General features: G+C 44.6%; 3 protein-coding genes across 5 annotated transcripts in view; 2 read left to right on the top strand and 1 right to left on the bottom strand.

The window, feature by feature from the left end:
• Positions 1–2,154: 2,154 nt before the first annotated feature.
• Positions 2,155–24,837, bottom strand: LOC128824751 (uncharacterized). 2 transcript variants are annotated; one of them, XM_054006618.1, is made up of 4 exons: positions 24,796–24,837; positions 6,945–7,027; positions 3,704–3,952; positions 2,155–2,714 (listed from the first exon to the last, which is right to left on the bottom strand). In XM_054006618.1, exons 1-4 carry the CDS (start codon positions 24,798–24,800, stop codon positions 2,245–2,247), a joined length of 807 nt encoding a protein of 268 aa, XP_053862593.1. In that variant the 5' UTR covers positions 24,801–24,837; the 3' UTR covers positions 2,155–2,244. The 2 variants fall into 2 exon arrangements, with proteins under 2 accessions (XP_053862593.1, XP_053862591.1); XM_054006616.1 differs by lacking the exons at positions 6,945–7,027; positions 24,796–24,837 and having other exon boundaries at positions 3,704–4,812.
• On the top strand, positions 20,838–46,211 carry LOC128824750 (solute carrier family 2, facilitated glucose transporter member 11-like). 2 transcript variants are annotated; one of them, XM_054006615.1, is made up of 12 exons: positions 20,838–20,870; positions 26,418–26,516; positions 28,265–28,425; positions 29,641–29,765; positions 31,427–31,556; positions 33,579–33,727; positions 34,951–35,138; positions 36,032–36,142; positions 39,168–39,269; positions 39,403–39,478; positions 40,506–40,633; positions 41,437–46,211. In XM_054006615.1, exons 1-12 carry the CDS (start codon positions 20,850–20,852, stop codon positions 41,635–41,637), a joined length of 1,491 nt encoding a protein of 496 aa, XP_053862590.1. In that variant the 5' UTR covers positions 20,838–20,849; the 3' UTR covers positions 41,638–46,211. The 2 variants fall into 2 exon arrangements, with proteins under 2 accessions (XP_053862590.1, XP_053862589.1); XM_054006614.1 differs by lacking the exon at positions 20,838–20,870 and adding an exon at positions 23,428–23,561.
• A 13,105-nt stretch (positions 46,212–59,316) lies between these two features.
• The window catches only part of LOC128824643 (solute carrier family 2, facilitated glucose transporter member 11-like), a 15,928-nt gene continuing 12,346 nt past the window's right edge, over positions 59,317–62,898 (top strand). The window contains exon 1 of the mRNA XM_054006378.1: positions 59,317–59,410. Within this exon, the coding sequence (XP_053862353.1) occupies positions 59,387–59,410 (24 nt within the window). The 5' untranslated portion in view covers positions 59,317–59,386. The remainder of the gene's footprint in view (positions 59,411–62,898) is intronic.

Raw genomic sequence — 62,898 nt, 5'->3', positions numbered from 1 at the left:
GTTCCCGCAGTCCCCGCTGCCCATTGGAATTCTGGGTCGAGCCCCCAGTGCTTGCTGGGGAAAAAAAATGTGTCGAGGGTGGTTTTGGGTAACTGTCGTCATCCAACCATCACTCCCGCCCTCCCTCCCTGAAAGCGCCGGCGGGCAATCAGTTCACGCACTTTTCTGGTGAGTGACAGCGCGGACGCCACAGCACTGTGAGCATGGAGCCTGCTGCGATCATCGGTGCAGTTATGGCCGTTGTCAACACCTCGCAGCTTATCATCCACCTTTTCCAGAGGCAGATGCTGAGAAATCGGGAGAGGAGGCTACGGCAGCGCAGTGAGGACATGAAGTCTGAGAGTGGCACAGACCTCTCGCAAAGCACGGGACCCCGTGCAGTGAACATCATAGTCACAATGGGTCATGTTGATGCTGTGGAATGGTGATTCTGGGCCCGGGAAACAAGCACGGACTGGTGGGACCGCATAGTGCTGCAGGTCTGGGATGAATCACAGTGGCTGCGAAACTTTCGCATGCGGAAGGGAACTTTCCTGGAACTTTGTGAGTTGCTGTCCCCTGCCCTGAAGCGCAAGGACACCCGGATGCGAGCAGCCTTGACTGTCCAGAAGTGAGTGGCCATAGCCCTCTGGAAGCTTGCAACGCCAGACAGCTACCGGTCAGTCGCGAATCACTTTGGCGTCGGGAAATCTACCGTGGGGGTTGCTGTGATGCAAGTAGCCAACGCAATCGTTGAGCTACTGCTGTCAAAGGTAGTGACCCTTGGAAACGTGCAGGTCATCATAGATGGCTTCACCGCAATGGGATTCCCAAACTGCGGTGGGGCTATAGATGGAACTCACATCCCTATCCTGGGACCGGACCACCAGGCCAGCCAGTACATTAACCGAAAGGGCTACTTTTCAATGGTGCTGCAAGCACTGGTGGACCATAGGGGACGTTTTACCAACATCAACGTAGGATGGCCGGGCAAGGTTCATGACGCCCGTGTTTTCAGGAACTCTGGTCTGTTTAGACAGCTGCAGTAAGGTATTTACTTCCCGGACCAGAAAATAACTGTTGGGGATGTGGAGATGCCTATAGTGATCCTCGGGGACCCAGCCTACCCGCTAATGCCCTGGCTCATGAAGCCCTATACAGGTGCCCTGGACAGTGAAAAAGAACTCTTCAACTACCGGCTGAGCAAGTGCAGAATGGTGGTGGAGTGTGCTTTTGGACGTCTCAAGGGGAGATGGAGAAGCTTACTGACTCGCTCTGATCTCAGCGAAACCAATATCCCCATTGTTATTGCAGCTTGCTGTGTGCTCCACAATCTGTTTGAGAGCAAGGGGGAGACCTTTATGGCGAGGTGGGAGGTTGTGGCGAATAGCCTGGCTGCTGATTACCCCCAGCCAGACAACCGTGCGATTAGAAGAGCCCAGCGGGACGCGCTGTGCATCCGGGAGGCTTTGAAAGCTAGGTTCCTGAGTGAGCAGGGTAACCTGTGACTATTAAGTTTGTTTAAAGAGAAGCTGAACCTGCCCCCGTTTGGTTACCCACTTACTGTTGACTATCTTCTCCAGCTACATACCCCGTTCACCCCATCCCCCCACTTCCAACACATGTTTAAAAATAAAAGACATGGAACTTTGTTAATGAACACCGTTTTCTTTATTACGCATTTCATGGTGAAGTGTTGAAAGTGGGACGCAGACTGTGGTGGGTAGCGGGCGTACTGATGGAAAGAACGCTTCTAAACTCGAGGAATGTCAGGCTCCTGCTCCTAGAGAGGTCCACAGTGGTGGACTGGTTGTTTCAACGGAGCCTGCCACCCCTCCTTTTCGGGACTCTGTGTGTGGGGGCTGTGACTTTGTGGTGGGGGAGGACAGTTACAGATCCCCTGCTGCGTGGCTCTGTGATCCAGGACAAGGACCGCTGCATAAGATCTCTATCCGCCCTCCCCCGCCACAAAGTCACATGCCCCCCCCCCACAGAACATGAAAACCACCTCCCAGACTGACCAGGGTGCCTAGTGACTGCAATGTGTGTGTGACCTTCTGCTGAACCTGCCCCCGTGTCTGCACCCTGGTAAAGGTGACTGTCCTCTCCAATTACCAACCCCCTTCTCCCCCTTCAAACATAGTATCCCCTAAAAGAACATGATGGATACAGTAATTAACAGAAACGTATCTTTTATTAACAACTACACACTTAAGGGATGAAACTGGGACGGGGGCTTGAGTGAAGCGGGAAGGAAAGGACTTATCAAATCTTTGGGAATGAGAGCCTTCTGTTACTTGAGTAGTCTGCAGGGGTGGAGTGACAGTTTTCACGGCACCTGCCGCCCCTCCTTCTTGGGACTTTGGGTGAGGAGGGTATGGGACTTTGTGGCGGGAAATGGCGATTAGAGATAGACTGCAGCGGGGCTCTGTCCTCCTGCCTTCGGTCCTGCAGAACATCCACAAGGCGCCGGAGCGTCTCCGTTTGCTCCCTCATTAGTCCAAGCAGCGTTTGAGTCGCCTGCTGGTCTTCCTGCCGCCGCCTCTCCTCCCGTTCGCTGTGTGCTCGCTGGTATTGCGACATGTTCTCTCTCCACTGTGTCTGCTGTGCCGACTCGGCTCGGGAGCAGCCCATAAGTTCTGAGAACATGTCGTCCCGTGTCCTTTTCTTTCTCCGCCTAATCTGCGCCAGCCTCTGCGAGGGGGATGCCAGGGTAGGTCGGGAGACATTCGCAGCTGTGGGATGGGAAAAGGAGTGAATTCCTCACAAAGATAATTTTTTGTGAACAGTGAACATAGTCTTTCTCTGTGAACAAGACCATGCACAGCACCTATCACATGCACACTCAGGACAAGGTCGAATTTTCGGCCTTCGTATTCAGTGCCTGGGGTCTTGCAGTGGAGATCAGACAACCGGGGCAGGACAGCGGAATTCGGGTAGCAGGCTGACATGGTAAGCCGTAGACTTTTGGCTGCTTAAAACTTAAATTATAGCTGTGCCCTCCTTTCACGTTCAAAGCAATGCTCCTATCGTTGGCCAGTTCCTGCTGCCGGCAATCCGGCAAGCATGAACTCTGCCCCTTTCCCACCCCCTCGCGGCTGTCCCCGGGAAAGATCCCTGTATGCTACCCCTCTCCCGCCTCCACCGCGTGGCTGTAAACCGCCGGTGAGAGTTCTGTAAAGGAACAGGCAAGCAGTCCCAATAGTAACATTCCCCTAATTCTAAGCAGGTCACCATGAATGACATCACTCTGCTGAGAATTTCTGAGACTGAGAAAGAATGCATGCTGCGTGAAAGCCAGCAAAAACCAGGGCCGTATGCCGCCATGCTCTGCAAGGCAATGATCCCAGAGTACTTGATGATACCCTGGCGAGGAAAAGTTTCCTACTACGGAGGACACAATAAGGCCGCTCTCCCCAGGAACCTCATGCAAAGGCTTTCCAATTACCTCCAGGAGAGCTTTGTGGAGATGTCCCATGAGGATTTCAGCTCTATCCCCGTACATATAGACCTTCTTTTCCAGTAGCTGCACTGGCAAGGACTAAAAAGTAGAGCGCCTAGGGCAAACTAATCATGATAAACCGGACATTGTTAGATTCTTTTGCAATAGTTGCACTGCCAAAGACTAAAACGATAAGCGCCTAGGGCAAACAAATCATGAAAAACCCATTGATAATATTCCTGTTCTGTTCAAAATAAATGTTTACATGTTTAAAACACTTACCGACTGATCCTTCCCCTGATTCAGGGTCCGGGTTAACGCCTGGGGACGGTTGGTAGGGGATCTCTGTGAGGGTGATGAAGAGATCCTGGCTGTCTGGGAAATCAGCGTTGTAAGCGCTGTCGACTGCCTTGTCCTCCTCCTCACCTTCCTCATCTTCCCCGTCCACTAACATCTCCAAGGAAGCGGCCGTCGACAATATCCCATCCTCAGAGTCCACGGTCAGTGGTGGGGTAGTGGTGGCGGCCGCACCTAGAATGGAATGCAGTGCCTCATAGAAACGGCATGTCTGGGGCTGGGATCCGGAGCATCCGTTTGACTCTTTGATCTTCTGGTACGCTTGTCTCAGCTCCTTGATTTTCACGCGGCACTGTGTTGCATCCCAGCTGTATCCTCTCTCTGTCATGGCTTTTGAGATCTTCTCGTAGATTTTTGCATTCCGTCTTTTCGATCGCAGCTCTGAAAGCACGGACTCATCGCCCCACACAGCGATCAGATCCAAGACTTCCCGATCGGTCCATGCTGGGTCCCTCTTTCTATTCTGAGATTGCATGGTCACCTCTGCTGGAGAACTCTGCATCGTTGCCAGTGCTGCTGAGCTCACCACAATGTCCAAACAGGAAATGAGATTCAAACTGCCCAGACAGGAAAAGGAATTCAAATTTTCCCGGGGCTTTTCCTGTGTGGCTGGTCAGAGCATCCGAGCTCGGACTGCTGTCCAGAGCGTCAACAGAGTGGTGCACTGTGGGATAGCTCCCGGAACTATTAGCATCGATTTCCATCCACACCTACCCTAATTCGACATGGCTATGTCGAATTTAGCGCTACTCCCCTCATTGGGGAGGAGTACAGAAATCGAATTTAAGAGACCTCTATGTCAAACTAAATAGCTTCGTTGTATGGACGGGTGCAGGGTTAATTCGATTTAACGCTGCTAAATTTGACATAACCTCCTAGTGTAGACCAGGCCTAAGAGTTTGAAAACACAAAGACTGAGGAAGAAAACCACTAGCTCTCGTCATGAGGTAAACATGCAAACCTCAAGGAAGCACTTGAACAAAGATAAATGGGCCTGTCTCAGAGTTCATCTCTTTTGTTTGTAGTAAATTATTACTTGTAATTCATGTTTCCTGTTCATTAGATACCAGAGGAATTTTAAGACATGGAATCCATTTGAATTTGTTATTACCAAATCCAAACCCCTCTCAAACCCCATCTGGAACTTGTTTCAATCGTAACTGTTTTGTGTTCTGTAACTATTTCAGGAACATGTCTGCCCTCTCTAATTGTTTCAAGAGCAAACAGATGATCTCTTTAAAGCAAGCAGCTCCCATTTTGCTCAGCACAGCATTCTGACAGGTCATGGGGTGAAAGTATCAATGGTGAAATAGATTTGAACACAGAACAATAAGCAGCTTCTGCCTTGTGAAGGGATGTGTGACTCCCATCCCTGGGTGGCGGATAGGGGAACCTTCTGCAGATGCAGGACAGCTGTGAATGTCCAATAAGCAGTCATGGACCAACTGGTGGCCTCTCTCAGCAGGGTGCGGTGGGGTAGTTGGTGGCATGACCACCTCTGTAAAATGCCACGTAGGTCCTATGACAAGAACAAGGCAACTAAAGACAGCATTAAAACAAGTCTTGCCAGGGTGGGTGGGATTTGGTAGCCTTGGTAGGTAGCTCACTGAGGAAAAGGGAAATTCAGATTTCAAACCAAGTGTGTCAAGCTTGGACAGCCAACCTGTCAAACCCATCCAATAGATGTGTTCATGTAGTCAGGAAGTCCATGCATTACTTCTTGTTTAAAGATTTTTTCATTCCCATATTAAGTGTACCTCAGAGGGCTAGGGCATATGTTGCTTGCAAGCAACTGCAGCTTCATCTGATTCTTATACCTGGGAAAAGGCCACTAAAGTTAAAGAAGCAAGTGAGGGATGTATGGAGGATACAAGCTACAGTTACCATTGCTGGAAGTGGCACATGAAGTCCTAACAGTGATTAAAGCAGCGCTGGTATGGATATGAAGAAAGACTTGAGGGTGGAATCCTCAATTTAAAGAATCAGTCAAAAAACAAAATGTAACCTTAAAAAATAATGGCAGGGCAGTGGCTTGAGCAGTGATAAGATGGTGTATATAGAGACAAAAACAAAGCCAAACGAAGTATTGTGATTGGTCTCAGATGAACTATATAACCAACTAGGAGAATATAAGGGAGAAAAGACCATCTACAAACTCATTAAAAGACAAAATGATGAGGGATGTGAACAAGTTTTTTTATATTAGACATGAACATGGTACACATCTACCCCGATATAACATGAATTTGGATATAACGCGGTAAAGCAGTGCTCCGGGGGGGAGGGGGCGTTACACACTCCGGCGGATCAAAGCAAGTTCGATATAATGCGGTTTCACCTATAATGCAGTAAGATTTTTGGCTCCCGAGGACAGTGTTATATCGAGATAGAGGTGTATATTGCAAACAAATGGTGATTTAACCAACAAAGTCTGGAGTGATTATTTTGAAAGAGTGATGAATCAGAATCTAAGAACATGATATTCTTAAGAAAGAGAAAATGCTGGATGAGAGGCATAAAAGTTTTGTGGTGCCCATTTTTAAACATAAAGGAGATATTATACTATTATCACTCAGTTAAGCTGACATCACTTGCTATGAAAGTCTGGGAGAAGATTATTGAAAGATTTATGCTGGAAGGGTGCTCTGTTGATGTCATATTTGCTCTACAAATCCTCCTGGGGAAGTTCAGGGAAAAGAGATGGCAACTGGGCATGGTCTTTGTAGACTTGGCTAAGGCATTCGGTCATGTACTGAGAGAATTAGTTTGGTGGAGTTTGCAACAGAGAGGTGTACTAGAAGTATATGGCTGCCTTATCCAGGATATATATGATAGAGTGACTACCGTAGTCAAAATCCAATGGGGCTAAACCAAAGAATTTACAGTAAACGTTGGCTCGCATCAGGGGAGAGTATTGAGCCCTTTTTGTTTACATGGATGTGATACATGAGACTATATGAAGGGAGATGCCTTGGAATATGTTGTTCGCTAATGACTTAGTGATTTGTGCAGAAGATTGTAAGACCCTGCAAACCAACTTTGAGCAATGGCAATATAGGGTTGAGCAAACACTGGTAAAACTGAGGCTTTGATAACTGAGGGAGGAGGACCCACCATAAAGGAGATTACAGGCAGACATCTTAGAAGAGTGAAAGAATTTAAATACCTAGGATTAATGGTTGCTGACAATGGTCCCCAGCATAGTTCCAAAGCTGCTTGGTGCAAGTGGTGTGAGCCGATCCCAGTTCTCTGTAATAAAAAGATGCCAATAAAGTTAAAAGGTAGAGTGTATAAAACTGTAATTCAACCCATCCTAATGTATGGAATAGAGACGTGGCCAGCCACAGGAAAAGACATCAGTATGTTTCCACTACAGAACTGTAGATGTTGAGAGGGGTCAAATGGTTGGACGCTTCATGACAGGAAACAAAATGAGGTTGTGAGGGGCCTAATGTGGGTTGCCTCAAAGAAAGACAAGTTGAGGGAGGCTAGGCTATGTTGGTACGGACATGTCCAGTGGAGACCCAACAGTTATACAAGATGGCCCTTGCAAGGGTCATGTCTGGAAGATGACCATGGGGGGAGGCCAGAGACTGTATATGGACCAGATATTAGCAAACCTTAGAGAGACCAATTTACATGACAGCCAGACATGCGATCAGGAGTTTTGGAAGAAGGCTACAGAAGTCACCAACCCTGAGTAGGGAAGGGGCAAGAAAGAAAAAGAGCAATAAGCTGCTTCTGCATGTAGCTTAGTAGTAAGCCATTGGATGCACACGACCTCATGCCCTCAGCCACCTGAGAAGTGCAAGAAACAGCCTCCCACCCACACTGTGAAGGGGATCCTAATAGCAGAACATGTCCCCTTCGTTTTGAGGCTAATTTGTAAAAAATAAATTCAACAACTTGTTGGAGAAACTCCCAACATATCCTTCCACTGTGAAAAATAGTTCCTGTCAGAAGATAATACCTCATTTAACTAACTGGAATGTGTGGATTAACACTGACATTTGAAAAGTGTCCCTTTTTGTTTCCCAACCCACTAAGGCTCCCTGGGCTCAAGAGATTCTCCACTTGAACCTGGCTGCTCTTTCAACTCTCGTCTTCCATTGAAAAAAAAACAAAACCCACGCTAATTGAGGGCCCCAGTGTAGGTTTTTCAGTAGGCAGTGTGAATGGACCAGCCCCAGTACCTGGCTCAACCTAAGGCTAGACTGTAAATGCTAAGAAACTGGGGAAACTGACTCCTGTGGGACCACCATCATGCCCATGAGTAAGAGGGGTCTCCATTCTAGGAGGTATAGAGCTGTCTTTGGAATCTTTTCTCAAAGAATAGCATTCTGTCCTCCCCCCTCCTCATCCCTCAGTATTAGAAAAGGTAACAGCATCTGAACTAGCAACACTGTTATAACATTACCCACATTTTCTTTACGTGTCTGATGAGCGATGTGACGGAATGTATAGTTTGATGGATATGAGAGTTCACAGACTTTATATTAGCAATACTGGGCCATGTACTCTTAATGATGCTGGAAATAATCAGTTAATCTTTTTACAACAAAAAGTTGTATAATCATAACCACCTTTCATTTCATAGGATTTATTTTTAGATGTCTAATGACCACAAAGAAATTCTTTCCCCTTAATTAGGGAAAATATTTTTGTAATCTCTTATTATCCCCAATTAGATGTACAGGTTAGTGGTGAAAGATCAAAGAAAAGTGAGCCATTCAGATTAGGTAATTTCATATGGGTAAATTAAAAGTAAAACTGAGTTCAAGCCTCAGAAGAACATATGGTTTGTTTAGGCCTTTGCTGTAGATGGAAATTAGCTTCCTTTATAATTTCATAGATTTTAATGTCAGAAGTACCATTAGATCGAGTCTGACCTCTTTATAACACAACCCATAGGGTTTCACTGAATTCCCTGTATTTAGCCCAATAGTTTACGTCTGCTTAATGCACATCATCCAGAAAGGCATCCAATTTTAATCTAAAGATATCAAGAGATGGAGAATCCACCAGTTCCCTTCGTAATTTGTTGCAATGGCTAAGTACCCTCACTGTTAAAAGTTTCCACTCTCTTGTGACCTGGTCCCTTACAGCACAGTCCAGCTTCCTTTGACATCAGGGAGTTGGATTAGGCCCTTTATTTTGCAGCCTGTATTTCGTAACCCTCATGGTCATAGAATCATAGAATATCAGGGTTGGAAGGGACCTCAGGAGGTCATCTAGTCCAACCCCCTGCTTAAAGCAGGACCAATTCCCAACTAAATCATCCCAGCCAGGGCTTTGTCAAGCCGGGCCTTAAAAACCTCCAAGGAAGGAGATTCCACCACCTCCCTAGGTAACACATTCCAGTGCTTCACCACCCTCCTAGTGCAATAGTGTTTCCTAATATCCAACCTAGACCTCCCCCACTGCAACTTGAGACCATTGCTCCTTGTTCTGTCATCTGCCACCACTGAGAACAGCCGATCTCCATCCTCTTTGGAACCTCCCTTCAGGTAGTTGAAAGCAGCTATCAAATCCCCCCTCATTCTTCTCTTCTGGAGACTAAACAATCCCAGTTCCCTCAGTCTCTCCTCATAAGTCATGTGCTCCAGACCCCTAATCATTTTTGTTGCCCGCCGCTGGACTCTTTCCAATATTTCCACATCCTTCTTGTAGTGTGGGGCCCAAAACTGGACACAGTATTCCAGATGAGGCCTCACCAATGTCGAATAAAGGGGAATGATCACGTTCCTCGATCTGCTGGCAATGCCTCTGCTTATACAGGCCAAAATGCCATTAGCCTTCTTGGCAACAAGAGCACACTGTTGACTCATATCCAGCTTCTCGTCCACTGTGACCCCTAGGTCCTTTTCTGCAGAACTGCTACTGAGCCATGGTCACAGCATCAGGAAGGCAGACAATGGGGCCTAATAAAAAGGTTTCTACCTTTGGTTACATGGTAGCAGAATATGAAGTAGTAGAGTCAGCAAAGAGGTTATTTACCAGCCAGGGTACTAGGGGATGCTTACAGTGAGAGGGCATAAGTAGTTGGCTTGTTCCTTACTAGTCATCTTTAAAGAAAGATGGGGTCTCAGCAGCGTCAGGTATACAGGCATCGTTCTAGCTTTGCAAACTCCAGTGCCAACAGCACAAAGTGTCAGCTTGTCCCAATGCACTGTTCACAATTAATGTTAACTTCCAATTAGTCCTCAGTAATCTAGCACCTTCACAGACTTTCCTGCTTCTCCCGTTGGAATAAAGATCCTGGCTGGCGGAGTCTGTATTCCTTTCCTTCCTGCTGTGCTCAAGAACAGAGATATATTGGGAGCAACGCAGAGAATGGTTCCTTCCACGCTTATCCAGTAAAGTGCCATCTCTGTGACTTTCAGGGTGCCCAGCTTAAATTAAAGTGCTCCAGCAGTGATGGGGCACATAAGGAGTTAAGACAAGTGAGAGAGCTCAGCAGCTGCATAGCGCAGGCTGTGTGTGGGCTAAGGAAAGAGGTTTCAAGTGCTTGAAATATTGGAGCCTTTCTGGATGTCTATGAAAAACTGTTTTTCGTATGTGGATGAACATTAAAGCCACTTCCTTCCAGCTGCCCTCTCTTTTGCCTGACCCAGTAGGTGAAAGGAAAGGCCCTTCTTCCAAGAGGTCCAGAGAAATCTTAGTTGACAAGAGAAAGTACAAGTCTGGTTGCCAACGGAAATATGAAACAAAGTCCATCCTGTCAAACTGTGTGCTCCGTGATTTTACGCTGCTCAAAAGCATTTTACGTATCTGGATTCTATGCATTCTGGAAACAAGCCTGTGTCTGTGTGAACAGAGACGCTCCCTCTATACTGAGCTCTTGCTCTGAGAAATCTCTTGAATATAGACCATCTGGAAATGCACTTAGATCTTATTACCAAGCCTTACAAACTCTTGTAACCAGACTGGATTAATGTATTTTCTTCTAATACCCATGGAGCAGTGGGAATTCAGAAGAATGGTATCCCAGGAGGGGACTCATTTTCTCCAAAGAAAATCCCATTTAATGACCAAGTACTGCAAAGCACTGCTTTAACCACCAAAAATCTCAGCTGCTTGAATAGAAAGATCTGCTTATTTGTAACCTTGCTGATTTATCCACTCCTACCATTTGAGGAACTCTGGAATGATTACTCATGACATACAGGACAAAATTAATCTGTGGTGTGACTTCATTGGCTTCAATGGAGTTATATCAAAGGTGGATTTGGCCTGTATTGAATTTGTCCTGTGGGCCGTTACAAGCACATGAAATATTTGTGCTTCGTTGCATATACAGAAAGAATATTTTGTAATCAGTCTAGTGACAATGAAGCTGAAGTATTTATGTTGATGGTTTCCATTTTGGTCTATTTTACTCATGACAAAAATATTTGTGTCTTTAACTTTAGCAGTTGCTACAAACCTACTGAAAAGTGACAATGTAGGAGAATCGTCTTGAGAAACTGACGGATAACCCAAAGGAAATAAAAGGCAACCTCCAATTATGGGCAAAGGAAAGAATAGAATGGCTGGGTCAGCCCATTTAATAGGATAGCTGCACACCTAGTCAATGGTGAACTCAGTTCAGTTTGTTCTGTTCAAGGAACTGGTACAGAAAGTAGAACAAATAAAAGTATTAAAATTTTGTCTGCTGCCTTCTTTAATTGTGTATGTTTATAGCACCGATGTACAAATGCAGCTATTCAGAATGAGACTCACAGATAAGCAGCCTGTGCAATACAATGTGATTTAAAAGCAATGCTTTCAACGTAGGGGTCACAAGAAGAAAGGACTAGAATATCTCATTCCCATGGGGTACCTGGCCAGTGGTTGTTGCAATAGAAATCAATATTGTCCAGCTGTCGTTTCTTTTAGTGAATTGTTTTCAAAACATTTTCTTGGGCAGTGTTTCCTGAAAAGCGGGAAGGAAAAAGAAATCAGAGTTCTGAAGATTAGTGGGGGAGGTTTAGGTTGGATATTAGGAAAAACTTTTTCACTAGGGGGGTGGTGAAGCACTGGAATGGGTTACTTATGGAGGTGGTGGAATCTCCTTCCTTAGAGGTTTTTGAGGTCAGGCTTGACAAAGCCCTGGCTGGGATGATTTAGTTGGGGATTAGGTCCTGCTTTAAGCAGGGGGTTGGACTAGATGACCTCCTGAGGTCCCTTCCAACCATGATATTTTATAATTCTAAGATGCCCATGTTGTCACTTGTCTTTTGTGTCTTTTGATAACTTACGCCAATTGCTGCCGCTCTGCCGCCCTGTAGCTTAGAATCACTGGGCATTTCCATTCTGTCCCTGACTCTTACTTAAGAGACTAGACCTCTCGAGTCCCCAGCAATGCTGTTGCTACACTTTGTCAATGGGGTCCTGTCTTTTGGTAGAAAAGTTCTAAAATGTACAAGGGTCTCAGTGCGCGGTGGATCAAACAGCCCCTTGCTGCAGTTACAGTCTGTTCCTAATGGCAGGATTTTTCATAGAGTCAGATAATTACAAGCAGAAAAGCTGCCATCTCATTCTACAAATAACTACTCTCCCATGCTAATGGCATCATATTTCACCTTGATAATGACAGGATTGAGTTCAGTTAAAAAAAAAATTTAAAAGAAGAGATCTGAGGGGAGAGGTGGTGCTGGAAGCCAGCCAGAGTTTAGTATAGAGCTTTTCTAAACCTATGAGTTCTAGTGAAAAGAACGTGCTGGTTACGCTCCAGTTGATACCTTTGCTTGGTTCCTGATTGCAGAGATGACCCCACAGCTGTACAGACACTCTCAGAGGTTATGAGGACGTCTCCTAAGTGAGAGAGAACCTTGGGACTATCTCCTTTAAGATACCTTTCCCGTGTAACACACCTGTTTGGGAAGAACTGAACCGAGAGGTACTCCAATCCTCAGAGGTGGAAAAAAGAGAACACAGGGAGTAGAGTGAGACTTTGTATTCCCCACCCACCCACACAAAAGATTGTTGAAATCAAGCATCTGGTTGGTGTTCAAAATAATAAAACACTAAACACTAGTTTAATGTTTTCTTATTAGGTTTCTAAACCCTAGTTTAGTGTTTTATTATTATGAATGTAAAATGACATAGTCCCTGAACTACACTCTTGTGTGCTTGAGATGTCATGGTTTCAGTAGCTACAGTGGGTATTGGTGCTCCATTGCTGCATTTACTAAGAGTGCCTATAAAAGATCTGGGGAAGCACAAAGGGATTATTATTAATGTGAGTCCCAAGAGACTCCCACCACCCAAAAACACTGTATCCAATGCTCTCAGTTGCTCCATCTCAGCTTAGCAGACCAGAGGCGCTGACTTTGTGATTTCCCTGGGGGTGCTGGACCCCTGCTCCGCCACAGCCCCCCCCTTTCCCCAAACCCCCGTCCTGCCTCTTCCCACCCTGTTCTGCCCCTCGTGCCTCCAGCATGCCGCTGAACAGCTGATCACAGCAGGCGAGAGGCACTGGGAGGGAGGAAGAGGAGCTGATCAGTAGAGCCCTGCACAGATACAAATTGATACCCACGGATGCAGATATCTGCAGATATAAATTGGTATCCATGGAACCACAGGGCTTTCCTGGGAACCACAGCGGTGAAAGGAGCAGAACATGGGGCTGCCACTCCCAGGAGCCAGCGCCCTGCACCAGCAGCTTCTCCAGCATGTCTGTACTGCCTGCAGCCCCACCCACTGGGGCAGGCACCGGGCTCACCGGCAGCTGTCCCTGGTTGCGCTCTTGTGTTCAACCACACACCCCCAGACAGGAGACACAGACAGCGACGTGGAAGGGATGGGGGCAGGGCTGGGAGTGGTAAGGCCGTGCCGGAGGAACTGGCGGCGCAGGGCACTGGCTCCTGGGAGTGGCAGCCCCACCTTCTGCTCCTTTCGTTGCTGTGGTTCCCAGGAGAGCCCTGCAGTTCAGCAGATACTGATTTATATCTGCAGATATCCACATCTGCGGGTATACATTTGTATCTGCGCAGGGGTCTACTGATCAGCGGGCCCACCGGCGGGCGGGAGGCGCTGGTAGGGTGGGGGGAGAGCTTATCGGGGGGGCCGCCAGTGGGTGCTAAGCACCCACTAATTTTTTTTCCTATGGGTTCTCCAGCCCCAGAGCACCCATGGAGTCGGCGCCTATGTAGCAGACAGTGTGGTAGAGGGAACATTAAGAATTGTACGGGATAGCAAAGATGACTTTATTGTCTTGGCAAAGTGTGACAAGTATCACACCCAGGCATTACTGTCCTCAGCGCATATCCACTGGAAAGTTGAATGTGCCTGGTCTCTGGTGGTCTGTTTAACAAAGCATTTCAGAAGGGGATTTCCTCTGAGAGCAGAAGATTTCCTCAAGGTTGCAGGGAAGGAAAATAAGGGGCTCCTAGTCAGAAACATTGGCAATCTAGGCATCTTTCAGTACTAAAATACTATTGTTATAGGTGCTATAAATATAACATGTGACAGTAAACAAAATCAGCATCTAGGACTTTTCCTCGAAAAGATTATGGAAAACTGCCTCGAGAAGCAACTTGCCTCCCCAGTATTCTAGACCCTTTCCAGTCAGTTAGTCACAGAGACAGACCTGGCTGCACCGATGACCTCCTTCTGGCCGTGGACAGAAGTGAGATGTCCATTCTAATATTGCTTGACCTATCAGCAGCCATCAACACAATCAAACATGATGTCCTACTGACTCCCCTATGAGACCTTGGAGGGGTGGGCGGAGTTGTTTTAAGTTGGTTTTGCTCATTTCCCCACTCACAGATTCCACATGGACATCATGAGTGATTGCTCCTCTTCCCTGCAGAGTCCTGCAGAACTTGTCAGCCCTCGTATTCATGCGAGATGTCATGTACCACAGGGTCATCAGTGTGCCAAAGATACCCAGCTCTACCACTTTTGCCTCCATTACTGACATTCATGTCTCAGTATCTGAAGGGGACAGAACTTGAAAGGATGGAAAGTGGCTCTGTTAAATTCAGGGAAGTTGGAGGTGAAATTAGCAGCAAGAGGAAAACACTTGGAAGGAGTGGCAGGAAACTGTGGCCACACACTCTGCCCTTCTGCAGCTGAGATAGTATGTAGTTCCACTGGACTCTTTGCTGCCTCTAAGAACTCAATTAATGACTGTGTCCAATAATACCCTCCATCTTCAACAAACCAGGAGATCTAACCACAGTGATCCATGCTTTTCATCATCTCCAGGCAGGGTCACTGCAAAATGATATTTTTGGGGTTGACCACTAAAGCCTCAAGAAAGCTGCATCTGATTCATCACGTCACCACCCCGTTGCCCAGTGGAACTCATTAAGAAGTTCACATCACATTGGGTGCACTTTATTCTTTACTAGCTCCCTATCCAGCTCCAGATTTGCTTCAAGATGTTGGTCTTGATCTGTAAAGCTATTAATGGTCTAGCCCTACTCTAGCTCAAAGACTACCTCTCCCCTGCCATGGTAGCTAGGATAGTTAGGGACACTGAGTGACCACTCCTAGGGGGAAGCTCTTATATTCCAGATGCAGCGTTTTCCCCAGGCTGTGGAATTCCCTATTCTCAGTGATCAGGATGAATCCCAGTTTTGCTTCTTATCATCTACAGTTCAAGTCTCTTCTCTTTGCACAGACCTTCTCCCAATAATAGATCTACAGATGGCTAAGAATTGGCCTCCTGGAAGACAGTAACAAAACTGATCGCATTCAGGACACCAGCTAAAATGAGGATGGTATGGAGAGTTCAGGTTCTATTTTTTTAAATATACCGTGACTCCAGCTGAGATCTATAGCACCTCTATTCTACAGCAATAGCCATTCTAGATACTTCAGCTACACACTGGATTTACTAGTCTAGGTGTGGAACTTTGCACTTATTCTGCCATCTAGTGGTCAAAGCTTAATGCAGCATTAAGTAGAACACCTCTCTGAACACACACACACTTCCCAGTTGTCAGAGTCCTTTTATGGATCCCAGAGGCCACAACATTCTCCTGAGGACAACTGACACTTTACAATTGTTATATCTTTCCCACCCTGACACTGGCCTACAAGACAGCCTGGATAGAAGAGGTATTTGCAGTCTGTGATGGATGCTTCAGAATTATTTTTTGAGTGCCTAAAAATGTGCCAGGTGCCTCACAAACAAGATGGAGCCTCTGTCCAAAAGGACTTTACTCTTGTTCTGATGAGACTTGGACAAGATGGAGAGGAGAGGCGGGGAAAGGGGGACAATGCTAGGATCACACGGTTACTTAGGAAGGCATGCGTACATCTTGATAGTTTACTTCATTTCTTTTTAAAATGATGTTTTGCTGAGTATGTTTCCTCCCCTTTCATGTCTTGCTGGCTTCAAGGCTTTAGGAAAGAGATGAATGAGGTAAGTTTGTGCAGCAATAACTTCTCCCTGTGTCCTCCGACCTAGGAAATCTGTGTCTTTATCACGTCACGTGTTAAGCTATGCTAGCCATGGTAAAGCTGTGCAGGGGTGAGCTTCCAGCTGCAAAGGGTTAACGGTCATACAGCAGCGTAGTTGTTACCAGAGACCTGTCCGAGCAGTAGCAAACATTGCTGTGCTGTGCTGTGCTATGCATGTTATTAGCCATACAGTACCAAGGCCAATAGCTGTTTTCTCAGCAACACATTGTGTGTTGCTGCAGTGGACACTGGTGCTGGGTCCTTGGGAGCAAGGTTGTGCTTTCTATTCCACACTCTAGTTTCACCCCATGAGAGGACAGGGCAGGGGCCAGCCAGGCTAACCTCAAAGCAGGCTGTGTGTGTTTGGAAGGAGGATTGCAGCCTAGCCATTCCGTTTTAAAATTTTTATTAAGATGATGTTAAAAAAAAAGTGAACAGAGTTTGAGCATAGAAGTTTCTGGTTATCAGGGAACAACATACAGATTATTGAGGGTGCAAAGTTTGCTTTAAGATCAGGTGGCATAAGGAATACATAATCTGCAATATCCTCGATTGGGGGTAAAAGGTTGATAGGTCAAAGTACAGGCATTGAGCTATGAGGGTATGAAGTTCATAGAGTGGCTATGTTCAGGTGAGGAGTATAATGAGTGGATATGATGAGGAGGATGGATTGACCCTCATTTGGTGAGATTTAATGTTCAGGGAGTTTATGGTTCCACTTCATATGATCCAACGGAGAAGGTCACTTGGTCTCTTTTCTACACACTAACCTGATCCCAAAGGTGGAAGGATTTAGAGCCAGCACCTGCCTCTTATTCCAATCCACACTCTAACCTCCACTAGCAAATAAGGAAGAGCAAAAAGTCATCCTCATCTACTGTCCCATTGCACACTCCAGCTCTACCCCAGAGAGGGGGACAGAGGCAGACCCCACATGCTTTTCCATTCCAGACTCAACCCAGTCCTGCTAGTCCAACCCTCATCTGAACAGGTCTGGGAGTTTGGGTAGAGGGATCCATACCAGCGATAGTCGTCCCATAGTCAGTGATTCCCATGTGACTTTAGTTAGTAGGAGTGGGGTGCACATTAACTCTGTCATGTTATAGTAGCATTGGGGGTGGGGAAGGGAAAACAAAAGTCAGATTTTTTATACTAGCTCTTGTAATTGCAGATCTTATTCCTGTAAGTGTCTAACCCTTTTTGAAACCTCCTACACTCTTAGCCCCAGCAATATCTTTGTGGCAATGAGTTCCATGGGTTAATCATGCACAGCAGGAAGAAAATATTTCCTTTGATCAGTTTTAAACTTGTTGACTTTAAATTCAGTTGGTTGCCCCTTTGCTCTTTTATTCTGATAAAGGGGAACTGGAGTGTCCAACTGATCAGTGTGTTATCAGTTTATGTAAGTTTAATAAGTCACCTCTTACTCACATCCTCTCTCTGCTAATTAGTCTGGAACTTTTTATTCTTGCCTGACAGAACCTCTTCATCTGAGACAGAACTACAGCCCAAAACTCCCACACCTACAAGTATCACCCCATTGTCTGTAAGAGCGTTAGTCCTGTTGTGACAGAGCTCTGGCACCTCTTGGGGCTGAGCATGGCCTCGTGGCTCGCTCTCCCCCCATCTGGCAACTGCTGCTAACCATTGCTCAGTCCTCCTGCCTGGTCACACCACCCCTTCTGGGATACCAACTCTTCAAAAAATCCCCAAAACATCTCAACACAAGAAGATCTTTCTATCCCCTTTTGGATTATTCTTCAGCCCATCTTCAAGGCTCAGCCTGCAGCCCCCAGGCTGGGACAAATAGTCCTTACAACAAACCCTCTGTCTGTTCTGGGTTCCAGCCCAGGGACCCTATCCTGAGTAGATAGATGTGCTCCTTAAGGTGCACAGGATTTTTCCTGGACCCCTTCCTATCTCTAGGCTTCTTATGCTACTTCCCCACAGCCCATGGTTAATACCACCTTGTCTCCTGATTAACCACATCACTATAGCCTGCCTCAGGCCCATCCTTCCTTCCCTCTAAAGAAGTTTTCTGTCCTCCTCCCAAGTATCCCCTAACTGAGCTTTCTCAGTCCTTTTATGCAACCCTGCCTCCAGCTCTTCCCCAGGTGGGCTTTATCACTACTTAGGCTTGGCTCACTTTCCAAGTGCAAGCAGGGGAGCTAATTGGCCACTCAAGCCCAATAAACCTTTGCTGCAGGTGGGTGGGGTGAGCACTCCATCACACCTGTGTCATGTCTATGGGCTAGGTAGGGAATCACAGTACCTGTACATTCTGCCTCCCTAAATTACTCTGATTTCAAATGAATATGAGATTCTTCAGCTTATATCCAAAACTGTTACTTTATGCTACATCCCAGTACTTCAGTGGTCAATTATATGATCCCTATCTAGTTTGCACAGTAATTGAAAGAGCTTTGGGATCCTTCAGGATGAAAGATGCTAAATACCATCATTATATATAAAGATCAGATATTATATGAAGTAGCAGTTCAGCTATTACTGTTGGTTGTAACTTCAAATGCTTGGAACTCTCACTTACAGGAGAGAAGCAACTTTGCCACTGTTGTTGCTACTACTGCCTTACTGTCTTCTGGTACCCAGATGGGAAAATACAACCATTTCTGGAGTAATAAACAATTGCTATTTCAGCCAGACCCACTGGCTCATGCCTCCCGGTTACTGTGTCCTAATTTAATGGTGTGTAACCAGTGCCGTCAGAAAGCAGAGTGTAAAACTCACAAGCTAGTGAAAAATAAGCCAAAGAAAAGGATGAAAGGTCACGTGAAGGAAGCCAGCCATTGAAGTGCAGAGTTCCTCGAGGTGAAATAATAAAACCTTTTCCGCTGTTAGAATTTAGCTTGAGCAGTTCTTATTTTTTCACTGCTACACAGACTTTTAATTTTTAACCATAACTCAGCTATGCTTTAAAACTCAAAATAGAAAAATGATGGTGTACTCAGGATGTGTGGCAAAGTGGGACCCTTCCCCAAATCCATTCAGTTTCAGATCTAAGCCCCCCGCCTCCTTTTACTACTAACAGACCGGTAGGTCAAGAGTTAAGTAGATATATTTGGTTTCAGCTGATTCCTTGGTTGACATTTTTGCATAAAACAAAAATCACCATGCTCTTTGACACTGCTCAGAAGAGAGCCAGGAGTGAGATATGTACTGACACGTTTTCTAGAGGAAGTTTGCACAAAATTACCCTGTCGTATGTAACCACCAAAATTAACTAAATATAGATATTTTTACATGATATACTTGCCCTTCCCCATGAGAGTCTGCCCCCCCGCCCCCCGTGCTAAGATTATTTGCAACATCAGATTTCAAATGTTGATGTAATTTAGAAAGCACTTTAAAATGCAGTGCTACTCTGAAAAGTGTGTGTGTGAGAACAGCGCTGCCTTATTAATCAAATATGCTTTTTGTGTATTTAAAGTCATGTATGCCATGTTAGTGACAAAACAAAGCTTTTACTAGTTTTTAATCCCATTTAGTCTGTCACACCGATACAGCTATAAGAGACTGAGCAGGATTCTATTTCTTTCTGTGGATGAAATGATGGACCCCTACCTATCAATTATACATGTCCTGGGCAAACCCAAAGACAACAATTAGGTAGTGCAGATGTCACTGAGGCATAATTTCATTACAGTGGAGTTGCATAGATATCACCGAGGGCCTAAACTGACCTGCAGAACTTTCATTACTGGTATTAATTTGAGGGAAGGAAATAACCCAGCTTGACTTTCAGATCCCAGATTGAGTTTGCACGGCTGTCAAAACATTGTTTTACCTCTAATCTGAACACATTTAGTAGTGACATCAAATAAAGCATTAATTATGGAACCCCATTGTATTATTTTTCCTGAATCACTTTTCAAGTAGAAACACGCTTTATTTAAAAGAGGCAACAGTGCAATGCCAGAGATGTTGCCCCAAGCTCAAACTCTGTGTGTGTGGCAGGCTGTCAATGGAAAAGTTAAGATTTGGATTAGGAGCTAGACTCTCCCCTGTTCCACCATTTGTTAAATTGCATAGTAGGTGATTATCATTATTATTTGTAAAGCACTGAAAGCATTCTCAGTACTGTATGAAACCGTTCCTGACCACAGGTGCTTACAGTAATCCAAAACAGAAGATGTATCTCCTCTTGCTAAATACAGTAGCAGTGTCATGCTCAAACTTGTAGAATTAACAAACCTCTAAAAAGTTCTGAATCCTGCAATAAAACCCCAGAACATGCTCTTTGGCAGAAAAGGATGCAGTGCAAACGCCAGCGTAATGTTGCTTGACCCAGACAGGTCCTCTAACCCCCCAAATTGTATAAGGAAGTCAAGTCTAAAGAAATCTGGCAGATACACATAAGGATGAAACTACCTAAATGAATATCAGGCTTTTCCCCAGCATACCTATCATATGTTTTCAATAAAACCAACCAGCCAACCAACTAAGCCCTCATCTATGATCCCGCAACCCCTTTTTGAGAAGTACATTCAGTTGGCAAAACACCTGCCAAGTCAAGTGTCTGTAACGCAATCTAATGGATGACTAAATACACACATTCCTGCATTGGAGATTTAAATAATCCTCTAGAACTCTTCCCAAAGTACAAGAGACTCTTTCATCAGAAAAAGACAGACAGGAAACATACCAACGAAGAATGAGCAAACTACAGAGACTGGTACAATTTTGTATTTTACTATTTGCTGATTTGTATAGCAACTTCTGCAAGTATCAAGGTATTTTAAAGAAATAATGAATTAAATGATGAGATCATAACAGACTACCCAAAACAAATTAAAGCAAGGACTGGCCAAGGGTTAGCTCCAACTGCCATGTCCCTGCATTGGCCGGGGACAAGAACAGTGCACAGATAGCATATTCAGTACTTCGGGGAAGTAACGCTTCATATCATGCTGCAGACAACTTTCTCGCTACACTGGGAGCTGTTTTGATGGGTTCTGAAGGGAGATCCCCAAAAGTTTCCTCAGACTAGGAAAAAGCCTGTGATGCAGGACCTGTGGAGGAGGGAGAAGAGGGAAATTCTACACTGAGACTGGGAAAGTGAGGGAGAATCCTAATGTGTGATAATAGTAAGATGCTGATTTTGAAAGGAAGGCTCTGAGGCATGGAGATGCTCAGTCTCCAAGATTATCTGAATTTGTGATTTGAGAACCCCCCTCTTTATCAGGCATGGGAACAGGTTATTTTCACCTACTCATACACCACAAACGAAGGGTAAAGGGAAAACTGATGGGGAAAGTAAGAAAGGTTCACAGAGAGACAGATTCTGATCTCTTGTTATTTTGGATATATACTATTGTAAGTACTCTGAAGTCAATGGAGTTACAATGGATTTACACTGATGTAACTGAGATTAATATCTAGCCCATTATCCCTTTCTGAGAGTGTATGACTTTGGTCTGCAGCAACAACATAATCATGAATTAAGGCAATACTCGTTATGACAGCTGGACAGAAGTTTCCCACAGAGATTACAGTACCTCCGGCTTTTCAAAATTGGAATTTGATTTGAAGATATTTGAAGGAACAAGAATTTTCTAATAATATATATGGGGGAACTAAGTAATCAAATCTCCCATGTATGGATAGCAGATTAAAGTTGGTACTTTAGTTTGAAAGCAACAGTGCTCCATTATGTTCTGGTCTTCTGCCTCCAAACCAGGGACAAACAATCAAAGTAAGGCTATGTCTTCCTTAGCGTTATTCAGGAGATCTCCCACCATTCCACCAGCACCAGTACAGCTTCACTGGTGGGAGCAATGGTGAAGCACTTGTGCAGACAGAAAACAAGCATTCTTATCACTGTCATGTAACCAGGAGGTTAACATGCCAAATTCCTAAAATGCAGACAAGTCTCCAGCCTTGCAGAAGTGGGTGACCAGATCTCACTTCTCAAAGAAACAAAGGGCACTTGAAAACTACCATGTGTTTTAACAATTCAGCACTATAAAATGTGTTAACACCTCTTGAAAGATTAACCAAAGAAGTTGGCTGATTCTTCCTGAAGTTCATCCTGGCAACTACCAACATATTTGAAATTTACACCTTTCAAATCCTAGCAACTGTCTAACCCTGGAAAAATTATGCCTCTGATTTTTTTCCTACAGGCAACCAAAGATTTGACGGAGTAAAGGTATTGTGTATCACTATAGCTCATGTTACACTGTACAGATCTAATATTTTTCTTGCAAAGTAAAGGTGTTGTGTATCAAGACACCTTCCCCATTATGCAAAATAACTACTTGCTCACAGCCTGAAGACTTGAATTGTAAAAGCTACACAGACCCCCTACCTATACATCTTCACTCATCCTACAGCCCTCCCTCAGTTGCAGAGACAGACCTGATTTCCCCCACCCCTCTGCAAACGGGAGGATATATTTTTAAAAATATATACAAGGTTTATCAAGTAGGTGTTTTCTTCCTTCATTTTAAAAGGGCTGCTCTGTCAGTGCAGGTGCTTACTATGATCACTGTCTAATGGCGGGAGACAAAGCTTGGGACACCCCTGAAAAGCCAGGGCAAAATGTGTGTGTGAGGAAGGGTGAAGGGAGAACTTTGAAGGGCCCATAAACACCCTCTCCCATTCAGATCTTTTTTTCCTGTCTTCTAGGACCAGTGTGTGGGAGAGTTTCCCAGGAACATTAAGCAGGGAGGGAGCAGCACTGCATTCAGTTGTCCCTTAGCGTTTGCAGACCTGTGTGCCACAGGCAGTACCCTGTTCAGACGGGTCTCTGTGTGCAGTGCCCACGGTGCCACGAGAAACCCCAGCGCTGAGCCCCACGCGTGTTTGCGCTGATCTGATGGAGGCACACTCAGGCCCTAGCTTGGCACGCAGGGTTTGCGGGCTAGGCAGTCACGGCTGCTGTTTATGGCTGGTACCGGGTAGCGCCCAGGAGCCCCTGGCATGGGGCAGGGGCCTGACTCCGGCTGCGTTGCACTCACGTTGGGCTCCCAAAGGCTGCGGGAAGGCCGGGCAGGGGGCAGGGGGCAGGAGCCCGGCCGAGGCACGCAGGGTCGGGGTGGCTGGGCCAGGCCCCTGGCCGGGACACAACTGGCACTGGAGGGCGCACACGGCCCCGGCAAAGGCCGTGACCCCCGCAGGTGTCTCTGCCCAGGCGGGCTCTGCCGCAGCGCTGCCAGCTGGGCCCAGGCCCCGGGGGCGGGCTACAGCGCTGCGGGGGAGGAGCTGCGGCGAGTGCCCGGCTCCTTGTCCCTGCAGGGCCCGCCCTGCAGGAGCCGGCTCCAGCCTGTCCGGGGCGCGGCGTGCGGAGCCGGAGCCCGAGCCCGGGATGGAGGAAGAGGAGGAGGAGGAAGAAGAGGGGCTGAACCGCGCAGCGCAGGCCCAGGTGACAGGGGCGCATCTGGTCCCGCTCCCAGGTCCCCCAGCGCAGCTCCCTGCCCGGCTCCCGCATCCCCCCACCCCCCCCAGCGCAGCTCCCTGCCGGCTCCCGCATCCCCCAGCGCAGCGCAGCTCCCTGCCCGGCTCCCGCATCCCCCCACCCCCCCCAGCGCAGCTCCCTGCCCGGCTCCCGCATCCCCCAGCGCAGCGCAGCTCCCTGCCCGGCTCCCGCATCCCCCCACCCCCCCCAGCGCAGCTCCCTGCCCGGCTCCCGCAGCTCCCTGCCCGGCTCCCGCATCCCCCCACTCCCCCCAGCGCAGCTCCCTGCCCGGCTCCCGCATCCCCCAGCGCAGCGCAGCTCCCTGCCCGGCTCCCGCATCCCCCCCCCCCCCCAGCGCAGCTCCCTGCCCGGCTCCCGCATCCCCCAGCGCAGCGCAGCTCCCTGCCCGGCTCCCGCATCCCCCCACTCCCCCCAGCGCAGCTCCCTGCCCGGCTCCCGCATCCCCCAGCGCAGCGCAGCTCCCTGCCCGGCTCCCGCATCCCCCCACCCCCCCCAGCGCAGCTCCCTGCCCGGCTCCCGCATCCCCCAGCGCAGCGCAGCGCCCTGCCCGGCTCCCGCATCCCCCCCCACACCAGCGCAGCTCCCTGCCCGGCTCCCGCATCCCCCCCCCACCCCCAGCGCAGCTCCCTGCCCGGCTCCCGCATCCCCCAGCGCAGCTCCCTGCCCGGCTCCCGCATCCCTCCCACCCCCCCCAGCGCAGCGCAGCTCCCTGCCCGGCTCCCGCATCCCTCCCACCCCCCCCAGCGCAGCGCAGCTCCCTGCCCGGCTCCCGCATCCCCCCCCCACCCCCAGCGCAGCTCCCTGCCCGGCTCCCGCATCCCCCAGCGCAGCTCCCTGCCCGGCTCCCGCATCCCTCCCACCCCCCCCAGCGCAGCGCAGCTCCCTGCCCGGCTCCCGCATCCCTCCCACCCCCCCCCAGCGCAGCGCAGCGCCCTGCCCGGCTCCCGCATCCCCCAGCGCAGCGCAGCTCCCTGCCCGGCTCCCGCTCCCCCCCCCCAGCGCAGCGCAGCTCCCTGCCCGGCTCCCGCATCCCCCAGCAAAGCGCCCTCCGCGGCTCCCGCATCCCGCCCCCCCCCCCAGCGCCGCGCCGCGCCCTGCCCGGCTCCCTCATTCCCCTGCGCAGCGCCCTGCCCGGTTCCCGCATCCCCCACCTCCCCCCGGCAGCACCCGGCCCGCTCACCTCATTCAACCTCCCCCAGCCCAAGTGCAGCGCAGGCGGCAGCTGCTCGACTCTCACTCGGCTGGGCCGTGGGGTTCGTACAGCCAGGGGCACCCGCTCTCCCCCGCCCCACAGTTCCCTGCCCTGAAGAGCCAGCGGCGCGCTGGGCACTTCACTGAGCTCTTCGCTGCACCCTGCAGTGGCTTGGGGCGCTTTCCCGGAGGGCAGCGTCACACACGGTGTTGCTGTATCACAGCACATCTCCTGTTCTGTCAATTGCATCCTGACTGCATTGTGTTGTGTACAGCTCCATTGGTAGGATTGTCCCTTACAAATTAGGGCCATTTCAGAGTAGGAGCGGGGGAAGATGAATCCCTTTGCTGATGGACATTCAGAAAATGAGTTCTCTGCCTCTGGTGCCATCTCACCTAGAGCAGCACTTACTACCTCCACGAAAAGCTTGATCATATTCTTCAAGCCTGCATAGCGTCTCATGCAGGCCTCCCTCCTACCAACTTCCCAAGCATAGGAGGCAGTCCCATTCCCCAGTGAATACTACTGAAGACACGAGACAGGTTTTAAAAGACAATCTAGCAGTAACTGAGAAGTACTGATTAAAAATCACAGTGAAACAGACAAGTACAAATCTCATACAAGCAGGGGCGCTGGAACAATTTTTATAGGGGGGATGCTGAGAACCATTGAACCAAACTGTAACCCTGCATAGAATGGAAACCAAGACAGGGGGTTCGGCAGCACCCCTAGTTCCAGCACCTAAGCATATACCTCACTCCAGTAAATATGAAAAACACAGGCAGACCCTCGCCAGATACAGAATTGCTGATCACAAACTGTGAGGAGAAAGCATAGCGGAACCCTAGAGAAGAGCTGTGCAACCAATTTGACAGGAGAGAGTGAAACTGAAATAATTCATCTGCTGCAGTGTACAAAATATAAAGGAGCGCAAGAAAGATACACCCTCAGATGACCAGAAAAGAGAAAGAACTTTCCATTAAAAATCAAGGGGAAAATGGTGCATGATTCTAGGTGGAAGGAAAGAGATGGCAGAAAAAATAGCATCCCACCAAATCAGAAATTCACAATAAAAGGCTGTAAAGGGCTATGGAATAAAACCCCAATACCCTATGGAACCCTTATCTGAGGGAGACATTTAACCTCAGATGGATATTGTTACTGTGTTTTAAACTTTGGTAATCCTTGTATAATACATTCATCATGTCAGTATGGAGTTGAACTGGTGGCAGATCTAGTAGATGAACATGCTTGTGCAGTGATATTTCCAGAAGGTCGAACTGACTTTTAGAAATGCACACATTAAATATAAACTTCGGCCATTCTCAGCACTGCTGCCGAGAACCAGCCCTGAACTCACTAACTGCAATTACTTCTTAAAATAATTTTTTAGGCACCTTAAAATTTAAAATCTTTGTGTGATTATTTTGTCTGTTGGAACCTTTCCTTTTTAGAGCCAGCATGATGTCTCCTATCTTCACCTATTATCATTCAAACCATCCCAGACAAATGATTGGGCCAAGGTCCTGTTGAACCATTTTATATTTCACCAGTGGAAAACTATCAACATTTTCTGTCCTTTTAATATATTTATATTTTGTTTATCTCAGCTTCAAGGCAAGGTCCTATTTCTTACAATATGTGCTGCTGGGATTGGAGGGACTTTCCAGTATGGCTACAACATCTCCATCATCAATGCTCCAACTACAGTAAGTGCTCTACTGGCCTTTGCAGCCATCTCCTGAGACAGTGAATCTGGTGAGGTCTAAACTCTGTAGTCCTTACAGGGATCCTCAGGGTCCACCAGTCTGGGAAAAAACAGGCATATCTTGCCAAAACCCTTCAGTCAGCTACTACTGAAGGTAGAAAGTAAAGGAAGGATTTGTGTCCTTTACATAATTAATAATTTAACTCAGGGGACAGCAACCTTTCAGAAGTGGTGTGCCGAGTCTTCATTTATTCACTCTCATTGAAGGTTTCGCGTGCCAGTAATACATTTTAACGTTTTTAGAAGGTCTCTTTCTATAAGTCTATAATATATAACTAAACTATTGTTGTATATAAAGTAAACAAGGTTTTTAAAATGTTTAAGAAGCTTCATTTAAAATTAAATTAAAATGCAGAGCCCCCCGGACCGGTGGCCAGGACCCGGGCAGTGAGAGTGCCAATGAAAATCAGCTCGCGTGCAGCCTTTGGCACACGTGCCATAGGTTGCCTACCCCTGATTTAACTGTTGCATCCTGCTAGCGGTGCTACAGCTGAGACCCAGAAGGGATTATGACCACAGGCAGGGCCGGCTCTAGCTTTTTTGCTGCCCCAAGCAGCAAAAAAAAGCGCGGCCCCCGAGCCCCCCCGCCGAGCGCCGCGCCGCCCCCCCTGCCGAGGCCAGAGCCTGCCCCCCTCGCACTGCGCGCCGCCGGAACCCCCCCTGAGCGCCGAGCCCCGCGCCGCCCCTCCCCACCGAGCACCGGAACCCCCCAGAGCGCTGAGCCCCACGCTGCCCCCCCGCCGAGCGCCGCGCCGCCGGAGCCTGTCCCCACTCCCCGCCGAGCGCCGCCGGAACACCCCTCCAGCGCCGCGCCCGCGCTGCCCCCTTGCCGAGCCCCGCACAACCGGAGCCCGCCTCCCCAGCGCCGTGCCGCCGGAGCGCCCCCCGCCCACGGAATGCCGCACCGCGCTCCCCCCGCCGCCCCTTACCAGGTGCCGCCCCAAGCATGTGCTTGGGTGCCTGGTGCCTGGAGCTGGCCCTGACCACAGGATTGCCAGTCCGAACCTTTTTGAATCAGGCATAACTTTAGCAAATATAATTCTGAAACTTTCCAGTCTTAGAAGAACATTTTTTACAAGTTAGATAAATTTGTCTTACTTTATAAAATAATAATTTTTAAAACATTTGCAAAACCAGGCTACATAATACATAACAGCCACTTATCTGATTCCCTGCTGGCTAGCTCTCTTGGGGCTCTGTGGTAACTGAAATGTACCGCATATTACACGCTAGATGTTCTAATGGATCTGGAACTTGCTGGTGTGACTCTGGGGATATGAAATGGTTGGGAGAGAAAGGTTAGTTTAAAATGAGTTATGTACTGAGCACCCCTTCTAATTTTGCTATTGGGAGCAGTCAGTGTATAGGGGTTAATCCTGCACCCTTCGAAATCAAGCTTTCCTGCTGAATTCAGGATTGAGCCCATGAAATATATTTAGATTTTTTTTTTTAAATATGCAAGATAATTTCACTTTGTAAAGGCAATCTGTCTAGTATGGCTTCTTAACAACTAACATTTTATAGGGGGATGTCAAAAATACACCTTGGAATTTAATGCTTTCTTCAAGCTGAACTTTGGAGTCATGATCATCACATAAATCATACCTAATACAAAGAAAACCTTTTCTATTTCTCATTGATCTTTATTTTTAATCCTACAGTAAAGTGACTCTTGTCCTTCACTTACAGTACATTCAGACGTTTATAAATGAAACATGGCTAGAACGCACAGGTGCATCTCTAGAGAGCAGTGTGATATTGCTGGTGTGGTCTTTCGTTGTTTCTGTCTATTCTCTGGGGGGACTCACTGGAGCTCTCATTGCAGGACCCATGGCAATCAAGCTGGGAAGGTAAGAGGCCTTTGGATTTGCATCTTGAACTTCGTAGATTGTTTTTCGTTAATCTAAAAATGCTGACCACATTTGGATGTTACACTGATAAAAGCCCAATTCCAAATTAGCCAACTCAACTGAAAATCATGACGTTCATTCTTAACCTAAGAAAACAAGCCCATACAATCTGGGATTAGCCCTTGAAGGAAGCTACCTTGAATGGTTGCATTTCACTTCTCATCATCCAACATAGCACAGTACTTTGCACCACTGGAAAAATATCTAGGTATGGCTTTCTGCTCAACCAGCATAACATAAGATACAGCAGGCAAGTGTGCAGACACCAGCTTCTCTTCACCTATGTTGTTGTCACAATTTAAGCAGGAAACAAGCACAGAATTAATGGAGAGCTTTTCTCCAAAATGGAGAGTAGGAAAGGGTAGGAAAGAGCTTGAGGAGCATAAGGTGCTTACAAGAAGGGGTATCCATTGAGTCTTCCAAGTTCCTTTTCTTCCCTGTGCTTGGGAGTTTATTTAAAAAAAAATCTGTATTTCCCTATCCTCAGATTTCACACATGGTATAACCTGCCCTTCTCTCTGAAAGAACAATCAATGGTTTTATCGTGAAACCACAGAAAGTTACACTGTACTTGCCTCTCTGTCCAGCTCTAGTATGGTGTTCCCGTGCTGTGCTTTTGGTAAAAATTGCAGCTCCCCCTTCCGTAATGAAGGAACCAGTTTTATCATTTCAGGAGGTAATCATGGGCTAAGTAGCAGTGCTGTTGTCCAGAACTCACCCTGTTTCTTGGGGATGTTCATAATGATTTTATGAGTCTTCTGTTTCATTAAAAAGGGATTTTGTTAAGTGTGAGAGCAGGAGCAACGAATCAGGATTATCAATGTGATGATGCCCTCCTGGTTCCCTGAATCTGGTCCTGCAATCATCAGTTATCTTAGTTCACAATGGATGGGATTCCCCTCCAGATGAACAATCCCTAACTCTGCCATGCACTGGGCAATGCAGATGACAGTTTATTAACTGGATACTTGCCATGTAAGCACCAGAAGGGGTATTTGGGCCCTAAGTGCCCATCTGAATGTCCTGCTATAGAAATGGACACCCTGACTTAAACTTTCAAATTTGGAAAATTGGACTGCTGTGACCCACCATTGGCTCTGATAACCAGACCTGGTGAAAGCTGAGCCTTCAGTTCTGTTTTTATTATCTCTGAAGGAAGACATCCTTGCTGCTGAATAACGCGTTTGTGATCATAGCTGCAGTCTTGTCAGGATTCAGCCGGATGGCCAAATCCTTCGAAATGATCATGCTCGGCAGATTTTTCACTGGAATCAATGCTGGTAAGGAACAGTGATACTGTGGTAATGAGGACTATAGAAACACCAGTACAAATATAAATGTCTGTGGCATTAAAACGGTTTCTGACGTGCTCTGCAGTCCCTGGTGCTGCAGTTGGCATTTAACTCATGACCCCTGGCACGAAAGAACATGCCAGTTTCCTTTCCCTGCCATTAAGAGGTGACATAAACCTGGATTGTCAACCAGTATATGGCTTCTTCCATGTAACATTTCACAATATGCTTCTGAAACGTATTATGCAGAAGCCTTTATCGAAGTCTGTGCCTAATATCCAGAAACATACACACACGCGCATGCACACACACAAGATAATTTTCCTAAAGGCTATTTGTAGTGACAAGAATTACTTGCACATTTGGAATTTCTGTATCATTCAGCTTACCACCTGAGACTGTTTTACATAGTCCCAGATTGACTTGGTTAATGACAGTTGCTTCATGCGCACAGAAGAGTTTGTGCACTAGCAGCTCACTTGAAGATGTGGGTCCCCACATCCAATATTGTCACAAATTAAATATGTTTGATCTCATACTAGCCCCTAATAAAAAGGATGGTTTTGTGGTTAAGGCACTGGACTGGGATTCAGGAGACCTGGATTCAATTCCCAGCTCTGCCTTAATGTGAGATCTAGGGTAAGCTATTTAATTCCTTTGCCTCAGTTCCCCTGTACTGTAAAGTGGGAATAACAGTAGTTTCTTTCTCCCACCTTTTGTCTGTCTTGTCTATTTAGATTGTAGCTCTTTAGGGCAGAGACTGTCTCTTACTACACCTAGCACAATGGGGCCTCGATCTTCCCTGGAGCCTCTAGGCTCTACTATAATACAAAATAATAAGACCAAGATAGTGCCAAGAATGGAACAGCAGGGAGTGCTGCAGGTTATATTCTAGTGTATAGGCCAAACTATGCTGGAAATCTTTCACAGAGCTTACCCACATGTAGGCCTGATCGTAGCCCCTGGTCTCCACTTATGCACATTCAGTTCCACACACACATACCTGCACTTTGCTGGTGCAAACACCCCCTCTGCACTTGAACAATTTTAGCATCTATGTGAACACTAATGAAAAAACGTGCTTCCCCTCCTGCAAACCTGTTTGAAAAGCTTTTGTGTTTACAAATTCCAACACTGGCTTGTATGCAAGGGTTAGACTTTTTAAAGAGCATACAGCTGTTTGCATCTGCATACCACAGAGATATGTGCATGCACTGTTTTGCATGACACAAATGGAAGCCATTTAGAGGTGTGGCAGAAAATTTACCCCTTATCTGCCTCTAGCCAGCACTGTCAGTCACTCACTTTGAGGGCACCAAAAATTACCAATATAGCTGCAGCTTTAATAATGTACAGTAATGATAATCTAGGTCGCTTACTTTAAAAATGTGAAGTTGCTTTTCATTAGCCCACAGTACTTTCAAACACATAAATACATACAGTATTTACCAAAACTGACACAGTGAATTAGAGGGAATGGAAATATATTGGTGTAAATAATAGGCATTGAGAGATCCGTGTAAGCAGCATACTCTGTAACAAGCAGAGAGAATACAGCTAACTACCTCATCGAGGGGCTATTTTAATTTTTCTTTTTTCTCTTTTACGTCTTGAGAGTCTAAGCTGAGGTCAGTGTTTGTCTTGTCCAGGTGTGAGCATGAACATTCAGCCCATGTACCTGGGGGAAAGTGCTCCCAAGAAGGTCAGAGGAGCAGTGACCTTGACTTCTGCATCATTTACTGCCCTGGGGTTGGTGCTGGGACAAGTTGTTGGAATTAGGTAATGTATAGACTCCACTATGTTTCTGATTCACTAACTCTCTTTCCCGTCCCGTCTTCTCCTGCTCAAATGCCTACGTATACCCAGGACAGCATGATGGTTTTGAGCCTAGGGACCAAATTTGGCAGTGGCATAAGTGATGATGAGGACTGTCCATAAATCATATAACAGATTTTTTGGTGATTTTGCAGGACCCACCCACTGCTTGTAACACTTTGTGACACTGAAATAAACATGCAAAATTCAGGACCCACCCACCCTCGAATGTGTCACCTAATTTATGGATAGCCCTGTGTAAATTCTCTGGGTGGAAGTGAGAGCCCTGTTTTCACTCACTGGCATTCAGTGGATGTACAAAATGAGCGTAACTTGCATGAATTTGGGACTCTGTGGACCAAATTCTGCTGTGACATTGACTTCAGTGGGAAATGTGCCTGTGAATTTGGCTTTGCGTGTTAGGGGAGAAGATGTAAGTGAGTATGTGGGGCAAGACTTTTGTGTTAGTTGCTTTTCCTGCTACAACCCCACCACTGCCACCCTGGGTGCAAAAGCTGCTTTTTTTCATACCCATTGAATATCAAAGTGGTGCAATAACTATACCTCGCCCTTCATCAGTGGAGCTGAAAGCACTTTATAAATTAGGTCAGTGTCATTATCCCCATTTTACGTATGAGGAAACTGAGGCACATATCAATGAAATGACTTGCCCACGATCACAGCCAGGAATAGAACCTCAGTCTCCTGAGTGCCAGGCCTATGCTCCATCAATTAAGCCATGCTGACACCTTCAAGTTACACTCCTTTGCCCCTTACACCCAGTGTGTAACTTGCACCACCATTTATGCCACCTCTGATTTTGGCCCAGAAACATCAATGGGAGTTGCACTTTTTTATTCCAACTTGCATTTTGCCTTGTGTGTGAAGAGGCTCCATATGTTTCAGAAAGGGCCTCCTGAATATAGTCAACTTGTAAACCTGTCAGTCCAAAATATATGCATTGCCCCAGTGTTCCTGGATCAACCCTGTACATTAAACTGTACACTGCTTACTTTGATCTGGCTATCCTGAAGTAGCAGTAGAATTTCCCTGTTGTGTGTGACAATCATTGGGGTTGATCCAACCATCCCAGGAGATGCAGAACAGGCAGCCAAGTGTGAAATGTGAACAAAGGAAAATGTAGATAGGTGAAACCTCAAGAGTGGAATGAAAAACCATCAGTACCAGAATGATTACAGCATTGGATCTTCAGCCCAGAAAGAGAGACCTCTTCTGCTCTATAGAAGTCTTCACCACCACCCTCTTTGAGCCAGACACGTTCTGAAAGTGCACTCTTCCTTCCCTTGTGCTTAAAATGTTCCAGGGAGGGCTCATTGTTCTGGAATTCCCCCATACTCCTCTGTCCTTGGATATCTTATTTCCCCATCTAGACCTGTGGATGAATCCTTCTCCCAGTGAGGAGATTTTTTAATCATGTCCCATCTCTCCAGGTTGGCAGGATTGCCTTGTCCCTTAAAAGCAGCTGTCCAACATATAAAAACAGCAAGATGGGCTATAGTTTTGGTGCATGGGTTGGTGGGAAGTTGTGGTGTGACCCACTGCCCCCCAGCACCACAGTGTGAGCTTTTGGTGTCCCTGGTTGTGGCCCAAAAGCCTGTTCAGATGGAGTTCTCTAACCCTTCATTATGCCTCTGACCTCCTGCTCTCTTGTCACATCTCAGCACCAAACTAACCTCCAGGCAGGTGCCATTCCCTCTAAGGTGAAGGCAAATGGCATTGTTGTTTCATATATCTCCTATCAAGGAGTCACTTGTGAGGCAGGAGGCCATATCACCATCACTTTCAAACTCAGCTGCTTCTCTTGCGTGATGCACAAATGCTCTACTAGCCCCGAGAGTAAGTCAAACCCAGCTCACCTACAGAGTGTTGTGCTGCCACCAGTTCACCCAGCCACCTCAGAACACTGTTTTTTGTCTTATGAAACATTTGATTGATTCATGTTAATTATGTTTTATTTTTCTTCAGAGAACTATTAGGGGGAGAGGAGAGCTGGCCTCTTCTTTTAGCTAGCAATGTGGTGCCTGCTCTAATCCAGCTGATTACTCTGCCTTGGTTACCAGAAAGCCCTAGGTACCTCTTGATTGACCGAGGTGACAAGGAATCCTGCATCTGTGGTGAGTGTAAAGTGATTGTGTCAATGTCCGATTCAGGGGGCAAGATTTACGGACAGTGCAAAGAAACAGATGTTAGTTTTGTAGTACATTCTTACTATGTTACATAGCTTAGTTCAGCATGTTTGGCCTGGAGCAAGCAGCTTGAAATGTATGTTTTTTCCACAGTCAATATTCTGTCCTGTAGTGCTGCTGGCCTCCTTTAATGAGTACCAAATGGTTTAGCCCAATCAATGTCTATGCCACTTTCTGCTGAACATTTAGGGTGACATTTTTCAAAAATAGAGGCCCATGTTCTTTGTGCATAAAATGCGTACTCAAAAGTGCAGCCTCAGCTGCATGTGCACTTGGATCCTGCGAGGTGGGCAGCCATCTCCCCATTTGTGTGGACAATTGCAGTAATTGTAGGTGCAAACAAGAGTGCACTTGGACCTGGGCACAGACCGGGGCCTCCACCTTTTGAGAATGTTGCCCTCAGTTATGTTATATGGTAAATTACCGTAAGTGTCACGCAAAGGGCAGGCAGGGTAAATATGTCGTTATTTCTTTCTTCCAAACTAGAGTGCAGTTTACATGATGACTGTTTTTTGACCTGTTAAGGTACTTATTTGTTGCTGCAAATGACTTTTTCACTACATATAGTGAGTCCAAAGGCAATAAGCATGTAACCTGCTCTCTGTTTAAGGAGACCTAGATAACTTTGGATGTAGTCTGTAACTAGGATGTAAAATGAAGGCTAGATGAAGATTTCAGTGACCAAATCTGAATCCACTTCATATAAGGAAATTTATTGACATTTGTAACATACAGATCTCCAGATGTGGACCAGGTTGGAATTAGTTTCCATTACACATGTGCTGTGCACCAAAAAATCTTAACTCCCTTAGATTCATTGGAGAGCTACCATAGAGTAATATTCTCTATAAGGGTCAGAAGCATGGTAGCTGAAACTGCACTGGTTGGATATATTCCCTGGTAAGAAAGTTGCATGGATTTTGTCACCCCTTCTCCCCAGAGTCTCACAGACCTTCTAATAGCTTCATCAAGCATAGCACAGCTTGCCTTCTCTGCTTATCAAAGGTGGTTTCTCAGATCACAAAGTCCTACCACTACACTGCTTTCTGTGACTGTCACTTGCCACCCAGTCCCTCACTCCCACAGGGAGATGAATTGATGAAGTTCAAGTGCTTCCATATAGTAGATAAACTGCACCTTTTCCCTTACAGCATTGCAGAAGCTGAGAGGTAATGGTGACCTGAGCAGTGAGCTGGAGGAAATGCTAGCAGAACAGGCTGCCATGAAAGGTCAGAGGGCAAAGAGTCCGTGGGAGCTGTGCCAGAATCCAGCTGTAAGATGGCAGCTGATAAGTATTGTTGTGCTTAGCAGTGCCATGCAGCTCTGTGGAAATGACTCGGTAAGCATGATAGCCACCATTTCATCAGCAGGTATCAGATGTGAGACAACAATGCAAGCAAGACTGTCACTTTTTGGGCAAACAGAGGCTGAGAATCTCCCCCCGTTCTGTAGGGGAGGGCAGGTTAGCCTGCTTCCCTTGCAGAGTTCCTCTCGGTGATCTCCAGAGAGCAATGTGAATCTACCAGAGCAGGAGGAATGGATGAAGAGAATTGAAATAAGAGCAGGTAAAATGGTGGCCTAAAAAGAGAGATGGATACAAAGGCTATGGCCTTGCTCAGATGTCCCCCTAAGTGGATGGGGCAAAAACCTTTTGCCATCCACTCATGGGCAGGAAAGGGTGGATGAGGAGAGATCAGACTGAGATGCCCAAGAAACTAGAAAACAAGAAAACGGGAACGTAAATGCATTAAGAGAAATATTTACATACTGGTCTTCTGAGATATCAGGAAACATGGAGTGGCAGGGAATGCCTGGCATTGCTTATGAGTGGCCCATGTCATACCTGGTACATTGGGCATAATGGAAAGGGTCATTTTTATTCTGGGGAGAGCTCTGTAGTTGATGGAGTTCTCTTTGCCTGCACTATTGAAATAACATTTCAGTTGCTTTACGGATCTGTTTTGCAATTGTTTGCAGAGAGCATTTCATTGCTACCATCTAGATGCAAATATCAGGTGTTTGGCTGCTGAACGCACGTTACTGAATGGATTGCATATGGACACTGTGGAGAAGCAGTTTGAATGGCAGCCCAAGTAGCCAGTTCTCTGGGTGACAGTGTTAATCTCCAGATCGGGAGGAGTAACATGGCGTCTGAGGGGGTGGGACTGGCAGTGGTGTGCTATTCCAGGGCAACTTCTCTTACAGTTCACTTGCCCTTTCTTTTCTTCCTAGATGTATTTTTATGCTTCCTATGTGTTCCAAGAGGCTGGAATTCCATATGAGAAAATCCAATATGTCATTATCGGCACGGGGTGCTGCGAATTGATCACAGCCGTTACTTCTGTAAGAATCTCTAATGCATTTTGCTTATGTGAGCAAACCCCACTGATGTACAACAGGCAACTTTCATATCTACAATAACTTTCTTCCCAAAGAAGCACTTTACACATTATTTATTTATTTAAATCTGCCAGTGTTTGTTTTCAGGTATTATGACATCTGCCTACTTTAAGAAGGTGTTTATCAGAAAAGAGTTCTATTTGAAAGTGTTTCAGTGGACTCCAGCAAAGATTTTTGCTTGTGAATATGACAATACTGGAAGGTATCACAGTTCTCTTGTATCCCCAGTCTCTGAAGTCCAGCTTCTCCAATTAGACATAAATATTTAAAATGTGACTTACCTACCGGAGCCACAGTAATTGTTTGTCTTGACAGTTGCTGTGGGCAAGGCCTCGTAGGCTGGTAGAGAATAGCATTTTTAAAGTTAGTGGCTGGAGAAAACAGTAATGTAGGAACTATCTAGAAAAGACCCGTTCTTTGGGTTCCCAGTGAATGCTACAATTGGAGCTCTTCAGTTCAGTTGGCTTGCCTCTACTGCTGCAGAGGCTGACTCTTACCTTTCAAGTTATGGCTTGCAGTCTTTGCATCTGCAGTCTGTCTTCACAGTACAGCATCCTAAGAACACAAGGTAGGTACTGTAAAACCTGTAATGCTCTGAAACACTGTCACCTTGTGGCAGTTAACACTAAATGCAGCACTCCTAGAGAAAGTGTTGTATCCAGCCATACTGATACTGTCCATTTTGGTTAGTTTTCTTTCCTGTAAAATAGACAACAAGAGAGAAAATAAACTTAAACAGAGCCAGAGAAACAGCTCCCGTCTCTTTTGCTTGCTACTTTGCAGTCAAAAATTTCTCTTAATTTCCCACTAAGTTGTGGGAACTCACAGTTCTCTTCCGGATGCTCTCAAAGCAAGAGGAAGACCAAAGACAGGGTAGGCCCATTGCTCATTGAAGAGGGAAAACAGTAACAGGAAACTTGGAAATGGCAGAGATGCTTAATGACTTCTTTGTTTCGGTCTTCACCGAGAAGTCTGAAGGAATGCCTAACCTAGTGAATGCTAATGGGAAGGGGGTAGGTTTAGCAGATAAAATAAAAAAAGAACACGTTAAAAATCACTTAGAAAAGTTAGATGCCTGCAAGTCACCAGGGCCTGATGAAATGCATCCTAGAATACTCAAGGAGCTAATAGAGGAGGTATCTGAGCCTCTAGCTATTATCTTTGGAAAATCATGGGAGATGGTAGAGATTCCAGAAGACTGGAAAAGGGCAAATATAGTGTCCATCTACAAAAATGGAAATAAAAACAACCCAGGAAACTACAAACCAGTTAGTTTAACTTCTGTGCCAGGGAAGATAATGGAGCAAGTAATTAAGGAAATCATCTGCAAACACTTGGAAGGTGGTAAGGTGATAGGGAATAGCCAGCATGGATTTGTAAAGAACAAATCGTGTCAAACCAATCTGATAGCTTTCTTTGATAGGATAACGAGCCTTGTGGATAAGGGAGAAGCTGTGGATGTGGTATACCTAGACTTTAGTAAGGCATTTGACATGGTCTCGCATGATATTCTTATCGATAAACTAGGCAAATACAATTTAGATGGGGCTACTATAAGGTGGGTGCATAACTGGCTGGATAACTGTACTCAGAGAGTTGTTATTAATGGTTCCCAATCCTGCTGGAAAGGCATATATAGTGGGGTTCCGCAGGGGTCTGTTTTGGGACCGGCTCTGTTCAATATCTTCATTAACGACTCAGATATTGGCATAGAAAGTATGCTTATTAAGTTTGCGGATGATACCAAACTGGGAGGGATTGCAACTGCTTTGGAGGACAGGGTCATAATTCAAAATGATCTGGACAAATTGGAGAAATAGTCTGAGGTAAACAGGATGAAGTTTAACAAAGACAAATGCAAAGTGCTCCACTTAGGAAGGAACAATCAGTTTCACACATACAGAATGGGAAGAGACTGTCTAGGAAGGAGTATGTCAGAAAGGGATCTAGGGGTTATAGTTGACCACAAGCTAAATATGAGTCAACAGTGTGATGCTGTTGCAAAAAAAGCAAACATGATTCTGGGATGTATTAACAGGTGTGTTGTGAGCAAGACACGAGAAGTCATTCTTCCGCTCTATTCTGCGCTGGTTAGGCCTCAACTGGAGTATTGTGTCCAGTTCTGGGCACCGCATTTCAAGAAAGATGTGGAGAAATTGGAGAAGGTCCAGAGAAGAGCAACAAGAATGATTAAAGGTCTTGAGAACATGACCTATGAAGGAAGGCTGAAAGAATTGGGTTTGTTTAGTTTGGAAAAGAGAAGACTGAGAGGGGACATGATAGCAGTTTTCAGGTATCTAAAAGGGTGTCATAAGGAGGAGGGAGAAAACTTGTTCACCTTAGCCGCTAAGGATAGAACAAGAAGCAATGGGCTTAAACTGCAGCAAGGGAGGTATAGGTTGGACATTAGGAAAAAGTTCCTAACTGTCAGGATGGTTAAACACTGGGATAAACTGCCTAGGGAGATTGTGGAATCTCCATCTCTGGAGATATTTAAGAGTAGGTTAGATAAATGTCTATCAGGGATGGTCTAGACAGTATTTGGTCCTGCCATGAGGGCAGGGGACTGGACTCGATGACCTCTTGAGGTTCCTTCCAGTCCTAGAATCTATGAAAGTTTGACTTTATTCCCTCTGTCTGCGATCTCTGGGGCAGCACACAGCTTGAGAGGTGGAGGAATTGTCTTTTGGAGAGCATCAACTTTTTGCTCCAAACATGCCTATTTGCAGCAAAAGGGTTGAGGCTGCAGTTGTGACAGATCCTTGACATCTCCTTATTGCCCAGCCTGACTGAATCCCATCAACACAATCCTTATTATTGCATGAGCTTTTATCTTTTTCCTAAAGAACGGGTACTGCCCCGGAAGTAGGTTGCACGCAAGCTACCATGAAGACCTGAAATAGGAGAGGGAGGAATGTGGATGAGAGGTATGAATAGCTAGTAAGTGTCCTGTGTTGCTTTGTTTCAGAATGCAATAATAGAGCGTGCTGGGCGGCGGTTGCTGATTCTGGGGGGATACAGCCTCATGGCAGTATGGGCCATCGTCTTCATGGTTGCTTTATCCCAGCAGGTAAAAAAAAATCTATTGAATTATCTAAGTGAAATGGGTTCTGGTTATGCCTCTGACACGGATGGGGATATTAAGGAGGGGCAAGTAATTATAAGTGCCTTAACCTATATTCCCTTGTTCTCTGTGGAAATAGAGTCGGATTAGCTGGATGCCTTACCTCAGCATGGCCTGTATTTTCGCCTATATCCTGAGTTTTGGAATTGGACCAGGTCAGTTGTCTGAGGTTTTTCCCCCAACCCTGGTGCGATTGTGGGGGCTGAAGATTGTACTTAGCCACATCACATTTGAATGAAACAAAGAGACAATAAATTTCAAACACTCGCTACCTGTAGTTTCATCAGCAGTGCTTGTAGGTAACTGTGGTTATGTCTCAGGGTGTGTAGTGACAACCTATCATTCTCGGGAGCCATTTCTGTTTACATTCTCTTGGAGTCCTGAAGAGACAAAGTGTGAAAGGAAACTTGAAGCATAAAAACAACCTTGTCTAAGTAGTAACTTCTTGTCTAATTTGTGACAATAGTCAGCAGTTCCTGGATTTGCTAACCAGTCCATTAGGGCTGTAACCAAGTGCTCCTATTGCTTCACTCTTTCATTGTATGGCTTTAAAGGTTGTTGAGCTCTATTATTTTGTAATTTCTTTGAATATAAATTTAAACACGTATTTTCATGTGTTTTTTTAACTGATGAGCTTGCAGTTTTTCTCAGAACCAGGCAGTGTTTACGGGTGTGTGCATGCACGTGGTGTGTGTTGTGCTGGTCCATAATGTGGACATGATTCTCTGCTCATGTCAATATAAAACAGGTGCAAGCAAGAGGAGAATCAAGTCTAACTGTCATAAAATCATTTGGGTTGGAAGTAACTTCCAATGAGTCATCTAGCCCATGTCCCTGCAACATCTCAGGGTTGATTACATTATTTTTAAGCTGCCCATGCCAGTCTAGCCTTCAAAATATGAAGTGATTCTGATTACAAAACCTTTCTTGGCAGCTCATTCCATTGCCAGATGGCTTATATAATCAGGCAGTTCTTAATATTTATCCTCAAACTTCCCTGGTGCAGTTATGTCCGTTACTATGTGTTCTGGCCGTGTTGACTAGTGAGAATAATTGGCAATGTAATCAATTAATAATTAGTCCCTGTTCTTTTTATATCCCATTTACATATTTGTCAGCATATGTTTTCTAGTTTGAACGTTTCCGACATACTATAAACTTGTTTGCAAATTCTTTTTCTAGCTGGTGTGACAGGAATTTTGCCGACAGAGATTTTTGATCAACTGTCTCGTCCAGCTGCTTACATGATCTGTGGCTCCCTGCTCTGGTCCAATCTATTTGCAGTTGGAATGGCCTTTCCATTCATTGTGGTAGGTTTGGAAGCTGGTACAACCATCTACTATTTTTTAGTTCACAAACAGGTGCTCCTGCACTGCCGCTTACAGCAACCTTGACTGGCAGAGACTGGGGCTGTAGTATCTGCAAGTCTCGGGCAGCCAGCACTTCAGCTCTGTCGATGGTGACTTTGGCTAGAAGTTGTGCCTGGAGTAGCTGTGAGCTCTCTCTTAGCCAAGATTCCTACTGCTTCCCTATAGTGATTTCTGCTGGAAAAGGCTGGGGTTGGAATAGTTTTGAGTCCCTGACAGCCAACATTCCCATTCTGTCCCCAACTTGGAAAGGTTGGGAGAGGAGAAGTTATTAGCTGCCTCTTAGCCAGCACCCCTACCCTATCCCCTAAAGTGACTCCGGTAGGAAAAGGTTGGGACTGGAGAGACTGTGGGCTCCTCACAATAAGTGCTCCTGTATTATGTCCAACAGTGAATCCTGAAAAGAGAGTCTGTTTTTACATCATTCTTTAGCATGAGCTATACTGAGGGTTAGGAGAAGATACAAAATGCCATATCTCCCAAACTTTCCCCTTCAGTAGCTACAATCTGTTGCCAGTCAGGACCAATGTTTATAACACAAACAAAGCAAGATCATATTGCCAGAGACAAATATCTTGTTGTTAGTCCTTTTAGAGGAGAGCTGCTTACTCATGTATGTAAGATCCTTAAGTCAGTGCAGAAATATTTCATGATTGAAGCTATTATATGTAGGAGAGGATTTGTAGAGGGGACTTGCCTCATACCGTGGTACGTTTCCAAAACTTTCCCTTTTTTCCCCCCTGCAGGAAGGTCTTGCTCACTTCTGCTACCTTCCGTTCTTCACGGTTTGTGTCTGCACTGCTCTATATGTCGGGTTTTTTCTTCCCGAGACAAAGGGGAAAACCTTCCTGGAAATCTCTAATGAGTTCAACAAGCGCAACTTCAAAGCTCAGACACGTGAGAAGTTTTGGAAAGGCCCTGAGGAAATCAAATCCACTATGTTATAGTCTGGGAATAAGTAAAGGTGGCTGGTGGTTGGAAAATATCCTGAGATGTCTCTCTTTTCTTGTTAGGGTGGAGACAGAAGAGGTGAGGGCTAGGGAGAAGACACTAGTCTTGGTTGTGTAGTGGAAAGTTTTCATACTAAAGCAGGAAGTTCAGCTGATGTTTCTTGTTCACTTCATTTGTTAAAAACAGTTTGCACTGCATTTCTGCTTAGAACTGTAGCATTTATTTATTCCACAGTGCCCTTTGCCATCTCTTGGGAGCATCCACAGTGATATGCTACTTTGACAAACCATTTTGAAAGCTTCTTTTAAAATGAATGGATCACACTGGATATTATGATTCCATTTATTAATGGTTTATAAAGGGTTAATAAAATATTAATATATGTTATACACATTACAGACATGAGTACTGTGCATTATAGATTGTTGTAAGCAGAAGGTGTTATAGATGGTTATAACTAGGGGCCTCATTAAATCACAATTTCATGGAGACCACGGAAATCGTAAATATGCCCTCGGGCCCCAAACCATGAAATGGTAGTCAATTTCAGGGACAGAATGAATTTTACAACTAAATTGAGTCAATTTCAAGATGGAATAAATTTTACACACAGTAGTCAATTTAAAGGGCGGGATGAATTTTACAAGTAATATTAATCAATTTCAAGAATGGAATCAGTTCCCAACCTTGAAATTGACTAAATTTAGTTGTAAACTTCATTCCATCTTTGAAATTCTCTAACATTAACTGTAAAATTCATTCCACTCAAACTCCATGAAATTCAGTACTCTGCCATTTAAACTGTTGTGGATTTTCTTAAAATAAATAAATAATAATAAAAAAAAAATTAAAAAAAGGCTCTAGTTAAAAGCCACCTATTGACCTTCTGGCCTCTGTAATAATCTATAACGTTTGATTAACCACATATTAAAAATCTGTCAATCATTCATTAACCCAATAATTCATTAATCTTTTACAAGCCTTTTATTCGTGGAACAGAAAATTAAAGTATGAGCAAATAATGTGTTCATTTCCCCCCTCCCCTCTGCTTCCCTTTCTCCATCAAAGTCATCACTTTTGATTTATTTTTAATTTTAGACAAATACTAAAGAAATCTTTAGAGGACTTTTATTTGGGGGAAATATACACCTAGCACTTAGTGACTTCTCACTGTTTTGTCCTGCACAATCAGCTTGTGTTTTCCTCTCATTTAGCTACCCCACTAGTTGTGGTTTAGATACCTCATACATTCAGATAAGGGGCACTAATGCTGATTGTGTCAGTGATGAGATTCAGTTATTGTTTTTTGTAATCCCATCCACTCAAGTGCAGCACAGAGACGTTAATCTTTCTGAAGGAAAGTTAATTTTTAACTGCAATATGTTTTCCAGCCACATAAATATACAGACACATTAAGTGTGCAGAAGTACTCTGTCGTGCCTTGCGCCTCAGGTGCCCCAGGTGTGTATATACTGACTGTTGTGTCATCGTTCACATGAGACAAATGACTGATACATCTCAGTGAAAGTTTAACAATCAGTTGGTATTTTTCAAGGCTAAATGGCATATACTTGGGAACCCTAATTTAAAGTGTTACGAACTGGTTGTATATTCTGTTTCTCTCTGAGCAGAACCAGACTCCAGTTTAATACTTAACTATATTTCTTCTTTAGCCCTTCTTCACCCAAACAATGTCTACCTCGCTATAATCCTCTCAACTCTTTGCCTCTAAACCGGACTCTGAAATAATTAATCATATTAAGGCCAATCTTAAGTTCTGTTTTCAGAAGCCAGATGACATTTTATTTCCTCATCTCAATGCTCATGTTTTTGATGGTATAAGTGATCTCAAATAGATGCCAACCTGTTGAACAATAACGGGCTGATAATCGTTTAACAGACTGGGAAGGAAAGCTCCTCCTCCTACTTAATCAGTGACTTGTTGTACACCTGACTTTTGGGCATTGCTTTTGGAATTATTTATTCTGAACTGGTTCTCTTCATGGCTTGCTCATAGTGGTTTATGTACATTTTAAAACGTATACAGCTACTTCTCTTGCACTGTTTGTATGAGAGGCACGTGGGCTCCCAGGGGTGCTCTTGGTACTTCTCATAGGGCTTGGTTCTTCATGTAAGCCCTGCCAAGCTCAGAGTAGAGAGAGGAGCCAGTCATGGCCTCCTGATTCTGTTATGTGCATCCGGCTCAAACTTAGGCCTGGTCCACACTAACCCCCCACTTCGAACTAAGGTAGGCAAATTCAGCTACATTAATAACATAGCTGTATTCAGAGTACCTTAGTTCGAACTTACCGCGGGTCCAGACGCGGCAGGCAGGCTCCCCCATCGATGCCGCGTTCTCCTCTCGCCGAGCTGGAGTACCGGCGTCGACGGCGAACGCTTCCGCGATCGAGCCGGGATCGATTTATAGCGTCTAGACAAGACGTGATAAATCGATCCCAGAAGATCGATTACACTTACCTCCGGGTCCGGCGGTAAGCAGACCTACCCTTACACTGCCACTGCAGAATCAGATGTAGCAAAAGCCTTGTTCCACTCATTACATTCCCCTGTGCCCACTGCCTTTCCTCCTCACCATACAGGGCGTGGAGGTTCTGGTAAAACCAGGTAATGAAGCCAGCAACAGCAGAGCAGCCTCTTCCAGCTTTACGCCCACAGATTCCCCCTAGGTGTGGGTAATTTTCCAGTGGTGATCTCTGGCTGCTTTGGGTAAGCTGTGAAGAGTGACTTTGGCAGTCCAGAAAATCTGGCTCATAGACAGGAGCCTTTTCCATGGTACTGAGGTTTGCTAGCACTGAAATGTTATTGTATGTTACACAGCTAATGTAATATGCTGTATATTATCCCCTGCCTTAATGGGCCTAAAGGCATACCTCGTGTAAATCGTTTAAAGCTTCATCAAATCCATTTGACTTCAGTCCGGTCCATTCCAGAGCCCCAAAGCACTGACGTGCCGCTGGTGTCTCTCACTGTTTTTGAAAGGCTTGACGAGGGTAACTGGTTACTTTGGGGGTTATTCTTACCAATCTTTGCTTGAGAGGCTACAGTGAAACTGCCTTTTCTTCTTCTCTGTGACACTCTGGCTTTGTGTGTCTGCCTGGCTCCTGCAACCTGACCAGTCCCTCAAAAGCCAAAAATGAAATGCTCACAATACGTCAGGGACACGCTCAGCATCTGGCAGCCAAGTGACAGAGGTGTGCCAGACTTCAGACATCTTTGGTGTCATGCTCCTGGCTGCCCTCCAGACATTGTGCTGTGTCAGTTAACCACTCACATGGTAAAAGTGGTGTGAGCTTGCTGCTTGGGTTAACAGGAGCCCAGAGGAACAGTCCCAGGGAAGCAGGAGCTTGTAGGGACAGCAAACTCCGCTTCCAAGCTCTGATTCAATTTTCTTTGAGCATTGCATAGATTTCAATATGACTAAACATTATGCATCTTGCCCAGCAGTTATTCCAGCAGTGGAATCCTATGTTTCACCTTTGAATCACTTACTTCTTAGGGACAGATTTTTACAGGTATATAGGCGCCTAGTGAGATGTTCAAAAGATTCCAAGGGCCTAGCACTAATTGAAATCAATGAGTTTTAAGCACCTAGGTGATTTTGAAAAATCCCCTTAGATGCTTAATTCTCTTTAAAAATCAGGCCCTTAGTGACCAGGTATTAAATGCATCCATGCTTATTAGTCATAGGGCTTGAGACTAACATTTGCTCTCTCAGTCACATCTTGTCACATCTTTAATTGTGCAATAAGAAACTTGGCTTTGGGCTGAAGCATTTCCTGTAGATTTATCTACCATAAGTGTTTTAAGGTCGCTAGCATTGTGGTACTTGTACACCAAATTGTAGCTGTCATGGTCAGGGATCTTCCCAAACAACCCCACTTTCTCTTACAGTGCATGAAATGAAAAAGCACAGTTAAAAGTTCCTGGAAAGCGGGTATCACTGGCCAGATGCCAGAACAATGTAGCAGCTTGTTTGTGTTAGGTGCATTGTGTTCCAACAGTAAGCAGGATGTTCCCAACGGTGAAAGACTCCAGGATAGTTCCATCATCTGTACAATCAAAAGTCCCATATAGTATACTAACCATTTCAGCAACCCGAGTGCAGGACATGGCCAGGGCTTCTCGTTTAGTACCTACCTATTACTGTAGCTGTTGGGCATGTCTGTGAGCTCCACCTGTGTTCTCCTCCAGTTTCTATTTATAGCCTGCAAGCCATAATCCATCCAGCTCTTCTCTTCTGATTTTGCTTATGTAAAAGCTACAGTACTGCTGCTGGCTAGTCACAAAGGAGCATATGCAACAGAAAGAGAAATTTGTTGCCAAACAGCTTCATTTGTACAATTATTTTAAAACCGTAGAGTTTAAAAAAAAACAGTATTCTTGAATGCAGTGAATTTAAATGTAAAATCCTGAATGTCTGTTAATATCATGCTGTACATGAATGGAAAGGAAGATTTGTTTTGTAGAAAAGGAAGCTGCATGAAAATTATTCTATATTTTAGTATCTGTATGTAATATATGAAAAGATAAATCTGAAAATTGTTTGGTATTATTGTTATTGTTGAATTGTCTTTACACACACACACACACACACTATTTATTTACCTATTGTTTGTGAAATCTTTGCTAGTAGACAGCGTAAGTGACATTTACCTTTATACAATAGTACACAGACACTGGGGCAAAATCATAATCTTTCAAAAGTGCCAGCAGAGCTTTCATTTTATTATTTGTTACACCTCTACCCTGATATAACGCTGTCCTCGGGAGCCAAAAAATCTTACTGCGTTATAGGTGAAACCGCATTATATTGAACTTGCTTTGATCCGCCAGAGCACGCAGCCCCGCCCCCCCGGAGCACTGCTTTACCGCGTTATATCCGAATTCGTGTTATATTCGGGTCGCGTTATATCAGGGTAGAGGTGTATTTGTATTGCAGTAGTGCTTCCGGGCCCTGGTGAATTATCGAACTATTGTATTAGGCACCACATGGATGTAACATGCAGCATGGACTTGACCTTAGGTTTTAAAATCACACCAGAAACACCGTCACATGACTAAACTGCCTGAAATTCAATGTCTCTACTTCAGAAGGCTGAAAGGCTGAACTGTTGATGGGAATTAAAGCTGTGGTGCTAGGGAATTTAGGTGTTTCAAACCCGAGAGCTGAAAGAACAGACAAACTGAGACACGGAAACCGGGTGCACCACTGAATTTAACCATCTTTCACTTCAGCATGCAACAGAAAGTGAGATTTTAAAGTGGCTGGTGGTCCATAAATGCTGCTAAAGAGATAGCCGGGCTCATGGGAGAGGAAGGGGCTGTAGGGAGGAGGCTCCAAAACGTCCAGTAACCTTACAACAGTTTGGCAGAATAATTTGAAATAGATGTGTTAAAAGAAGTAAAGAAAAATCAGAGTTTCTAACTATTGTCCCTCCTGATTTCTTCTAGCCACGGCTCTGACTATGTAGTTGAAAGATTATTTGGCACATGCAAGCAGACTAGCTGTATAGTAGTACACAAACATACCAATCTACATTATATATGTCAGAGGTTCTCAAACTGGGGGTCGGGACCCCTCAGGGGGTCATACGGTTATTATGTGGGGGGTTGCAAGCTGTCAGCCTCCACCCCAAACCCCGCTTTGCCTCCAACATTTATAGTGGTATTAAATATATTAAAAAGTGTGTTTAATTTATAAGGGGGGGGGTCGCACTCAGAGGCTTGCTGTGTGAAAGGGGTCACCAGTTCAAAAGTTTGAGAATCACTGATATATGTGCACAAACACACCACAGACAAGTGTGACTTCATGAAGGTGCTATAGAAGGTGCAAATTAACATGGCACACATTAAATGGATTAAAAACTGGCTAACTGACAGGTCTCAAAATTTAACCCTAAATGGAGAATTGTCATCCAGTGGGGTCCCATAGGGATTGGTTCTTGACCCTATGCTATTTAACATATTTATCAATGACCTCGAAGAACACATAAAATAATCACTGATAACGTTTGCAGATGACACAAAAATTGGGGGAGTGGTAAATAATGAAGAGGACAGGTCCCTGATTCAGAGAAATCTGGGTTGCTTGGTGAACTGGACACAAGCGAACAATGTGTTTTAGTATGGCTAAATATAAATGTATACATCTAGGAACAAAGACCATAGGCCATCCTTACAGGATGGGGGCGCCTATCTTGGGTGCAGCAGCTTCACCTCTGAAAACACACTGCCCACAGAAATATTGAGTTCAAATCTTGGGTCTCCTAACACGAGCAGTTTACCTAATTTGAACTGTTATTTAAGGAGAGGCCCTGTCTAGAATTACAGACAAAAATAAAGATATTCTGTTTCATCACCATCTATCATACAGAGTGTCTCTACATGCTTAACTGTTGAACTTTTCTTTCAGACAGAGAACTTTAGTCTTAAACTAGTGGCTAGCCCTTCAAAAGGCTGTGTGTGCACATGCCTAGGTCATTTCTCGTATCTGAATCAGGACTTCATCCTAACAGCTAGTTACACAGACCACAAAGAAGCCCTTGAGAACCGATCCAGGGCAGGTGAGAATACGGCTCACCAAAAAGTGTTTTAACATTATAAAAGTTTTGAAACTTTCATGATGGGCTAATTTGCATTTAGATCCACATTATGCTCACAGTAGAGCTGTACCTGACAGGAGAATTTTATGTGCTGCCCATTTCCATATGACAGTTGAGAAAAAAATGTAAATTTAAAACACTCAAATTATTCATATAATATTAATACAATATGTAAAATTATTAATAATGGTTGCACTTAGGTTTTTTCCTAGTTATAAGCATGTCCTCTTGTGAATTTTTAAGATGCCACAGTTACTCATGTTTACTTCATAGTCTTCTCCCTCCTCAGAAAAAGACACACTTGTAGCCCTGAGTTCTTCAGAGTGCAGCTATAAGCATATACTACATTATTTTCAAAGCTGAGGAATATTTTCCTATCTATAGTATCCATTGCATGCAGCCTACCAGTATTTTTAGCTATGGAAACCTTTATTACATTTTGGCCGGAGGGAATGGTCAAATGTTATTTATTTAAAAGGTGTTGATTGATTACTCAAGGCAATAAAATCTCAGCCAGAACAAAAGTCTTGTGAAATTAGTTATCAGACTCTCGGCCAGTCCATTCTAGTTTATACCAGTCCCTGGATATTGGCTTTCATCAGTGCCCTTTTATTGCCCTTTACCCAGCTCCTCCAGCTGCATATCATTTGTCAGCTTTCTTTATACATCTTCTTCCCAAACAACCTGGAATGAACGCAGACAGATCATGACCCATCAAAATTATGGGCAGTTTCATCAGTAACCACCATGATAATGACAAACTGCATAACAAGAACTCCATGAAAAGGCAAAAAGGGTGTGAACAAGACAGTGAGAGAGAGAAGGCACACATTGAAAAATTATCTAAAACCCCTCTCTATATAAAGTGTGATTGTTCCCTCAGAACCTAAAGGAACCATCAAGAGAGACCTGATCTGCAAGCTGAAGTGGCAACCAAGCTCGTATTCATTTCTCTTTTTTCTCCAAACAGTATTTATGCACTACTTTTTTCCTTCCTTTTGCTGTTCTAAAGCCTTGTTGCATAAACTCAGTAAATCAACCCAGTTCTTATCTGAAATCAAATATGGTTTAAAATAGTAGTATAAGAGGTCATATCCGAGAGATCAAATATCTCAATGTTTGGTTTAGCAGATAATTTAAAAAAAGAAATAGTGAAAAATGGATTTGAGACCTCTTTCATTTAAAGCAATGAGATGTGGCAGATGAACACAAACCGGAGGAGTTCAGAGAAGGGCAACAAAATGACTAAGGAGCCAGAAGGATTGATTTAGATTAAGAGAGCTAAGAGAGTTTGGATGAGTGATGGCATGGGTGGAGGCACATGACAATTATTTGTAATTACCTGAAAGATGTAAACATGAAAAGACAGAAAGGAATTGTTTTTGTTTAGAGCAGTACAAGAGGGTAAAACTAGAAATAACAGCATAAAAATAGAAAAAAGATATTTATGATAAATATCAAGAAAAATCTTCCTGAAAGTGAGATCTGTAAGACTGGAACAGTCACCCAAGAAAGGTGGTGGAAGCCCCTCCTCCTGCAGGCGTTTTAAAACAGACTGGCAAAGTACTAGAAATGATTCTATAGGCAGGATATTAATACAAATATAATTAAAATAGGCCTTTCTGAGTTTCCTGCTGATAGTGGGTCTCTTGCTGAGGAGTTACATTGTTTGTAACACCAGTTGTATGAGGAGAAGCCTCATGTCAGAGACCGTAAGCCAAATTCCATCCTGCTGCTGCAACAACCAGGAGTGTGTCATGGTTTAAGATATGAACAAAGTGTGAACTTTATTGCTGTTGTGACAACTCTGAAGTCAGTGTTGTTACACCAAGGGGGAATTTGGCCCACCATGTCTTCAAGCAGCAATATTCCTCTGATTATAAACCCGTTTATAAAGGTTTTACAGTCCTGGCTCAACATTGCCATCGGCAAACGTTTGTCCTGTGGGATAAAAATGTTGCATCACGTCATGACAGCATCATAAAGATATACAGTAATCAACACAGGCGGAAGGTGGTGATGTTTCCCTTACAAAAGTATATCTGGGATATTTTTAGACATCCTGCATGATAGAAGTCTAGGACATGGAAGTAACCCATCAAAATCAGGAATGCCCTTCAGAACCTGGGAATCTCGCTACCTCTCGCTGACATTTTCCCACTCATTCAGGTTGCTGAGTGTAATATTCAGTTATATAAGACAACAATAAGTGGGTGGGATAACTGGAGGAGAAGGGAGAAGCCATGCCTTAGGCATACATATGGTACCCAGCAGCTCGGGTACTGCAACACTAACATCTCTAGTGACCTCTTGATAACACAGGTTAAGAGTCTCTGAAACCAAGGACTAAAGCATTGAAACATGACACTGGGCAGTGAAAGACAAGGGCAGACATGTCTCTTGTTTTCACAGAGATTCACCCATTTTTTTCCTTTCTGCCCTGCCTTTAGCACTCAGGGTCCGTTGCCTTGTACTGTATCCTTACTCCCACATCTCAAGCAGAAGCAGTTGGCTTCCTGTGAGTTTTCTCCTGCTGATGTTCTGTGTGCAGGGGTTACCACTATAGAAATAGAATAACTATTTTGAACGTGATTCAACAGTTCCACCTACCCTATTTTTTGCTTCTTTCTGACAGCTGAACAGCTGGAAGGTTTTACCCCGGCTCTTGACCAGGGCATCGGTGGGGCTATCATCAACTCCCCTGCTGAGGTAAGTGAAGGCTATCAGGAAAACATAGACATAATTACTGAGAAAAATCAGATATGCAACAACAAGCTCCAATTTTTACTTCAAATTATTTCCCCACATTCATTCCTTTCTCCTGGCCTCCCTCAGAAAGCATTTAGCTTCTGTTTCCAATATTTGTCACTTCATGCTCCCGCTTTTGATGGTAACCATCAGAGTTTAGTACCATTGTGATATCACAGAGCTGGGAAATGGAGAAGGGTTATGGAGAATTTATAGCACTCGATGCTTTGCTATTATTCAGCCCTGGAACAATCCCTCTCGCTTGCTCTGTGAAGTCCCTTGAACCCAATTCCTTGGCTTCACATTCAAAATTTGAGCAGCTGTCCATAGGTCCAAAAAGGTCAAGTCTGGGCTGTGGTATTGGAATCAAGGTCTGCAGCAGGTATTGACAGTTGGAAAAGGAAAAACTTGAGGCTGAGACTCGGACTGGGGAGGTGAAAATTTAAAACGTTGGCAACATTTGAATTCACATGGTCCTGCAGCTGATGACATTAGTGATATTATTTATTACTTTTATTTCAGTAGCATCTATGGGCCACAATCAAGAATCAGGATCCGATTATTCTATTTACTGTATAGCTAAGTAACAATGAGGTCCATCCTTGCCCCACGGAGCATAGAATCCACAGGGTGAAATCCTGGCCCCGTTGACGTCAATGAAAGTTTTGCCATTGGCTTCAGGCCAGGAAATGTTGACCAAGTTCACCTGTTTTTGTTTTTCTTTCCAAGCGTATTAAAAGCTTCATTAGTGAGATTTGGTGAAGAGATATGGCTCCTCCCTCAATTAGGAGGCTATCGCATTGCTGTGGTCCTTCATCGTGTCCATTTACAGCATGGGGGGGGGGCTGCTGAGGGCCATGTGTTCTGGATAATTGTCTGCTAGATTTGGAAGTCAGGAAGCACCTTTGCACTAGTCTACTTCTGTTTACTCCAATGCCCACTAAATCAAGTGACTCATGTCTTAAAGAAAACAGATCGACTGCAGACCTCTTTGTCCTGTATGGGGATTCACTACTATGAGCTTCTTCAGATGAAAGGCCAATAGTAGTGAAGAAACAGACTGTGACAGAATGCCAATAAGTTAAAAAAAATACCCCCATCCCTTAGGGATTTTAAGGGAATTACCTGAGTTGAGCCAATACTTCAAGGAAAACCACTTGGGGAAAGTGTCACCTTCAACTATAATTTACAGAAGCTCATCCTCCAATCTGAACATAGAGTCTTGTTTCAACAGGAGCACACACATGCAGTGCTATAGCCACCAAAAACTCCAGATAGCTTTTCACTCTGTAAAAAACAGTTGTCTCTTTCCCATCCCTCCTTGCCTCAAGGAGCACCTGGCTATGGTGTCATTACAGTGAAATACAGCTCAGAATCTTTAGCCATTTTACATGTTATGCGACTATTATCGACCAGTGAATGACACACACAGTATTTAGATCTGTTTGCTATGCATTTCAGGAAGAAAGTTATGCTATATAACAATATCCCTGCTCTCAGTGGTGCAGCTCTGATGGGATTCAGCAAGATGTTTGGATCACGTGAGATGATCCTTCTTGGAAGATTCTTCTATGGAGTCAGTGCAGGTAAATTTACACACCTATTGGACTATATAAATAATATTGGGTGGGGAGGGGAGGCTTGGGAGCCAGTAGAGCCACTTGACACCACTGAAGGATTCCTCCATGCAGCAGCAAAGTGGTCCTACCATGGCTGAGAATCTGTGCCTGCAACTTTTTAAAGATCTCTGTAAAGTATCACACAGAGTTATGTTGTCACATACATTTTTAATTCAATAAATAGTAGCAATAATAATTAAAGTTCATAATGTGCCACCTTTCCTTTCCCTTCTCTGTACACTCTTCTCTTTACACCGGAGTGCAGCAAAGCAGTGAAAATGTCAAAACATACACAGTGTATTTAGGAACATGCTGACTGAACAGAAAACTAACCCCAATGTTCCTGTTGCTGCTGCCTGTGACAGGCACTGCTTTCTGTATTACAGGTTCTTTAAAAAGTGTTACTGAAGATGAAAAATAACTACATTATCAAATCAATGGAATACAAATATAATTGCATAAAAGACTTTGGGGTCAGGTCTGAGCAAGATACAAAGCCCGTTGCATTCTGGGTATCTTTTGAAATCTGTGTTTTAAAATGGAATGAAGCATTAGCAGTCCGCTGTAGGAAATACGACATGGAAAGGTCATCTGGGTGAGAAATAAATAAACAAAGGAACATACTTACTAAAATATTTACCCAAACCTGCAGCTATTGTCAGACATCTACAAACCGAGGCTCAGCATTGCTCCTAAATATCTTATAGCATAATCCTCGTATCTCTTCCCATCACTACCCCCTACATTACCCTACTACAAAACAAACACACCATAGCCAGATCCATCTATTTCAAATGGAAAATGTACCAACAAATCACAAGGATCACTGTATGCTGGAGAACGTGCTCCCCAGAAGCTGCCTGGGGTGATTGCCATAACAGCAGCCACTGCCACAGCTATCGGAAAGTTTGTAGGATATTCAGCATTGGACTCAGATCATGAGACATGAGGCTTATTTCATTTTTTTCTCCTACTAAAATATAGGAACAGGTTAACACAAGCTGCTTGTAAAAGGCAATTTAGCAACTGCTTTTAGTATCCCAGGCAGCTAGACTGTGGCAGGCTGAATCAGCTTAGCCCAAATTCCTCAGCCTCAACTGACATGGAAACAGAAATGTGATACTTTAAATTCCTCAAGGAGTTTGTATCAATAACCGCAAGCTTTCTAGCAAAGGAGTTTTGCAATGAAGAATGTGCAATGGGCAGTTCAATAAAGAAAATCAAAATCCTTACTGGGATATAAGTAGTAGAAGCCCTCTGGCCCATTCTCATGGCTGTCAGTGCAATCCCAGCACTAATCCAGCTGGTCATGTTGCCATTTCCCCCTGATTCTCCACGCCACCTCCTTGTAGACAGAAAGGACAATGAGGGCTGCATCAAAGGTAAGAAAATATGCCCTTAAGACACGTATCTTTTGCAGAACTAGAAGTACTGTAAGAAATCCATGTGCTGCAGACAACAGGTACAATTACCAGAAAACTCACACAAACACGTACAGAAACTCCAGCTCCACAGACGTGGGCCTTTACCGCTTGAGCTAAAGAAGATCTCTTCAACAGTGATATTAGTGTTTCCCTTCTCCTCTGCCAGCCATGAGAGAGTAACATGAGATTACGCATATACACAGAGTACAGCAGGACCGTCTTGCTAGTCCATGCCCTTGATGTATACTGCTCCTCCTAGCAGCCAGGGACAGGGAGTTGCTGCTGTTTAGTTCTTACCACTTCCTCTCATGCCCTATCAAGTTACTCATGATGAGTATTCTGCCTCTTCACTAACGCTTTAAATGCCAGTATTAATTCATATATTTTTTTAAAAACCGTTATTCTGCAGCCTTTGTGCTATTATCACTTTTCAAGTATTGAAAGATGGAACTCTTTTCAGGCAGACAATTTGAATGTAAGAGTAGTTTTTCCCTGGAGTTCTGTGTTTTGGGGTCTATGCAGGGCAGAGTCAGGGAAGCGGGTGTAAGATGTCTGATTCCTCTTTAACAGAAAAGGACACAGAACAGATTTGCTGAGAATACACAGCCTCAGGTTTGTTTTTCATTGAAATACAATAAGCAGGGGGCGAACAGAATGTTTAAACTCCAAAAATGAGCAGTTAAACCAGCCTATTGCATACTGTACTACAGTACTATAAAAGTGTATCAAGTAAGGTCTTTAATGGAAGCTTGTAATGTTCTGATCATCATAGTCATTATGAGACGTATACAGACTATGGTTATGAATCTATGCATTTGTGTATTTAGGAAACTGTGCTCATAATGTCAACTATAACTCATAGCAGGGAAGGGTACTTCCCAAGCCCGGTGTTTACATGTAACTGGCTCCAGGTAATGTCCCATTGTCCAGCCCAGGAAAAGACAAGGATGGCCCATTAAAGTTAATGAAAAGACACTGAGACATTCCGGCTCCCAAGTCCAGAGAGGTTTCCACACTCTGAGTAAACATGAATCATCACAGACATAGGCCTGGTCTACACTACAAACTTACGTCGACATAATCCGCGTTAAGTCAATCAAATAATGTATGTGTCTGCACCTCTGAGTCCCTTCCGCCGACCTAAGTGGTCTGTACTCCACCTCTGCAAGAGGCGTAGTGCTTGATTCGACATCCACAGGTCGATGGGATAGTGTAGACACTGTGTTGTGTAATTAAAAATGAATTGGCCTCCAGGAGGTGTCCCACAGTGCTCCGCTGTGACCGCTCTGGAGCAACTCCACTGCATGTCAGCCAGGTACACAAGAAACAGCCACTCCCCTGTTAAAGCCCCAGGAACTTTTGAATGTTCATTTCCTGTTTGATCAGCATGGAGATCTTGCCAGCACTCAAGGCTGCAAACGTGGTAGATTTTCAAAGATATTCAGGCACCTGAAGATGCAGTTATTTGCCTAGTGGAATTTTCAAAAGCATCTACGTGCCTAATCCTTTAAAAATCTGGCTCCAGGAGCCTACCTCCATCTTTAGACACCTAAATGCCTTTGTAAATCTGTCCCCAAGTCTATGCGTTTTGGACCCACTCCTGTGAAGTGTTAAACATCCTCATCGCCCTTTGACTTCAATGGGGATTGAGGACACTCAACATTTCTTAGGTTAGGGCTCCTAGAATGCAGTGAACTCATCTGTCTGAAAAGTCTTCTTCGGTCTGCATTGCATTTCCTGGAATGACACAGCAGCTTTACACAGAGTAAGATCCTCGTATGTGTCTCCATACAGCATGCAATGTGACTCACCTGATCCCAGTTATTCATTGTCTGCCTGACTTTTCACCAACTTCCCTTCTCTAGATGAACTTGAGCAGCAAGTGGAGAAATGCTCTGTGTAACATTAACACAACCACCAGCTAGAATGGATTTTGGAGCATAGGTTAAGTGACTGCTCAAAAACCTGAATCAATGCCATGCAAGAGGGAGAAACTCTGCAATTTCCATGAATTTCTTGTGCTTGATCAAATGGGTTGTACGTGCATACAAGATATACTGACAACTTATAAAATGTAACTACTACGTGCCAGGGAAGGGTTAGTGATCACAGCATCAGATTTGGAATAATTATACTTGCTGGAACCATAGGTTTAAATCTTAGCAGGATAAACTCAGCTCTTCATTCTTCTTAGGAAGATAAACTGCGTATCATGATGAGGTCTTAAAAAACAAATTCCTGTCTTTTCTGTGTAGACATTAACTATATGTGTGGTCTGGTCTGTCTCCCAAGATCTGTGAGAGTGAGGAGACAGACCAGTCCTCGCTTACAGACAGCCCCCCAACCTGAAGCAAATACTCACCAGCAACCACACACCACATAACAAAAACACTGACCCAGGAATCTATCCTTGCAACAAAGCCCAATGCCAACTCTGTCCACATATCTATTCAAGTGACACCATCATAGGACCTAATCATATCAGCCACACCATTAGGGTCTTGTTCACCTGCACATCTACCAATGTGATATATGCCATCATGTGCCAGCAATGCCCCTCTGCCATGTACATTGGCCAAACTGGACAGTCTCTATGCAAAAGAATAAATGGACACAAATCTGACATGAGGAATCATAACGTTCAAAAACCAGTAGGAGAACACTTTAACCTCTCTGGTCACTCAGTAACAGACTTAAAGGTGGCAATTTTGCAACAGAAAAGCTTCAAAAACAGACTCCAATGAGAAACTGCTGAACTAGAATTAATTTGCAAACTAGATACCATTAACTCCGCTTGAATAGAGACTGGGAATGGCTGGGTCATTACACAAATTGAATCTATTTCCCCATGTTATGTATCCTCACACATTCTTGTCAACTGTCTGGAATGGGCCATCTTGATTATCACTACAAAAGTTTTTTTTCTCCTGCTGATAATAGCTCATCTTAATTAATTTGCCTCTTAGAGTTGGTTGGGCAACTTCCACCTTTTCATGTTCTCTGTATGTATATATATCTTCTTACTATACGTTCCATTCTATGCATCTGATGAAGTAGGCTGTAGCCCACAAAAGCTTATGCTCAAATAAATTTGTTAGTCTCTAAGGTACCACAAGTTCTCCTGTTCTTTTTGCAAAAGAGGCAGAGATCATCCAGTCTATAAGGAGAGGGAGGAAGTTCAGAGTGTAAGGGGAAGTGTGGAAGAAAAGTGTGGGAGAAGATACAAGTGAGACACTTAGATGAAGTTTGGGAGGAGCACACACAAAATGAAGAAGAGGACAAGGAAATAAAAGCAAAGATGAGGGGAGCTGTTCAGGGTCTTAAAAGTGAGGTAAGAAGTTTGAAGGCTGAAACTGGCTGAAAGAACAAACAAACAAAAAAGTTGGGATTTGGCCATGCTTTGAGCAGGGGGTTGGACTAGATGACCTTTAAGAAAGGGAAGGAGGAGGATCCGGGGAACTACAGGCCAGTCAGCCTCACCTCAGTCCCTGGAAAAATCATGGAGCAGGTCATCAAGTAATCAATTATGAAACACTTAAAGGAGAGGAAAGTGATCAGGAACAGTCAGCATGGATTCACCAAGGGAAGTCGTGCCTGACTAACCTAATTGCCTTCTATGATGAGATAACTGTCTCTGTGGATGAGGGGAAAGCAGTGGATGTGTTATTCCTTGACTTTAGCAAAGCTTTTGATACGGTCTCCCACAGTATTCTTGCCGCCAAGTTAAAGAAGTATGGGCTGGATGAATGGACTGTAAGGTGGATAGAAAGCTGGCTAGATCGTCAGGATCAACGGGTAGTAATCAATGGCTCCATGTCTAGTTGGCAGCCGGTTTCAAGCGGAGTGCCCCAAGGGTCGGTCCTGGGGCCGGTTTTGTTTAATATCTTTATTAATGATCTGGAGGATGGTGTGGACTGCCCTCTCAGCAAGTTTGCAGATGACACTAAACTAGGAGGCGTGGTAGATACACTAGAGGGTAGGGATCGGATACAGAGGGGCCTAGACAAATTAGAGGATTAGGCCAAAAAAAACCTGATGAGGTTCAACAAGGACAAGTGCAGAGTCCTGCACTTAGGACGGAAGAATCCCATGCACTGCTACAGACTAGGGACCGAATGGCTAGGTAGCAGTTCTGCAGAAAAAGACCTAGGGGTCACAGTGGACGAGAAGCTGGATATGAGTCAACAGTGTGCTCTTGTTGCCAAGAAGGCTAACGGCATTTGGGGCTGTATAAGTAGGGGCATTGCCAGCAGATCGAGAAACGTGATCGTTCCCCTTTATTCGACATTGGTGAGGCCTCATCTGGAATACTGTGTCCAGTTTTGGGCCCTACAGTACAAGAAGGATGTGGAAAAATTGGAAAGAGTCCAGCGGAGGACAACAAAAATGATTAGGGGTCTGGAGCACATGACTTATGAGGAGAGGCTGGGGGAACTGGGATTGTTTAGTCTCCAGAAGAGAAGAATGAGGGGGGATTTGATAGCAGCCTTCAACTACCTGAAGGGGGGTTCCAAAGAGGATGGAGCTCAGCTGTTCTCAGTGGTGGCAGATGACAGAACAAGGAGCAATGGTCTCAAGTTGCAGTGGGGGAGGTCCAGGTTGGATATTAGGAAACACTATTGCACTAGGAGGGTGGTGAAGCACTGGAATGCGTTACCTAGGGAGATGGTGGAGTCTCCTTCCTTGGAGGTTTTTTAGGCCCGGCTTGACAAAGCCCTGGCTGGGATGATTTCGTTGGGAATTGGTCCTGCTTTGAGCAGGGGGTTGGACTAGATGACCTCTTGAGGTCCCTTCCAACCCTGATATTCTATGATTCTATGACCTTCTGAGGTCCCTTCCAACCCTGATAGTCTATGATTCTATGAACAATAACCAAACTTAGGTCTGAGGATGGTGTTAAACTGTTTAAACATTTCGTCAGCCTTAAAATGAATGAGTTATTATACAAGAAACAACCTCAGAGCAATCTTTCATATATCAGAGAATAACTGGAACACCATTTAGCTTTGATGTCTGAACTAGTTGCCTGCCTCTCATCCCAAGTCAGCAAGAGCCCTCCAAATATAGGGGGAGGAAAAATCTCTCTCCACGTTGGACTGGGCTTGACATATCTGTTTCTTGAAATATTTAGTCCAATAGGTCTAAACCCTGTCCAATGACTAAAAATAACATAATTCACTGAAAACGTAGAAAGTAAAAATTTAACTTCAGTCCCAGGATCCCAGCTCCTCATTACTTAAATAACATGCCTGGGTAAAAAAGCTTAGAAAGCAGATCACGCATCTGACAGGGACTTGCCAGTGATACGAACAGCCGAGCTTTCAATAGGAAATGGCCAGCTGCCTGTCAGACCTGGTGAGTACCCTGGTTTTTTTATCACATCAGATATTAATAATAGGAAGGATTTGTCTTCCACTTCCTACCTGCCACTGCCAATGCTGGAGAAGGTACTGCACATTTTCATTAAACAATCTTTTAAAAAGTGTGATATAGTTATAAAGAGTACAACAAGAGGCTACCTAATGGTCTTTTTAGTAGTGATTACGATGGACAGAGCAAAAAAACTATTTTGGGGGCAATACCCCTTTAACAAAAATAGGGAGGTACTGTTGATAACGGAGGATTACCTCAAGGTGCTGGGACAGTTAGAAGCACAGCAAGAGAGGAAGAAGAGGAAATACAGCAAAACAGCATTGTGGTAAGACACTTGTGCCTTTGCTTTCGCTCTGAGGGGCTCAGGAGGAGGCAACATGCCCTAAAAATATCCAAGTATAAATGAGAAAAAGCTGTATGCGAGCCTGCAAGGTGATGTGGGAAAGCAGGAGAAACCAAGCTCCATGAACAGTACAGAGATTGAACCGGTGTGTGAAAATTCATCTCAAAATGCATTAACACCCGTATGAGGACATTCTTCCTCCTCATTGAGAGAGGGGGAACTTCCCCTAGAGTTCAAAAATAATAATATAGACACAAAGAATCCATCACATTTATTTTAGAGTCTCATTATTTTCATAACAATCTCATGAGGGTTTTTAAAGCTGTGTTTTATAACTTTTGAAGTCCTATGCTGACATAATAAGGGTTATAGACTCCTAGAACCATAGGGTTAGAAGGGACCGCAAGGGTCATCTAGTCTAACCCTCTGCCAAGATGCAGGATTTGTCATGTCTAAACCATCCAAGACAGATGGCTATCCAACCTCCTTTTGAAAACCTTCCATGAAGAAGCTTCCACAACCTCCCTAGGCAGTCTGTTCCATTGTCCTACTGTTCTTACAGCTAGGAAGTTTTTCCTGAGATTTAATTTAAATCTGCTATGCTGTAGTTTGAACCCATTGCCTCTTGTCCTGCCCTCTGTGGCAAGAGAGAACAACTTTTCTCCATCTTTTTTATGGCAGCCATTCAAGTATTTGAAGACCTCTATAATGTCCACCCTTAATCTCTTCTTTTCCCAAATAAACATACCAAGTTCCTTCAGCCTTTGCTCATATGGCTTGCACTCCATCCCTTCAATTATCTTTGTCACTTGCCTCTGGATCCTTTCCAGTTTCTCTACATCCTTTCTATACATTGGTGACTAAAACTGAACTCCAGCTGAGACTAATCAGTGCTGAATAGATCAGTACTATCACCTCCCATGACTTGCATGCTATGCTTTGGTTGATGCAATCTAAAACTGCATTTACCATTTTTTTTTTTTTGCAACAGCATTGAATTGCTCACTCATGTTGAGGTTGTGATACACCACAACTCCCAGATCCTTCTCAGTTGTGCTGCTGCCAAGCCAGTTATCTCCCATTTTGCATTTGTTCATTTAGTTTTAATTCCTGAAGTGTAACACCTTACATTTGTCTTTGCTGAATTTCATTTTGTTATCTATAGCCCGGTTCTCCACTTTATCAAGATCTCTCTGAATTTTAGCTCTATACTCCAAAGTGTTGACAATCCCCCTAAGCTTTGTGTCATCTGCAAATCTGATCAGTATGTTCTCTAGTCCTACATCCAGGTTATTAATAAAGTAAAGATGTTAAACAACACCGCACCCAGAACATATCCTTATGGAACCCCACTTGAGACCTCCCCGCAATCTGACATAATTCCATTACTAGTTCTCTTTATCTGCAGTTGTTTAACCAATTATGTATCCATTTAACGGTAGTTGAGCCAAGTCCACATTTTTCCAGCTTACTTATCAAAATGTCATGTGGGACTGTGTCAAAAGCCTTGCTGAAGTCCAGGTATATTATGTCCACCACATTTCCCCTATCCACCAAACCAGTTACCCTGTCAAAAAACGAAATCAAACTGGTTTGCCAAGATTTGTTTTTAGTAAATCCCTGCTGGCTGCTAGTGATCACCCCTTCATTCTCCAGATATTTGCAAATTGAATGTTTTATACATTGCTCTAGTAGCTTCCCAGGTATCGAAGTCAGGCTGACTGTTCTATGGTTCCCCAGCTCCTCCTTTTTCTCCTTTTTCAAGATAGGCACTACATTAGCCCTTCCCTAGCTTCCAGGACCTCTCCTGCCATACATGAATTTGCAAACATTTGCAGAGATTTCTTCAGCTAATTCCTTCAGTGCCTGGGGTTAGATCCTTCCAGGCTGTGAGCAAAATACAATGAGGAGGTAAAATACAAAGGAAACCACATTAAATTTGTCAATAAACATACAAAATAATGGGAGTTTGTTAGGACACAATATACTGTACCGATCTGAGAAGCACATAATAGTAAATACTAACAATTAGCTCTTACATAGTACTATTCATCCATAGAGCTAAAAAAAAGGTGACACTACTCAAGTGAGTTTAAGAAACCAGTGAAACCATCAGTTAAAAGAAAGATTGTTAGATTTTCAGAATGAAAAAAATGCTGTCTGTCTTGTCTCTCATTGTGTGTGTGTAGAGAAAGACAGAGAGTTATAGTTCTGATTGTTAAAGTTATAGTTAGTTTACAGTTATCTTAGCTCTATGGTTGCATTGGGATGGCCAACAGAAGAAGGAGCACTTCTTTATTGTCTCCAGGTTGTTCCAGGAGCAAAGAGAAAGTATAGCACTGCCAACAGTACTGGGCAGAATGAAAACAAACTTGCCTGGGGTGTCAGGGTCCTCTCATGGCCCAGAGGTAGTGACAATCCGAAGACTAACAATTCTCTCAGGCCATGTCTATACTAGTGAGCGTACAGTGGCACAACTGTACTGATGCAACTGCAGCGCTGTAAGATCACTCATGTAGCCATTCTATGTCGATGGCAAAGAGCTCTCCTGTCGACATAAAAAAAACACCTCAATGAATGGTGATAGCTAGATCAGCAGGAGAAGCTCTCCCGCCGACATAGCACTGTGCACACTACCACTTATGCCGGCAAAACTTCTGTCACTCAGGGGTGTGTTTTTTCCACACCCCCGAGCAACATAAGTTTTGCCAACTTAAGTGGAAGTGTAGATATGGCCTCAGTGTAGTAAGCCTAATATGAAAAAAATCTTCTTTAGCCAGTTTCTGAATTATTGTTTTGACAAAAATGGTAAAGAATAAAAGTTCTCCCTTTGTAGAAATAAAACAGGTAACATGGGATAAGAGGGGATGAAATTCTGCAGTTTCACACATCCCAGTATCATTAATAGGCATTTGGACAGCATATTTACATGTTCATTGACACATTGTCAACTCTATCATCCTGAATGCAATGGTCCTTCCCATGTAGTGGATAGTAATGGATCTTTCTTTGTCTTGTCTCTTTAGATGAGGAGACTCCAATGGATGTTGGTTTTCTCTGACCACTTGGCTGGGATGGGGGGCACCTTTGAATGGTTGATGGCACCCTTTTGGGCTGGAACCTTGCA

This window comes from Malaclemys terrapin, chromosome 16 (genome assembly GCF_027887155.1).
Source record: "Malaclemys terrapin pileata isolate rMalTer1 chromosome 16, rMalTer1.hap1, whole genome shotgun sequence".
NCBI lineage: Eukaryota > Metazoa > Chordata > Testudines > Emydidae > Malaclemys > Malaclemys terrapin.
This window is presented reverse-complemented; position numbering and strand designations above follow the sequence as displayed.

Excerpts from the sequence above, each read along its gene's own strand:
- LOC128824751 (XM_054006616.1), bottom strand. The coding sequence starts at position 4,280 with ATGCAGAGTTCTCCAGCAGAGGTGACCATGCAATCTCAGAATAGAAAG. Across the intron at positions 2,715-3,703 it reads ATCAGGGGAAGGATCAGTCG|CTGCGAATGTCTCCCGACCT; the intron begins GTAAGTGTTTTA and ends CCCATCCCACAG.
- LOC128824750 (XM_054006614.1), top strand. The coding sequence starts at position 23,505 with ATGGAGGAAGAGGAGGAGGAGGAAGAAGAGGGGCTGAACCGCGCAGCG. Across the intron at positions 23,562-26,417 it reads ACCGCGCAGCGCAGGCCCAG|CTTCAAGGCAAGGTCCTATT; the intron begins GTGACAGGGGCG and ends TGTTTATCTCAG. Across the intron at positions 28,426-29,640 it reads ATGGCAATCAAGCTGGGAAG|GAAGACATCCTTGCTGCTGA; the intron begins GTAAGAGGCCTT and ends TTATCTCTGAAG.